General features: G+C 35.4%; 8 protein-coding genes, 2 long non-coding RNA genes and 2 other non-coding genes across 26 annotated transcripts; 3 read left to right on the top strand and 9 right to left on the bottom strand.

The window, feature by feature from the left end:
* Nucleotides 1-49: 49 nt before the first annotated feature.
* LOC125223560 lies at nt 50-1,859 on the top strand. Its single transcript, XM_048126761.1, has 3 exons — nt 50-499; nt 762-985; nt 1,614-1,859. The coding sequence occupies exons 1-3, from the start codon at nt 236-238 to the stop codon at nt 1,672-1,674; spliced, it is 549 nt and encodes a 182-aa protein (XP_047982718.1). The 5' UTR covers nt 50-235; the 3' UTR covers nt 1,675-1,859.
* Nucleotides 1,860-3,190: 1,331 nt separating this feature from the next.
* On the bottom strand, nt 3,191-11,785 carry LOC125223544 (glucose-6-phosphate isomerase, cytosolic). The gene is made up of 24 exons (XM_048126741.1): nt 11,683-11,785; nt 11,088-11,138; nt 10,927-11,003; nt 10,736-10,817; nt 10,574-10,621; nt 9,871-10,026; nt 9,695-9,791; nt 9,523-9,565; nt 8,913-8,980; nt 8,735-8,819; nt 8,045-8,093; nt 7,573-7,645; nt 7,442-7,502; nt 6,625-6,691; nt 6,223-6,279; nt 6,078-6,131; nt 5,856-5,984; nt 5,378-5,441; nt 5,194-5,267; nt 4,665-4,718; nt 4,511-4,579; nt 4,243-4,332; nt 3,790-3,897; nt 3,191-3,492 (listed from the first exon to the last, which is right to left on the bottom strand). The coding sequence occupies exons 2-24, from the start codon at nt 11,136-11,138 to the stop codon at nt 3,442-3,444; spliced, it is 1,707 nt and encodes a 568-aa protein (XP_047982698.1). The 5' UTR covers nt 11,683-11,785; the 3' UTR covers nt 3,191-3,441.
* Nucleotides 11,786-12,332: 547 nt separating this feature from the next.
* TRNAE-UUC lies at nt 12,333-12,404 on the bottom strand. Its single transcript has one exon. It is a non-coding gene; the product is annotated as a tRNA-Glu (tRNA).
* A 638-nt stretch (nt 12,405-13,042) lies between these two features.
* Nucleotides 13,043-13,115, bottom strand: TRNAK-UUU. Its single transcript has one exon. It is a non-coding gene; the product is annotated as a tRNA-Lys (tRNA).
* An 11,975-nt stretch (nt 13,116-25,090) lies between these two features.
* On the top strand, nt 25,091-28,297 carry LOC125223561. Of its 8 annotated transcripts, none has more exons than XR_007176737.1 (5): nt 25,091-25,354; nt 25,491-26,034; nt 27,209-27,290; nt 27,580-27,768; nt 28,129-28,297. It is a non-coding gene; the product is annotated as an uncharacterized LOC125223561 (long non-coding RNA). The 8 variants fall into 8 exon arrangements; XR_007176736.1 differs by having other exon boundaries at nt 27,580-27,800; XR_007176735.1 differs by lacking the exon at nt 27,580-27,768.
* A 4,338-nt stretch (nt 28,298-32,635) lies between these two features.
* On the top strand, nt 32,636-34,625 carry LOC125223562. Its single transcript, XR_007176740.1, has 2 exons — nt 32,636-32,913; nt 33,075-34,625. It is a non-coding gene; the product is annotated as an uncharacterized LOC125223562 (long non-coding RNA).
* A 3,871-nt stretch (nt 34,626-38,496) lies between these two features.
* LOC125223553 (uncharacterized protein At1g01500) lies at nt 38,497-41,726 on the bottom strand. Of its 4 annotated transcripts, none has more exons than XM_048126752.1 (3): nt 41,461-41,726; nt 40,045-40,829; nt 38,497-39,051 (listed from the first exon to the last, which is right to left on the bottom strand). In XM_048126752.1, exons 2-3 carry the CDS (start codon nt 40,747-40,749, stop codon nt 38,821-38,823), a joined length of 936 nt encoding a protein of 311 aa, XP_047982709.1. In that variant the 5' UTR covers nt 40,750-40,829; nt 41,461-41,726; the 3' UTR covers nt 38,497-38,820. The 4 variants fall into 4 exon arrangements, with proteins under 4 accessions (XP_047982709.1, XP_047982708.1, XP_047982711.1 ...); XM_048126751.1 differs by lacking the exon at nt 41,461-41,726 and adding an exon at nt 41,268-41,432; XM_048126754.1 differs by lacking the exon at nt 41,461-41,726 and adding an exon at nt 41,207-41,236.
* Nucleotides 41,727-42,593: 867 nt separating this feature from the next.
* LOC125223543 (S-adenosyl-L-methionine-dependent tRNA 4-demethylwyosine synthase) lies at nt 42,594-47,384 on the bottom strand. Of its 3 annotated transcripts, none has more exons than XM_048126740.1 (9): nt 46,466-47,384; nt 45,638-45,753; nt 45,188-45,363; nt 44,634-44,824; nt 44,408-44,494; nt 44,026-44,089; nt 43,643-43,869; nt 43,403-43,547; nt 42,594-42,919 (listed from the first exon to the last, which is right to left on the bottom strand). In XM_048126740.1, the coding sequence occupies exons 1-8, from the start codon at nt 47,345-47,347 to the stop codon at nt 43,407-43,409; spliced, it is 1,884 nt and encodes a 627-aa protein (XP_047982697.1). In that variant the 5' UTR covers nt 47,348-47,384; the 3' UTR covers nt 42,594-42,919; nt 43,403-43,406. The 3 variants fall into 3 exon arrangements, with proteins under 3 accessions (XP_047982697.1, XP_047982695.1, XP_047982696.1); XM_048126738.1 differs by having other exon boundaries at nt 43,643-43,853; nt 43,932-44,089; nt 46,466-47,382; XM_048126739.1 differs by having other exon boundaries at nt 42,594-42,875; nt 43,643-43,853; nt 43,932-44,089; nt 46,466-47,382.
* An 895-nt stretch (nt 47,385-48,279) lies between these two features.
* On the bottom strand, nt 48,280-52,035 carry LOC125223548 (DUF21 domain-containing protein At1g47330). 3 transcript variants are annotated; one of them, XM_048126744.1, is made up of 12 exons: nt 51,596-52,035; nt 50,977-51,053; nt 50,806-50,889; nt 50,598-50,711; nt 50,282-50,368; nt 50,031-50,170; nt 49,852-49,939; nt 49,651-49,724; nt 49,448-49,560; nt 48,947-49,179; nt 48,790-48,836; nt 48,280-48,692 (listed from the first exon to the last, which is right to left on the bottom strand). In XM_048126744.1, exons 1-12 carry the CDS (start codon nt 51,771-51,773, stop codon nt 48,614-48,616), a joined length of 1,314 nt encoding a protein of 437 aa, XP_047982701.1. In that variant the 5' UTR covers nt 51,774-52,035; the 3' UTR covers nt 48,280-48,613. The 3 variants fall into 3 exon arrangements, with proteins under 3 accessions (XP_047982701.1, XP_047982702.1, XP_047982704.1); XM_048126745.1 differs by having other exon boundaries at nt 51,586-51,722; XM_048126747.1 differs by lacking the exon at nt 51,596-52,035 and adding an exon at nt 51,129-51,181.
* Nucleotides 52,036-60,451: 8,416 nt separating this feature from the next.
* Nucleotides 60,452-61,451, bottom strand: LOC125223558 (probable glutathione S-transferase parA). The gene is made up of 2 exons (XM_048126759.1): nt 61,061-61,451; nt 60,452-60,958 (listed from the first exon to the last, which is right to left on the bottom strand). Exons 1-2 carry the CDS (start codon nt 61,373-61,375, stop codon nt 60,608-60,610), a joined length of 666 nt encoding a protein of 221 aa, XP_047982716.1. The 5' UTR covers nt 61,376-61,451; the 3' UTR covers nt 60,452-60,607.
* Nucleotides 61,452-64,706: 3,255 nt separating this feature from the next.
* Nucleotides 64,707-66,375, bottom strand: LOC125223559 (probable glutathione S-transferase parA). The gene is made up of 2 exons (XM_048126760.1): nt 66,009-66,375; nt 64,707-65,387 (listed from the first exon to the last, which is right to left on the bottom strand). The coding sequence occupies exons 1-2, from the start codon at nt 66,321-66,323 to the stop codon at nt 65,040-65,042; spliced, it is 663 nt and encodes a 220-aa protein (XP_047982717.1). The 5' UTR covers nt 66,324-66,375; the 3' UTR covers nt 64,707-65,039.
* Nucleotides 66,376-67,218: 843 nt separating this feature from the next.
* Nucleotides 67,219-68,159, bottom strand: LOC125223557 (probable glutathione S-transferase parA). Its single transcript, XM_048126758.1, has 2 exons — nt 67,754-68,159; nt 67,219-67,659 (listed from the first exon to the last, which is right to left on the bottom strand). Exons 1-2 carry the CDS (start codon nt 68,066-68,068, stop codon nt 67,306-67,308), a joined length of 669 nt encoding a protein of 222 aa, XP_047982715.1. The 5' UTR covers nt 68,069-68,159; the 3' UTR covers nt 67,219-67,305.
* Nucleotides 68,160-69,115: the final 956 nt, after the last annotated feature.

Here is a 69,115-nt window from a genome sequence, read left to right as displayed (position 1 = left end):
GTCCATGGCCCCACCACCGTCGGTGGGGATTTCAATTCAAGGTAAAATCACCCTCCCAAGTGCTGCGATTATTGTACTCTCTCTAGTCTCTTCCATTAAAGCTACCTACAATTTCACACTATCTCCTCTCAGTTCTCACTGTACAACTCTCAAGCACCCAAAATCACTACTTTTTCTTTGATTATTGGAATTCAGTAGCTCTGAGAGAAGGGGGTGGTGATTTTGAGAAGCAGAAATGAGAGATGAAGAAGGGCAAACAGTTCCTAGCAGCAGCAGCAGCATAAATGGAGCAGCAAATATGAGTGTGAAGAAAGATGGGTGTGGATTTGAGGGGGTGTTTGGGAGAGGGAAGTATAAGTTATGGGCTTTGGGTGCCATAACCCTGCTGGCAGTCTGGTCGATGTTCACTGGCACTGTCACTCTAAAATGGTCTGATGTTAACCTCAAACACGCCTCTAATGACTTGGACCCCTCTCTCCATTCTGATCTTGATGTTTTGGTACTCATTTCTCATCACTCTTTCCCTTTTGGTTTATCTTATTTACTGTGATTTTTACTTAGCTAGCTTGAGATCTGATGAAGTACTATTGATATAGAGTTGAGATGGTATAAAAAAATTGGATCTTGAATAGTTACACATGCTAAAAGTTGGATCTTGGTAGTTCATAAACAAGTGATCTGATCAGAAACTAGAATAAAAATTGAATCTTTGGAAGAATTAAGACCAATCATGATTTACTTTCTTGAGTTTGGTGTTGTAGGATGTGGATGAGAGGGAAAAGATGGTGAAGCAAATGTGGAATGTGTACAAGCACAGCAGTGTTGCTAAATTGCCAGGCTTTTGGAGGGATGCGTTTGGGGCAGCTTACCAAGACTTGACTAGTGAGATTGCCAATGTCAGGAACTCTGCCTTTTGGGAGATTGCAAAGATGTCGTTCCGTGCAGCCGACATCTATGACTCACCCCCGGCTGAATCAGCTGCTAGGTATGCCTCTCAATGGAGCTCCTCAAATTTTAAGCCTGAAATGATATTGATGCTTTTTGAGCATTGTGTTTGTTTGATACAAAATTGGGGTAGTAGGATGGTTTGGGATTTGCAGTTCATATGATTTGAGTATTCTAAGGATTAAGTTTAAAGTCATTCAATCTATCAAAGTATGTGCTAAGATCTAATGCCTGGACTAAGGCCAAATTTGTTCACAAAGTAGGTTTCTGAAATCAAATTGTCTTCTAGCTTAATCATACAATTGGACATAGTTGATTTCATTAGGCTTTCTTGATTTAGAAAAAATTTGGATCATGAAATACTCCAAGTAGGATGGCATGGGAAAGCTCTCCTTTTCAAGGAGGTGTTTACTTTCCACGATTTGCAATGCATATGATGAGTATTCGAAGGACTAAGTTCAAATTCGTTCAATATCGACTTATGTGCTAACTGCTAAGATCTAATATTTGGACTAAGACAATTTATTCACCTTGGTGCATCATGTTGTGTTAGTCTTGCTGTGAAGGGATTTAATCATATACTTGGTTTCATTATTTAGAAAGAAGTGGATTATGTTTGCTTATGATCTCCTCTTACATTTGGATCTTGTACATTCTTGTAAATGCAGAGAATCAAAGGAGGATGTTCGACTAAGAATCAAGCTGGGGAAGACAAGAAAGCAGAAATGAGAGCAATTGCAAATGTTTGCAGCCTCAATCATGTAATTTTTTGGATTTCTCCATCACATTATTATATGAAATCATGGAGCATATATTTATAAATTATTTCACCATATATATATACTGGCTTGGGGCATCCTTACTGCAAGGTGTTGAGATGCCTCAGTGCTTGGTATAATATATTTACAGTTTTACACTAGAGCATGCTCCAAATGGGAGAATAGCTGTAATAGCTCTTGATCCTATCAAATAATTAGTGTAGTTTACTTCCTAAATTCGATCGACTGTGATGAAAAAATGGTAAGAAGGGTATATTTTTGTGTTAGTGCACGATCACACACAATAAGGGTGGTTGATTGGTTGTTCGGTTATAAACGATCGGTTCATCGTACCAACTCACACACAATGACACAATCAACAATTCACCATATCCTGATATTTTTTTCTGCGTCCGCCCCTAGTGTCTTAATTGATCATATACTCCGTATTTGATTCTTAAAACACTAAAGGTGATTCAGTAATAATTACTGCTTTTACTTGTATTATCAAAAGAGTGGCTAACATGAAAGTTGGATTCCAGGAGTAGCACTTGACAGCAAAGGCTAAACTGGGATGCCTTTTTCTTTTGCAAAATAAAGTGGCCAAAAAAGTTATTGCCAAAGTAGATGCATGACTATATCTCTTCTTTAAGAGGTTATTTTCACTATAATAGAAGAATAATTTCAATATGTCACTTCGCATATAACTTCTGAGTATTTGCTAATAATAGAACAAGATCGCACATGCTCTATCATCTCTGACGGGACATTTGGCTCGAGCATGAAGTCTGCTTAGATAACATATTAATATATATGTAAATCATTCGTATTTTTAGTATCGAAACTAGATCACTCCTTCCTCGTCTTCTCCGATGGCAAATTGGGCTCGACACGACTACCTCACTTATTTTCAACGTCAAACAGATTCTTATCGAATTGCTTATTTCGACCAAGCAAGTTTGTTATCATCAAGTCAAAAGAACAAGACTTCTTGGCGGGAGCCGCATTCCACCATCACATGTTCATTTCCAAAAAAACAATAATTGAGGAAAAAAATTATGACAACCAATACTGAAACAACTTCAAAAATATAGACTATATTATTGCAAAATAAATACTCGTTTGATAAAATTTTAAATTAAGAAAATCCCAATGTTAATCCAACACACAATGTCGCCGACTCTTTGCACTGCAATGGAGAAGGCTTCTACTGACATCGGATGGCAGAGGCGGTGCAACCACTCCCAAGAACCAAATTTAATGAAAGTTTCCAGTCTATATGCCAGCAGTGGAATTGATCGACCAACCCCACTTAGATCCTCTATCTAACGACAGTATGTTCGATGAGAGTGAATTTTCTTAATTGTTTTACCTTTACTGCTATTGTATTTTCATAAGGGTATGTTTGCCCTTACACACAAAATGTGGCTAATATTTACATAGTTTTACTCTGGTTATGTTAGTGTTGAAATATCAACTACAAAACATAAGTTCTTAAGATCCCTTTTTATTTCGATCGTTTAATAAGATTTGTCTTGTACACCATGTTGCAAGTACAAGATAAATACAAAGGGAAACTGCACAGGTACAGTTGTAGGCAGTTATATGTATTCACCTAACTTTGGAAAATTGCAAGTTAAGCAGTCATAGCAGCAAAGCTAACTCTTTATGCTGTTCCATTGCAGGGAAACGAAATCAACCTGTGGTTAACCGGATCGTTTTTCAGTCCGGTTGATGCTTACAACTTTGGCAAAACTGTGGAGTCCTCCTTTAGAATGTCCTTGCTCGCCTATCACATATGGCAAGCCTAGTCAGAAGTGCTCTTAAAATGTGGGTAGTGCCCAATTACAAGCTTGTTCGGGTTCATAACAAATTTTCATCTTTTTTTGCTCATTCTAGTAAGAATGCCTAATGTAACAAGTACTCGTAGCAGTATAAGTTGTGTACTATAAACATGGAATAATTCCTAATGTTACTTAAGAAAACCATGGTGCATATGCAACTTCAAGAACAAGCCGTGTACGTTTGATAATCATAAAGTCCAACAGAGAAAAAAGAATTTGCTTGACAGACGGTCGTGTCATACCTCTAGGTATCGCGTCAGGAGTGTTGCAGTACTGAAATTGAAGCCCTCAATAGGTTCGGAGTTCTTACGAGATGCATGAAGCTGCTTTCTTACTTGAGTAGCCAGAGACTGATTTGTAATTTAGACCAGATCACGAGATTATAAAAGTTAATATAGGTGAATCATAAGGGGTGTGATCAATTGCTAACTTTCTTAAGTTGCTAACTTGATGACTCATCAATGCAGTGTATTAAAAATGTCAACACGATAATATTAAAATGTCAACACATAATTTTGTTGAATTTCAATATAATGTGTTGATATTATATTTTGACATTTTGATGTCTCCGTGTTGACATTTTTAATACACTGTATTGATGAGTTAGCGGAGTTAGCACCTTAAATAGTTAGCAATATAACGCACCCCTCATAAAGGTAGTAAGGTTAAGTGAAGTCTGATCATATAATTTGTACCTTTCCTAATTCTACGCCCCATTGGTCAAAGGAATTGATACCCCACACAAATCCTTCTACAGCAACTCTATGCTCATAAATTGCCAACAACTGCAACATAACAGGCATGTACAAATCAGGCAACATCAGATTTTGCAACAAGAATTCTGCTGTGGGACCAAGATATAGTAGGATAAGATCAAATATTATGAAGAACTAGGTTTCGAGGTTCAAGCACGTGAAGAAAATAATGATTTGTATAGCAAGCATCAACAACAAGATTGTTCACCTGTCCAATGTTGTAAGCATTTAATGAAGGAAGCAGAAGACTGAGAGAGGGCCGATTGCCAGAGAAAGTCTGCAAAAAGTGTATATCTTCAGACCCAGTATCGAACTTTGGCAGAAGGAGATGATCATATAAACTGGTAGTGTAAGGGAATTACCTTGTGTGTAATAAGATTACTAGGAACATTCTCTTTCAACAGCTGTTCGGGAGTCTGGAGAAAAACTAACAATAGTTAAATGCTGATATCCAGAAGCTTTAATGATAGATAATGCGAGATATTTACAGGTAGAACCAAAAAATAATACTCCCTCCGTCAGCCATTAGGAGTCCCATTTCTTGGCGGCACGGGTTTTAAGAAATGTTAAGAAAAGTGGGTGGAAAAAAGTAGAGGAATAAGAGTCTCACTTGTATATATTAGTTTTAGACGAAATGTGAGTGGAATGAGTTAGTGGAAAGTGGGACCCTATTACCATTTGTGATAAAAGCGATCCGGGACTCCTATTCGCGGACGGACTAAAATGGAGAAACGGGACTCTTATTCGCGGACGGAGGGAGTATACTTAAAGAAGAAGCAAAGGACGAGCTCAGTGTGTCAATGCTATGAGTATCCATATATTCCCAGTGAACAAAAGAAAATAGTAAACCTCAATTGAAGCCGTATGTGTAAAATAGGACTAGTTTATCACCTTTCCATAAGCAAGCGCATCTGGCTGGGCAAAGAAGTTTGACATGAGCTCGTCGTGGTTGCTGACCAATTCACCTGTATAAGCAAGCCGCCTGAGTTCAATGTTGTTCGGATTGTTCCCAGTTTCAATTAAAACAAGGTATCATAGGATCCCTAAAAGCAGATAAATCGGAGAAAAGTAACACCTTTCAGGTAAACAGGTTGCTGACTCTTCACCACCCCAATAAAATCACACGGAATAACACGACCCTGGAAATTCACCGGCCAAGTGGTTAAATCAATGATTCCAGAATATACGACATCACATATGCAAAACCAGGCAGTGATTGCTTTCGACAATGGCACAGTGAAAAGTTACTGGTTGGGTAGGATCCATTACCGAGACCAACAAAATCTATAGACAATATAGGATGTCGATATACCAAAATGCTACAGTGAAAAACAGAAAATGACAGGATCATTTTCAGAGAGGAGACGGAGACTACATTAAATATAACCAGCAACATATCCATGTAAACAACTTATAAACTCTCATATTTCTGGTTATGTTTAATCATCAATATGAGAGTTCATATAATGTTTACCTGGATATGGAGCACCTCAACTAAGTCGGCATGACTGGGACAAAACTGAATGTACTGATACAAGATGTTATGGCATTACCTGGTGAATTAGTTGGTAAAAGCTGTGTTGTCCATTTGTTCCTGGTTCACCAAAATCAATCTCACCTGCCTCATAGGGAAGGGGAACACCATCAATTGACACACCTTTCCCATTACTCTCCATGCTAACCTGAATAGATAGTGTTTTTATAACATATCAAGGTCAACCTCAAATGCAAGAAACACAAACATTAACTATCAACACTGAGTCATCAGGACATGCCTGCTGAATATGTGGTGCAAGTTTTTCCAGTGCTTGAGAGTAAGGTAATATGGCCTGAAAAAAAGGAATAGTGTGCCTTTATGCTTAAGTGAAGCATCAGTTAATGGGGAATATTTAAATAAACTTGGACAGCTAATAAACATACTCTAGCAGGATAGCCAAGAAACGACACATTCCAAACACTCAGCAAGCCCAGTAGCACCTGCAGAAATAATTTTTGCATAAACACATAAATGATATTTACAAGAGACATACAATATAGACTGTCAAGGGGATGTTTTTACAAGTCAAAAGCATAGTTCAATAGTGAAACAAGGAACAGAAGGCTATCAAAATATCAAATACAAATGAAGAGAGAGAGGACATATGATACTTAAAAGACCAACATATTCATAAAAATTGGTGCTTCTTAGTTGGATGTGTAGGACTTAGCTTCAAAGTCAATCTACTCAATAGTTGTTCCAACAGAGTGTGTGCAGGTAATAAATCGAGCAGTTGGAGTACACATTGCAGCATTAAGACTAAGCATTTTAAGGAATAAACATACAGGTAAGTTTTTCTCAAAAGGTGCTGAATGGAAATGTTGATCAATACTTGAAGCTCCTTGGAGGAACCTTCACCAAAGAGAAAAACAATAGAATATTAGTCAACGTGAAGCAAAGTAGTATATCAGAGATTCAGAATAAAAACATAATATATCTAAACCAACAAAAAATATTGAAATTTTAATCTGTTAAGAAAGCAATAAAAGCAAAAGGTTCCCAAATTTGAAGGTCAATTAATGATTTCGAAGTCAGTGTTCCCAAAAATATTAGGCCCAAATGAGAAGTTCATGACATGCTCCAATAAAATCACATCATCGTGTAAGAAAAGGGCATATAATATAAAGAAAAACGAGGCTGCATTGAATGGAAAGAACATGTAGAGGATAACTATAGGGCGGCAAAGTACTCAGCTAAGAGAAACTAAAGTGTGTAGCTTTGTGGCTGACATAGGAGTTCTAGTTATTAGATTTTGATTCCTTCAATTTCAGATTTGTTTAGGGTATTTTGTGTTCTGTACTAGGGGCTAAATTTCAAGTTGTTGAATTAATTACATTTTGGCGACAAAAAACTCTTAGAATTTGTTTTCTTGCAATAATTATGTCCTCAAATTAATATTGTTCCATGACACATCTGTCTCATTTAAAGAAAAGAACTTCCTATATTACCTTTCATATCATTGTCACCAAATCAGCGAAAAACTAAACTTAAAAGAAGTGCACTAAAATACTTTCATATCGGCTGTGAACAGTTGTTATATCTTATCTACACTAACCATACAAGTAAGTGCTTTAAATAAAATAAAGCAGTGTTTTACTATACTTTTCAACGACTGCAAAACCATATTGCAGAGAAAGAGGCAATACTCCAACCGCGCTGCAAACTGCAAACAGTGGTCCAGAAACCAGTTAGACATCCTTTAAATCAAGTATTTGACATAAAAGAGAACATACCGCTGTAGCGTCCTCCCACCCAGTCCCAGAAAGCAAAAGCATTATTTGGATCGATGCCAAACTTTTCTACAAGCTGCGTGTAAAAGTAGCAGAGTGTCTAATCAGTAAATCCAAATCCATGTTTAACATGATCGGGAAAAGTGCAACTTACAGCCATAATTACCCTATGAACAACCTGACTTGTAGATAATACAAACACATGATTCTCTAGGCACACTATACAAGAAAAGCTTTATGTTTTAATGGCATTGACACAAATATTCAAAGAAAAGTTAGGGTGGGTCTGATATCAAAAGAAATTTTGAGTAAAATGTCTTTCCTACAACTGATTTTTTTAAATGTACTACTAGTAAAAAAGGGTAAAGAAATACAATGACTCGTGAAAACTTCAAAAGTAAATAATTGAACGTATGTTGCTTTTAATGCTACAGGGAATTATATAACAGGGGAAGAGGAAAGAAAGGGCACTCACAGTTAGGTTAGTGCTGACAGCAACCATGTGTTTTGCAACCGCTTCAGGTCTGGAAATAGCACGTGAAGAGATATAAATAATCATATGCCAAAGTGAAACACAATTGACATGTTAAGGAAGAACTCCAAGGTATGAAAATCAACTACAGGCTCTGATACTAATAGTGGTTGAGCCGCTGAAGAGGAGAGAGCTCAGAGAGGGGCTTAAGCTCCCATCAACAGAACATTTCAACTTTTTGTTCTAATAAAATCTAAAAATTGTTGCCATTTTGTGTGAACTGTTGCGTAAAACCCCCTATCACAAAACTGAATCGTAGAAAAAATAGTTTATCAAAATCTCAAACTTTAAATTTGAAAATCAAGCCCCCACCAAAGACTTTTGCTGCCTACGTCCCTAGAAAATAATCATAGATTGGATCTAACACAGTTCAACGAGCGTGCAACAAAAAATTGTCGTAGAATCCCCATTTTACATAATACCTACTTCCTTTAACTTCTCCTTTTTCAACAACTTTAACATGAGACACTTCACTCACAACTTCATCAAAACCAAAGATATTCCCAGATATCTTAATTACCATTAGCAATCAACAGCAACTATATTGCCAATGCTAGTTTCACATTATTAGTCAAAGGCCTGAGGTGTACTCTGAGATCATTGACTAGAAGTTTAATTTTGGAATGTTCTCACCCCAAGGCAGCTGAGATCCACTCCCTTATAGTCCGAGCATTGAGCATAGTCTCTGCTGTGGTGAAAGTTTTTGATACCACGACAGCTGCAAAACATAGAAGTAGGGAGTAAAAACAATCAAGTGGCTTGAATTTTTTTGTCTAGGGAACTAAATAACTAAATAAAAAGGAAAATATACCTAATGTAGTTTCAGGATTCAGCCCTGTAATGTTTCTTGCAACATCAATTGGATCGACATTTGCAAGACTTCGACAGGAAAAGAAAAAACAATGAGGTAAAAGCGGTATTTAGCTCGTGAAACTCTTAATCGATGCGTACTTCAGTACATGAGAGAAGTGAGAACTCATTATTATCTACTACCAATTTAAAAACTACCCTACGGCCTACACCCCCAAACCCCCACCATAAAAACAAACAAAAAGGTGAGAAGGAAAGCAGGCAGCAGTGACAATAGCTAAAGACTTGCCATAGAAAGACAGCTTCGAAAGAGAAATATGAAATAACAGGAAGAAAGAGAAAATAAGTATTAGATAATCTACTGATTTTCCCTGATACCTAAAACATGGTGTTTTGAGTTTCAATTTAGAGATATTAACCGAGTCTAAGAGGCTCTATTGATCTTGGACCCTTTGACTATGTTCAGGTTGATATATAGGCTTGAAAGCTGTTCTAAGTTACATAAGTTCAAAGTAATCAACTTAAGAAAGAGATTACAAACACAGAGAACTTAGAAAGAGAGAACACACACACATAGAAATGATGAAATAACCAAGGGCATAATTTCTTACAAATGCAGTTTCCGACCACTAGCCAATTGAGCAGCTTCTGGGTCTGCATGATCATGTGAAGCATTAGCTATATTTTATAAAATCCACGTAGACATCATTGGAGACAGATGATTTTTCATCAGGGGAGAAAAATCCAAATAGACAAGGGGAAATGTCTTTGCATCAAGATAACCTGTTTGAAGTGCTGTATGAACAAAAAGAGGGCCTAGAAAGCTTCCTCCAATCCCAATTGCAATAACATTTGTTAATGGCTTCCCAGTGGCTCCAACCTTTAAAATTTTCCAAATAGGTAAACAAATCTATGATCCAACCAACAAAAGTTACTACATATTTGGTAATAAGGATTACCCAGGCATCACTGCGGACCCTGTCAGAGAAATCCTTAATCTTATCAAGAACTTGCCAAACATCAGGTACCACATTCTTCCCGTCACTGTTTATAACTGAACCCCTTGGAGCACGAAGAGCTACGTGAAGGACAGATCTATTTTCTGTGCTGTTTATCTGATGATATAAAATTCAAAAACAAAGACTGGATGAAGAATGTCAAAGAAGCATGTCTCATTGTAATAATTAAGTTATTATTCTGTCACACTAACCAATGCAAAAGTTTCAAATAAAGTAATGACTATTGGGATATTTCAAATCTTAGTCCTCAATGCAGTAATGGAAAATGCATGAGAACTGCATGATCTTTATTGATTAATATTAAGGGTAACAATAGTCAAAGACATGCCATAAAAGATACTTAATGGTTTGTGTGCATGCTTTTTGCATTAATATAAGACAAAGGCATTCCTTTTGCCTTCTAAAATTTTCAAAAAGTAGCATTCTTGTGGATTCATGCTTTGAATATTTTTCTGACATTTGCCTGATAAAGGAAAGTAGGAATGTCGAGCTGTATTCTTTGTATCAATATGAAAATTTTAACAGATACATAACTTTTGAAACATCTCTATGGAAAATATGCAAGTGCAAGTAACATAAGGAAGTTTTGCAGAGACCATCTTACGGAGACTATATATTAATAAGTTAGCAAGCAATAACTTACACGCTCTCCACTGAACATCAGGTTAATCTTTTCTTTCAGATGAGCTGCCTGTAACACAAGACAAGCTACCATAATCAGAGTTCAAAATGCATGTATGAACCAAGATATATGCTATGAGTCCCCCCTTCAATAATAACTAAAGTTGGTTCACGAATCACGAACCTCGGCTAATTTGTTGAGCTTATTGAATGTATCGACAGTGGCACATTGCCTTGAGTAATCCAACAATAACCCATCAAACTCACTGACATCACAAAGACATAAAATCAAAATTCAACACCATTTTACATAAAACTTCCCTCTTTATCATAAACTTAAAAACTTAAAACATGAAGAGAAAACAAGCATCATACACCATCATGGACTGGCATCTCTTCGCATCGCTCATCAATTCACGCAGATGAGTCTTTTTAATGTCTTCAACATGGGCCTGAAATGCATGCATTAACTACCACACCAAAGTGCATCGCCGCAACACTTCAAGAACATGGTCCGAACATAAACATGGTATTACCTTTAAATCCTTCCATGCATCAGTTTCGCAGACTAGACCGGATGACGCCATCTACACAAATTCCACAATCAAAATCTGGAAGGTTCAGAAAACTAAAACATCGCATTATATATCTCTCACCCCAATCAATTCCAAAAGAATCTAGTGCAAATCTCACGCAGAATATCTTTGCTATTCAGACAGTTCAGTTAAAAAATTAAGTTTCACAGTCATCGCATAAAAATCAGGCGCCTGAAACCATAAATTCACTACGTCCACCATCAATACCCAAATCAATCTGATGCACTTTTAAATATTATCGGTCACATAAACCGGAAATGAAATGAAATGATCGTATAGCTAAATCAATCTACAAAACATAGGAATAATATAAATTCAGACAGTCTGGTGATAAATTAAGTTTCACACTCATCGCTCCTGAAGAGAAAAAAGACATGTGCCTAAAAACATAAATTCACTGCGTCCGCCATTAATGCCACAAGCAATCTGATTCACTTTTCAAAATTATGACTCACGGGAAACGGAAATGAAAGGAATCATAACACAAATAACCTACAAAATATAGAAATAATAGAATTTGTGAGAAGGAGAATACCTCTCTAGCTGGAGTGAGATCAGTAGTGAGCGGAAGTGCAAAAACAGCAGTGAATATAAAAATGCGGAGGAAAAAGCAGAAGTCCTCTTCAAGGCCACTGAATCGACGGCTGAGATTTGATCAATACGAAATTATTGGAAAAGCAAAATACTAGGAGTAGTACTCTATGCCAAGTAATTGATTTAGTATTTCTATTTGGGCAATAATTTATTTTCTCTTCACTTATGAATACATTTCATAAAAAATATCTTATTATTCTGTTTCCACTCTACCTTATACAGTTCAAAAAGTTCAATTTTATCTTATAATAATAATAATAATAATAATAATAATTACTAGGAGTATCAATTTTATCAAAAAGTTCAGTAAAAATCATTTACTTCATTATTTCTCAACTATATATCATATCTTAGAATTTCTCTAGTTTATCAAAAAATAATAACTCAATTAACTTGAGAATCTCTCCATTTTATCAAAAAGAAATGCCTCAATAACTCCAATTTACCAAAAAAATTGCCTAAATATATGTTTCAATAAACTTAGATAACTGTTCATTTCCAGACAAAAAAAATACTACGGTAAAATAAAGTGCCTCAATAAATGCGCTTAACGAAAAAATAAAAATTAACATAACAAAATTACAAAAATAATTCCGTTGCCGGGAATCGAACCCGGGTCTCCTGGGTGAAAGCCAGATATCCTAACCGCTGGACGACAACGGATGCATACATGCCTAATTATGGAGTTACATATTTATCAGTATTCAACGTAAATGATTTGACGTCATAATCTATGAATATGTTATCAAAATTAGTACAACTATCTTCAATTTTATTTTTTTTGTAAGAGGATTAAGATGTTTTTTCTAATATAACAGTAAAATATTTTTTAAAATAAAATTTACCTCTACAAAGTTTGAACACCTTGACCAACTTGATCATTTTGGATAATATTTATATCATTTATTCATCAAAAAGTGCGCGTTGAAGGAGGTTCTCATCTTTGCAATCTAGTTCAAAAGTATCAAGCATCTCCATCTAACTTTTGTGTGCCAAGGAAAGAATTTCTCTCCGGACAAAAACTTTTTGCTCAAAGTAAAGCTCATTTATTTTCTTTCAAATATTCCATGCAATATAAACAAATAATGCAAAAACTTTATAGGGCTCTTTTATTCAAGAGACAGTAAACCACTTATCTAAAAAAAATCATTAAGAAACTGAGATTCAAAACATAAAAACCCTCTAAATATGAATCATTTGTAAATTGATAGCCAGATCAAATCAGTAGTAATTAATAATATTTTTTTTTTATTTGATAAATGAGCTTAAAATAACGATTAAAACTAATAAAATATGAAATGCGCCGTCTGTGGGAATCGAACCCACGACCACATGGTTAAAAGCCATGCGCTCTACCAGCTGAGCTAAGACGGCAAGTTCGAATATTTTTCACTATATAGTATTTTTTCAAATTATTCCAAATGACCAAAAGGCGTTAGAATTTAGATTAAAAGTAGGTAACCATCTTAACCATGGGTTGCGTTTGAAAAGATATAGTACTCCATTAGACTAGATTTAGTTACCTAGTCCATGAAAAGTATGAACATTTGATTCAACAGAGTTTAAATGTATAATTGACAAAGTGAGAAAGAGAGAAAGTGCAATATAAGTAGTGTTAGTGGAAAATGAACTTCACGTGATTAATAGTATAGTCAATAGTGGAATGATATAAATTATAAATAAAATGACGTATAAGGTAGTGTGCTGTTTAACTATTAAAAAATTAAAAAATTTATAGTAATTTTTAACAACAAATGGAATATTAATTTTGATTATTTTGACCAACAATGTTTTGGTATGAAAGATTCAATATAAAGGAAGTGTGTGCCTAAAATAAAGTGATTAACAAAACATGGAAAAAATTTAGTGAGATTCCTGATGCTATAGACTATAGTGGGGAAAAGGGGAGCTCTCGTGAGAGAAGGCAACTTAATTTCAAGTTCCCACGGCCGCTATAATCAATATGATAACTTAATTCGAGTTTGCAATACTGTGTTGATTTTTATTTTTATTTTTATTTTTATTTTTTGGTTGAATTTTTAGGGTATCCACAGTGGGGCGGACTAAGCCCCGCCCTAAGCCTCGCCCTATGCACTACCACGTCAGCATTTTATTCTCCGTCCCTTCCACCTGCAATGGGATGGACTATAGCCCGCTCTAAGCTCTGCCTTAAGCATTTTATCTATTATTTGAATATATAAATACTTCAAAATTTGGAAAAAAGAAACTTCATTTTATTAAAATTAAAACATTACACTACGAAATAAAAAAACTACAAATTCTCAACGGTGGTTGCGGTTCCAAACTTTTTCAATCATGTCGTTCATGAGCTGAGTATGGTCTTGTTGGCTGCGCATTGAGGTCTGTCTCTGTAGAACCTCACTGAAGCCCATCGGTAATCCTCGAGCGACAAACGGGGTCATCGTGCTGGAGCTAGATCCGGCTTCATCATCCACCCAATCGGTGACATATCCAACTTCTTGTTCGACTATCATGTTATGCATGATGATGCACGCATACATGACGTCGCGATGACTTCCTTGAACTAGAAAGGTGTCGGACCTTTCACGATTGCTCACCGTGATTGGAGCGCCCCAAAAGCCCGTTCCACATCCTTCCGCGCAGACTCCTGCTTTGTCGCAAACAAGATTCTCCTGTCACCAATTGGGCAGCTGATCATCTTCAAAAAAACAGGCCACCTTGGGTATATGCCATCGGCCAAGTAATACCCCATACGATGTTTGCAGCCGTTGGCAGTGAACTCGATGGCCGGGCCGCGACCCCTGCACTGATCGGCAAAGAGGGTGGACGAGTTGAGGACGTTGATGTCGTTGTTCGACCCGGCTACACCGAAGTATGCATGCCAGATCCAGAGCTGGTGGTCAGCGACGGCTTCGAGGATTATCGTCGGGTGGCTGCTCTTGTAGCCACTAGTAAATTGGCCTCTCCACGCCGTCGGACAATTCTTCCACTGCCAGTGCATACAGTCGATGCTCCCTAGCATCCCATGGAAGCCGTGCACCGTCTCGTGCATCCTCATCAGCATCTGGCAATCATCAGCAGTTGGGCGTCGCAAATATGTGTCGCCAAAAGTCTCCACAACTCCCTTACAAAAATTCATTAGACATTCGCGGCCAGTTGTCTCCCCGACGTGAAGGTACTCGTCGAACATATCCACTGTTGTGCCGTAGGCCAACTGCCGGATCGCAACCGTGCACTTCTGCAACGGCGTATGTCCGGCTCTGCCGATGTCGTCTTCCCGATACTTGAAGTACTCATCACGTCCCTCCAAAGTGTGCACAATGCGGAGAAAAAGATCTCGGCTCATTCTAAAACGACGTGAAAAATATTCGGGCCCCACCGTGGATGCTCGACAAAATAATCTGCGAACAGACGTTCGTGAGCTACGTCGTGTTCGCGGAGGACATACGTCCGACGTCGAATCGGCCGAGATACCCGCGCCACCGCCTTCGCCTCTGCCTGCTCCCGCTGCATTTGTGCCAAGCATTCCGCCGCGGCTTCATTAACGGCATCGAACAAGGCTCGAGTCAAGACCCGTCTGCAGCCTTTCGATGTACTCAAATCGTAGTCGTCGAGATACATTTTTGAGGAGATGAGAGAGAATAATTGAAGAGATGTGAAATTGGAGTGAAAAAAAAAGCGCGTGAGCATCGTCCGCGATGCCACAGTGGCGAACGATGCGACGGACGATGGTTAAGCCATCGTCCATGAAGCCACAATGGCGGACGACATCGTCCGCCCCTTAGAGCTCAATTTCAGGGGGTGATTTTGTGGACGGAATTAGGAGTTTCAAAGAGGTTAATTTGCGAGTGATATGCACGAGGCATTTGGAGATTCAACTTTGTGTGAATTTGTTCTTTCATGAGGCGTCCGTCGTCGTTGGTGGAAAGTGAGTTATTATAAAAACATGAATTTACAGCTTAATATATATATAACAATCCTACCAAACTTTTCATTTTCATATTGTTTTTTGTTTTATCTACCAAACGTTTTACTATATTGTATTTATAAAGATTTAATGATTTTTGTCTTACTTAGTTTTAATCTCGATTTTAAAATATACGAGCTATCAAAAGTAAGCTATGTGGTACCCCGTAAATCAATAAAATCTAATTTGTGTTTGATTAATAAAAACTCCATAAATTTAGATTTTAATATATGGATAGCCAATTTATTAAACATATAGTAGCAGGGGTGTACTAGTATAACAACTAATTTTAAAGTTACAACGTACATCTAACCACGTGCTGCAACATGGCACGAAAAATGCAATATTGTATACAGAAAAATGCAATACGCATTTGTAGAAGCTATAAATGAATTTCGGCAGATTGCATTTTTGTTATATGCAGATTGCATTTTTAATTGTTAAGTTTTGCATTTTAGATATTGACTGTTTAAATTGCATTTTATATATAGACGGATTGCATTTTTATATGTGAAAATGCAAAACTTAACAATAAAAAATGCAATTTATGTGAAAATGCAAAACTCAACACTATAAAATGCAATTTACATACAACAAAAATGCAATCTGCGAAAATGCATGTACAACTAGATTGCATTTTTGTGTTTAAAATATTGCATGTTTTGTGCCACATAGTAGCACCAGATTGGATGTACGTTGTGACTCTAAATAAGGGGGCACCCTAGTGCTCCCCTATAGTAGTATCTTTAAATCACCTGATTATATAAATACTTATGTAACTTTATTCATATGATTTTTTTTTCAGATTTGATTTTGTGTGAATTTGTTTCAAATATAATTTGTACTTCACTGAATAACAATCTTTTTTTATTATGACATCGTACCATTATTTTAGGTTGTTAAATTTGAAGGTCTTGTGATTCTCAAGCTGCCATATGACAACCTACTTGAATTAAATTAAAACATAAAAAACCACTGAAGGACAAAATCGATATCCTCTAATTTTAGTCTGTTACAAGATTGTAGTGTTATTCTATGCATATTGCAGTATTACGCGCCTACAACATTCATAATAGTTTTTTACCTAACAAACTGTTGTGTTATCAAGTAATATTTGCAGTTTACATATTACTTTATTATACTTGATTTAAATTTTTTGGAATTGAATAAAATACCCATGCCAGCAATATCCAACACATAAACTGCACTCCGAACCCTATTTCATCAATTCAATTCTAGGCGTTCATCTTATAGATCCAAGTGCTAGGATTAGTGTTATGGTATCACTCTAAACATGGTCTCTCCCTAATGCTCCCCTATATTTTTATAAATTAGGTTTACATCTTGTATACATTTACTCCCTCCGTTTTTTAAAAAATAAGGAGGTTTGAAACGATACGAGTTTTAATGCACAATTTGGTAAAGCAAGAGAAAGTGAGAGACAAATTAGTAAAGTAAGACAGAGGGAGAAAAAACGAATGGAATTAATGTCAGTGGATCACGAGGTCCACTTTAAGTTGTTAAGTGTAGTGGTATAAGTGGTAAATAAATTGATGTATAGGTGTGTAAAGATGTTCTAAAATAAAAAGGTTGAAAATTGTTATTTTCAACGGACGGACTAAAATAGAAAGAGTTATTATTTTTAAAAAACGGATGGAGTATATTTTAGTTTACATCTTTCAGTTTATTTGATTGGCTCAGTTAAACTTAGAATGGGTTTATATATATCTAGATGTTGGGGAATGATCAATTGCTAACTAATCATTTAATTGCTAACTACAACTAATTTAAGGCCAGAGGATTTTAGAAAACGTGTGGTCTACTATTTGCCATGTGTAATTTTTATTTTTATTAATTAAATCAAAAAGATAAAAAAAAACTCCAAATTAGGATTTTGGATGAAAAATGTCAATATAGTGTTTTGAAAATATCAACACAATGCTTTGAGAATGTCAACACAATGCTTTAAGAATGTTAACCCATTGCTTATATTGACATTCTACATGTATTATCTTGACATATTTTATATAGTATATTGACATTTCTGGTGTACGAAAAAATTAAAAAAAATTGATTTTTTTTTCAAATTTCGACGTCGGAACATATGCATATAGTATATCGTTGGAATCCTTACAAAATTATCTTTAATTTGATATATGTTATATGAATTTAAAGTTTTGAGATTTCTTTTAAAAGTTAGTTATAACTAATTTTGTAGTTAATTGACATTAATAACCCTATTGATATTTTTTGGAATTATAAATAGCGCCAAAATCTTTTACTCCCTCCGTCCCGGCTAAGATGACACATTGCTTAACCGGCACGAGATTTTAGGAGTTATTGGTTAAAGTGTTTAATTGGAGAGAGAGAAGGTGAGCCTGGGTATTAAAGTAGAGAGATGAAGATAGATGGATATTTTAATAAGAGTGAGAAAAAGTGGTTGAGTATATTAGTTGGAGAGAGAAAGTTACCAAAAAAAGAAATGTGTCATCTTAGTTGGGACAAACCAAAAAGGAAAATGTGTCATTTTAAGCGGGACGGAGGGAGTAGCATTCTTCCATACACAACACACTAGAACAATTGAATTACATAGGATCTGAAGAATTGAGAGACCACGCAACAGTAGATGAAAAATCCGACAGCTGCAGCGAACAAGATTTGCCGGCAAAGAAGATGGAAATAACTCCACGAGATGCCGTCAATATCAGGTATTAGAAGGGGATAATTTTTTCTATTCAGGTCAACACCTGATTCAATTTTTAGATTTGATAAAATAAACAGTTTCAAAATGATCTATTATCAAACAAAAAATTCAAATTAAATAGACGAAATCCCATTTTTAAAATAGATACCTTGATCATATGGATAGCATGATAATGCAGGTAGCGAGAGGGCGTGGTTAAGCTAGCGACAACAGCGAGACCGAGTTTGAGAGCGTCGCAGACAAATGATCAATGATGTACTCCGCTGCGAGAGGGAGAAGTCGAGTGAAGGCAGGGCTGTGTAACGTGGGAACGACTACCGCCTGCTCAACGGGTACCCGCTGGAGCTGGATTATGACAGTGATATGGTGACGTTGACATACCTGGGTGTATTAGCCGTGCGATAAAAATGTGCGAGAGATCCGACAAATTGGTTGGCCGGAGGTGCCACTTTTTTCATAACCCTGTAAATCTGTAATAAAAAACTTTGATGCATATGCTAAGTATAGGATTATGCTTTGGGCTTAAAATGTATAGTACTCCTTCCGGATGCAACATCTATTTTTCCCATAAAAAATACTATCCCAAATTGATAAATTGATAATCCTTTCAGTTTTGGTATGGTTCTATTTTTCCATAATTTTTTTAAAAAAATATACTATTTGTTGTCCATTACTCATTAATCAAATGGCCTGGTGCATAAAAGGTTGATGGAAAACTGGAAATTGACCAATATTTTCAATTTTCATCCTTTTTTGTAACGCCCCACTTTTTCAAACCCTAATTTTTGGGTTATAAAATTTTTGCATTAAATGCCTTAAATGCTATGATATGTGGATTATTTGATGAGTAATTAATTGCATAGCGTCTTTGTGACCTAATTGCGTATGAGAAATTAGATTGAGTTGAATAGTCAACTTGTTGAAATGTTGACGTGGCTATTGAATAGTCAAAGATGTGGAAAATATGACATGGCCGTGGAATGGTCAAAGTCGTGAGAAAATGTGAAGTGGAAGTGAAATTCGATTATGCGAATATTGGATGCGGAGTAATATAATTGTGGTGAAATATTTCCTAAGGGATGAGTGAGAAAATGATAGGAGCATTATTTAAATGTGTGGAATTTTCGGCCATCATGCTTATTGGAGAAGAAATAATATTATTCTTGGATTTAATTATTTGTTTGGGATAATTATCCAAATTAAATCCAAAGTCCAAATACTCTATAAATCCTACATGGAATTTTCGAACCACCACTTTGATTTTTCCCATGAGATTTTCGAAAATCTCATATATTGGAGAAGAGGGAATTATTTATTTATTTGATCCCTTATTTATTCTATTCCATGAATAAATATAAATATGCTAGAATATCTTACCATATCTTGCCAAATCTAAGAAGATATTGCACATCCTAATTAAAATAGGATTTGAAATTCAAATCCCTTGGAAGATTTGAAATACACGCCTATTTCCTTTTGTTGGGAGAGGATTTAATTATTTATTCTGCTCCGTGATATATTATTCTACTTCGTAAAATATTTGAATTTAAGTATAGGCTAATTAAAATAGCCTAAATTTTCGAAATCCTCCTAATTCTCAACGGCTTCAACGCCAACTACTCTTCAAATCTCTCCATATCTTCTCAAATCTCTAATTTATTTAATTAGAGATATTATTGTTGGCACTCTATAAATACATGGGAGATCCTAAACCTAAATCATCATAAAACCGCCGCCCCACTCTTCATAATTTTCGAAAATCTCTCCCCCACTCTCTCCAAATTTTCTTCAAGTTTTCTTCAAGATTTCTTCATCAATTGAGAAGAATTCAAGTTGAAATCCAAGAGTTTATTGAAGAATCAAGACTATAATTTGTTTCTACCGATTGTTCTTTTGGAAAAAGGTACTTTAATTTTGATCTCCTCTTCTTCTACCGATCAATCGGTGTTCTTGAGTCCACATGCATTTAGATCGAGGGAATGGGAAATTAATCGGTGAATTTTGCGATACATGTGTGAGTGTGTGTGTGCGTGACCGTGTGTGTGTGTGTGTGTGCACGTCTCGGTCGACGTGCACATGGGTGGTGTGCGTGTGCGTGTGTTGTGTGTGTGGAACACTCATGCGTGACACGATTTAATGGTGAATTTGGAGTTGTTATTTGAATAAAAACGATATGATAATCATACTTTGATTTTGATTGATGATTTTGAAAATAATCGATGGGAAAAAGGGAAATATGGGAGACATGCATGATTTGAAATCAATGATGGAAACTGATTTGTGATACGCCTAATTTAAAGGTGATACTTCGCGCTCTCAGCGTGATAAACGAGGAGAAGAGAATACTTTCGAGCTAAGCCGACGAGGTGGGCTTTCTTTTAAAATAAGGACATTGTCCTAAACTGATATTGATGAGAATGAGATATGTGTTATCATGCCTTGATTTGTTTTGTCGTGCCTATCCCTCGTGGCTATGCCACTATTGATTTAATCGAATTCGGATCCTTGTAGAGCCGCAAACTCTACTTGGGTTAGTGTACACCAATGTTAGACCGAGTGCTGGCGTACGGGTCGGCCGGTCTAGTGACCTGGATTGCGGCCGCATTCCTTGTCATGTAGAATGAGGATATGGTAAACGTCGATGTGAAAAATGGTTGCGCGACCGTGATATTTGATAAAGAAAATATTTTGGTGCCTCGGGTCTTTCTAAAGTTAAAACCCCGATGGACACTTGAAAATGGCATGATAATTACTACTGTTGATAAAACTGTTTTCGGCAATGAGCCCACTGAGTATGTTTATAGTACTCAGCCCTGCATGTGTTTTCCCTATGTGCAGGTTGAGCGGTGGCGAGCGGACGGCGGTGTTGAGTAGGAAATAATAAGATGATCTGTTGGTACTTAAAGTGTCGTTGTGTCTCCATACATAGCCTCACTTCTCTCTTGATCGCTTCCGCTATATTATGAAACTTGTGATCTTTTGGTTGGGTTAAACTCTTTTATTTCGTGGGAATATGTTAGATACAAAACAGATGAGATTACTTTGGAACTTTTGCTATTTTTGAGCATACTTGGTGATAACCTTTTGTTGGATTTCATTGCTAAGGCATTATTCTTTTCCTACTTGATTGTTCATCAAATGCTTTGGTAAAATTCCCTTTTAAATGGAACCCTAGCCTATGATCTTTGATGCGTTTAAGTCCGCCTAGTTAACGATCGCCGCATTTATTATACCCTAGATGGGCGGGTCGTTACATCTTTTCTGTCAATTTAACATATTTTCATACTCTATCTATCTAAAAAAACAATCTTATTTTATTTTGTGTGTTAGATAAAGAGAGAAAATATAAGCTATCTATAAATATAAAAAGCCACAGTTTTTAGTTATCTCATTTTGGCGTCCACTTTAATAAAATTTCTTCAAATCATATTTTAAATATTAAAAATCATTCTCAAATATAATGTATACATTAGAACATGTACTCATTGCATGTGATTAGTGTTCACTGCCCACGTGAATAAAAAAGTGAGCTATGGGCCTACTTTCCGACACAAGATAATTAGCTTTATACACAAATTAAATTTCCCCAATAGTTAAAACGTTGGGTTCTATATTGCTCTAATTATTAACCAAATGGTAAACATATTTATTCTATGGTGTAATGAATAAGCATTTGTGTAATAAAGTAATCTAAATGCTAGATTAACACTTATATCAATCAATTGGAGAATATATAATTTGGCTTTGTACTAATGCAGAAGCATTTGGATCTGAAATAAAATAAATTTTCAATATCTTACAATTATTCCAAAACTAGATTTCGATTATTACTTTATGTGCAATAACCATTGTATTTTGTAGTGCATACATAATGGCTTAGAAAAGAAGCTTAGTTAAACCCTCTATATATACCAGTATACATAAATGGTAGAGAATTGACAGTGAACTAATTTTCTATGTCTATTAGTGATTTCTCTTTGATTATATATATAAGCTCAGTTGTTCACGTTCTTAGTTATGAGTCTAATCTTGCTTTCATTATTATTTAGGTTGTTATCTTTCTTTTTTTTTCTGCATATATTTTAGATATAATGCCACATAAATAGATGAACTAATCTTTTAAAACATGTTCATGGTAATTGTAGGAATTTGTGAAAAAACGGCAGAGGATAAAGGGAATCAGTCTAGAGAGACAGAACAAGGAGAACAACAATAAATTCAATAAGCAACATATTTATCACTGATAAGAGCTTGCATGTGGATGCTGAAACAATAATCAAAATTGTTTTTAATAATAAAATATTAGTATCAAATTCAATTACTACAATATTTGCAGGTTGAAGGCCATGCAAGTTTGATTTTTCAGATCTATTTTTAGTTTGCATTATTTTAAAAAATGTACCACAAATTATATAGGGTATGTAGATGAATTTGATATAATTAGAATATTCCAAATACATGAAATTTTAAAGACGTTCTATATACAATATATTTCATGAAATTTTATTCAAATACATGATTTTGTTAATGCATGAAAATATGAAGACCAACACGGAACAAAATCATAAAAATGGATAGAAATTACAAGGGGGTGCGGGAGAAACTTACTTAATCGATGACATCGTCCGCGACAGTTTTGAAAATTTCCATGAAGTATAGCGAATATTTTCGTGAATTTATAAACATAGTGAAAATGTGCCACATGCAAAATAAGTGCAGTGTAGATCTACAAAAAGTGAGGAATGTTGGAATTTTGTTATAAAAGAATTCATCTATATTCAATACAGTAATTTTTAAGATGTATTGTGTTCCATCAAATGATAGCGGAATTCTATCTTTGATCATATGAACACAAAATTAATAACCTATAAAAATATAAGGCAAAGTTTAGCTGCCATCTACAGTTATTTTGTAGATCTAAAGTAGAAAAAAAATTAATATAAAAAAAGGAACATTATTATTTACGAAAAGAAAAATCAAAATAGCTAAACAAATGTAGCCACAAATTTTGTTGTCGATCTATAATTCCTTTGTAGATCGTGGACTAAGGACGAATTTCTTAGAAAATAGTACCCCCTTCGTCCCACAAGAATATGCATTCTTCTTCATAAGAATATGCATTTTCCAATTTAGAAAACCTTTTCACTCTAATGAGATGAGACTCATTCTTCACTGACAATACTTTAATTATTTTTTATACTCTACCTCTCTCTTAGTTTGTTCTGTTTAATTATTTTGAATTTATATTCAATAAATAAAAATTATATGACCAGTGCATAGCACGGGTGATAATACTAGTATTTTTAAATGTATCAGTTTCACCGGTTAGGTCATTACTAAATAAAAATAACATTAAAATAGAACCTGACATAATTTATTTTGAGAAAAAATAATGTTGGAGTAGTTTATTTTCGATATATCATATCACGATATAGATAATAATAAAGTAAGGGGCCGTTTGGTAGCTATGTTTCGCCTAGATAAGAGATTAATCTGGGTTTATTTGTGTGTTTGGTAGTTATGTTACCAAACATAGTAGCCCGTGTTTTATTTCCGGCCCGCACAAAGCCCACTGAAAATCTTATGTTTTAGTCATATTTGTAACTACCCAAAATCCTATGTTATTTATCATGTAAGCCTAGTTAAGTTAGCAAAATACAATTTTACCCATCAAAATTTCTAACCCATCAATTTTACTTAGTTGTTGTATTGAAGGACGTCATTTTCCTATTAAATCATATTAAGAATTTTGTTGATGTCAATTTGTTGTTCTAATTATATTACTTTATTATTTTATTTACATTATATAATATTATAATATTCTCATTATATTACTTTATGTTCTCATTATATTACTTTACATTAAATCATATTATATTCTCATTATATTACTTTATTTACATTATATTATATTATACTTATAATTACGTAATACTTGAAGGCAATTGCTTTTGTTTTGAACATAAATATACGATGTTTGTTCAATCCACAAACGCTTTAAACTTCAAAAAAATTGAACATATAAAATTTGGTACTTGATAAAATATTTTCATATAGAATTTGTCCAAAATAATAATTGATTATTCATAAAATTTGTCCAAAATTATTAATGCTCACAAAAATAGAATACCAAAATAAATATAAGTTTTTTGATATAAAGATGCTAATTTTTGTAAGGAGTTTAGCTTGAAAAGATGTTAATTTAAACAAAACGATTTTATAGGAATAATTAGGGTAAAATGATGATAGTTTAGTAATTAACTTAAACTAATGAGGATAATTTTGACAATCATAATTTTAATCCTTACTTGTGATTTATTGTACCAAACACTACAATAAGATAACTCACAATTATCTTAATCTACCAAACACCCAATATATGTAAATTAACTAATCGAAACTATGATTACTATCATAATGGTATCATGTCTAGTCGAAACATGACATAGCTACCAAACGAGTCCTAAATAGATTACAAAGATTGAGATAGATATAGTAAATTACCAAAATAAAATAAAATTTTAATAATTAACCCTAATCAGAAGAAAACCGCCTCAATCGGAATAGAAATTCTTTTTTTCCCACGCTTACGCGCATCTAACCGTTGATTTATCTCCACGTACTCATATCTGAACCGTAGATCCCCTAAACCTCTGCTATATAAATAGCCCTGCAGCTACAACGAAAAGTGGTTGTGTCTCTACCTCCCTTTTACTTTTTGTAGGTTTCGATCGACAGCTGATCATCGATCTCGTTATGTATATTCGGCGTTTGTATTCACCTTTGATTTTCTGCTGCCTGCTTTTCCATTTAGCTGAATCTACGGCCGATCAATGAAGATTTTATGTTTGAATTTACGATGGCTTGATTTTTGTTCGATTTTCTGCTTAGATGGAGCTCGGAGAGATCTGTTTTAGCAATCAGCTGAGTCGATGAAATTCGTTCATTGATCTGCCCATGGTATGTCCTTTTTATTAATTTTGATTTCTCCTATTTGTTTCAGATTTTGTTGATTTCGGTTGGAGTTGCTATTAGTCTTTGTCCTTTGATGATTTTACTTTCCGTGATTGAGTTGTATGACTGGTGATTTTTGTAGGTAAACGATCTTATTCATGCTTAGCCGAGCACGAGAGGCTTTCCGTCATTCATCGCCATCGTCTCAAAAACTGGTGAAACTTGATTGGTTAAACAACGAGAGAAGTCCAAGGTGCGGTTCGCCATTCGTATAAATGGAACTCTAGGTAGTGTTGTAGTCGTATGTAAAAAAAAGTGTTGAGTGATATATTTGATCTTCTGAGAGAAGACGAGTGGGTGAGCTGATCGGCCTTTACCATGTTGGGTGCGCTCGCATGGTAGGTCACCACATAATAAAAGCTATTTTTTGTGTTTAGAGGGGAGATGGTACGGTGATTTGTCCGGCTCTCCCCTCTTGTGTGCGGTGTTCTTCGTTTTTTGCTTCTCTTCTTTCCCATAACCCCGTCGCCATCATCTAGTTCAGCACTTATAACTCCGTCAAACAGTTTCAGTATTTGCTGGCTTTGAATGGTAACATTTTGAGCCATTCATTCAAGACCAAAACATGATATTAATCGACGAAAATGAACTTCACAAGGGCTGGGGCGGATGAATTCACCTATAAGGTACAAATTAGCACTCTGCCTCTTTACGTTGTTAATTTTCTTCTAATCTTGTCTCTAAGTTATCCAGTGACTCAATAAGGCATCAGGTACAAATACGCACTCTACTATCCTTCAATATTGTCTTTACACTACTGTAAATGATCTGATTTACCAAACCTTGAGCCTGAAAACAGTTACTCAATCAGAGCCGACCTAGACAATTATTCTTTGTTGAGGACAATTAATTTCTGAATTTCATCCATCTTTTGCTGGAATCCACTACACCATGTACATGAAATCATGGCACGTTCATGCACCACAACAAGCACAATAAGTGTATGATTGCTGGCTCATGCCACAGTTCCTTCTGACATTTGATATCTTAATAATTGTCAATCAGTTAAATTCTACTATATATTGTGTCTTTCTGCATTCCAATCATATTCAATGACTCAATTGTCAAGGTTGTACAATTTGAACAGTATGGTTTTGGCTCTTTTTGCCTTCCCTCAAAGTTAATGACTCAATACGTCTGTTTGTTTACAAAGTTGTACACTTGAACCGTATGGTTTCAGCAATCTTAAGCTATTATTTCTTTTAATATATTGAGACAGTTGTGGTGGTTTGATCTGTTGGTTTACCTCTATTAGTTTTTTATTTGGATGGATCTTATAGCTTTTAGTTAGTGTCCATGTAATCCCTTATGCTGGGAAGGCATGGCCTTTTACTTTTATAATATATTAGCTACCTGGTTGTGAACCATATTACTTTCAAGGTTCTGCTGTTTCTTAGAGATGGGAGCTAATGAAGTTAATGAAAAGTAGTTTATTTTCCAAACTAATATTATGTAATCTAGGCTGATTCCATAGTTGGATGTGGAATATGCTGGTACTGCTACATGAGCTTCTGATATTGAAGGGACCATCTCAAGGGTGATTGGTTGTTTGTTTGTGAGTTTATGAAGATGTTTTGCCCATTGAATGGATGATATTCAACAGTGACTTATTGTATATTTTCAAGATTATGAATGTTCCATAGTTTGAAGATTTTTCTCCCATAAACTGTTGCTCTAGACTGTGAGGTTCTTTGGAACTTGTTAGCTCTTATAGCTGAACTGGTTCCTTAAATCTATTCAACTGCTAGCTGGCATTGAGCTTTCCTCTTGTTTCTGCTTATGTCTGTAAACACTGTTCAGCTGGCCAAGCGTGACTTGTGATGGTGATGCTAGCTGCTGCTGGGATTGAGAATACAGCAATGCCCTTTTCTCCAACCCATTGGTATTTCGTTAAATGAATTCTGTACTCTTTTTAATTCATCGTATTTCCATTGGTATGTTACTGTATTTTTATTCATCTAAATATACATGGTTTAATTTGCAGCTGCTGTTTACTTGTTTTTGTATTGAATTTGTTACTTGTTGTCTTAGTAAGTGATGATCAAGTTTTATTTTTTTAAAGTAGCTCATGTTATCGCTTGCTGACATTATATATGTTATGGGCGTGTGAGTGAAGTAACAGTGCCAGCAATTGTGAGAACAAGTTATTAGTTCATTTCAAATACTAACAGGATATGTAAAAGAATCTTGAAGTGGGAAATGAAGTTGCAAATTGTCATTCAAGAAGATTGAAGTGTGAAATATGAACAAATTGGAAATTAAGGCTGTGCTCCATTTCTGGAGTACTTGTGTATTCGATTGAAGTTGATCAGTGAGCTGCTCTTCGTGAAGAAATTGATCCAAAGGTTATGCTGCGTTTGGTATGATTTCTGGATCTATGTTCTCGAAAGTGGTAAGAACTGGTGAGGAGTTTTGTTTTGATATATGGATGGATTCATGAGCTCAGAAATGGTAGAGCGCTCAATCACCCAGTGGGGTGCATTGGGAGGATGGTGGTTCAATTCCACCTGGATCTAGTATTATTATATATATAAATACATAAAAATATCACAATTTTATCTTCTATTTCCACCTGGATTCCTTCATTGCATATATCATACGTCAGTATAATGTTATCTGTACAAATATTAAACTTTCGTAATCATATTGAAGAAAAAGAAAATTGCTCGAAAGTAATGTTTAGATGTCTAAATTCTGTAATTTATTGTTTTGAATGACAGAAGCCTCTTGTAGACAAAGACCGCATAAATGAAGTGATGCTGGATTGCCGATAGAGAAGTACAAGAGTCTAACCAGACAAATCAGTGAAAATTGCAAACAGCTATAGTTTTCAATCACATTTCTCTGTCTAAATTTATTATTTTTATAATTATATGGAGTATCTATCTATCTAAAAGCATACTAATACTTATTACTACCTTCGTCTCCCAAATTTTGACACACTTTGACCCAATACGGGTTTTAAGACATGTAATGGAACGAGTTGAAAAGGTTGGTGGGATGTGGGTCCTACTTTTAAAGTACTTAGTTTTATACTAATAAAATGTGAGTAGGAATGAGTTAGTGGAATATGAGGTCCACTACCAAAAATGATAAAAGTGAAGTGTGTCAAATTTTCAGGGATGGACCGAACTAGTAAACTGTGTCAAAATTTTGGGGACGGAGGTAGTAATATGTTTGCTTAATTTGTGAATAAAGAAATGCTAATCCTATATAAGTTCATTGCGAATAATTAAAATATGAATTTTATTGAAACTTTTAAAATTGGTAAAAATAAATAAACATTGGATATAATAAATAGTACTACTTCATTCATTCATGAAAAATAGTTCATTTTTCTGTTTCGGCATGTCAATCAAAAGTAGTCTTATACAAAATGAAAAGTTTCTACTTTATCCAATTTTTCTTTCCTTTCCTACATGTGTCAGTGTATCCATTTTTTCTATTCCGCTTTACTATTTTATTCACTTTATCTCTTTCTTTTTCGTATTTATCAATTTTATAGAGTATTAAAATTCTTATCGTCCACTAATTATACTATTTTTCGAAATGGATGGAGTATATTCTTATAGTATATACTATGATGTATAATTAAGCTTAAAAAAGAGAAAATCTTAATACAATCCTTATTGGAGCATCTTCAAGATAATTTTGGAAATTGATGGAGTATATTACTATATATATTTTTGGGGTAGTGATAAAATGCAAACTCATATAGTGTACAAATTCCAAACTTTTCAATACTGTGTCCACACAACTTCAACACAATGTCAACACTGTAAAATTTTAATATTTTGATGTCAACACAATTTCAATACAATGTCAATATAATATCAACACATCTGATATTTTCTGTTGCTATTATTTTATAATCTGTTGACATTTTTTAATGGTACAGATCATAGTTTGAAGTTTGTACAATATTTAGAATTTGCATTTGATTACATTCCTATACTTTAACGTATAATTAAGCTTAAAAAAAGAAAATCTTAATACTATCCTCATTAGAGCATCTTCAAGATAAAAAAGGTAAATGAAAAAGCTATATTATCTATATACCTTCTCAAAAGTGAAATATACATTCTAAAAAATAACATTTTCCAAAGAAAAAAGGTACAAAACTAGAAAGGTAAATATTTTTTAAAAAATAAAATAATTGTACAAAATGCATTCAAAAATAGTATAAAGTGTAATATCTTCTCTAATATCTTCCTTCTTGGAGATTAGATTACCCCCATTGATGAAGAGGTAAAAATACATCTTCAAAATGGGAAAATGTATAATAACTTCTCAAGTACCTCTTCCTTTGGACAATAAATTTTCATGGAAAAAAAGGTAAATATGGTATTTATATGACTCTATTTCTCCATTACCTCTCCCTTTGCAAATGCTTTTAATGAAAAGTTATTACTAATATTTTCATTTTTATCAATATGTCAAAACTAAGGGGTGTGATTCGTTTCGAACTTTTCTTAAGTTGCTAATTTGCTAACTCATCGATAAAAATGTCAACACGATGATACTGAAATGTCAACATAAACTTAAGTTGATATTTTAATACATTATGTTGACATTGATATTTAAATGTCAACATAGTTTATTAAAATGTCAACACAAATATGAAATATGTGTTGACATTTTTAATACACTAAATTGATGAGTTAGCGAGTTAGCAATTTAAGAAGAGTTAACATTTTCACTAATATATAGTAATACAAAGTATTTAAAATTCATATACTATTCACTACTCCCTCCTAGAGATGTCAAGTGGGCCAGCCCAGATTCGTTGTAGGCCAACCTAGGCCTGGCCCATTAGTGAAATAGAACGGGTATGGGCTGGGCTTAGTGGTTTAATTGAGCTCCAATTGGATTGTTTTATAAATCCAAGACCGGCTCGGGCTCAGGACCATTTGAAGCCCGGTCCAAGCCCAGGCCCAGAACCAGTCCAAGCTCGGCCCGAGCCTGGCTCAGGACAACTCACTTATGTAATTAGTAGCAGTAAATGTGTTCCATATGCCATTTCAAAATTTTAATTGTTCCACTTTTTTTAATAACTTTTAAAAGATCAATGCATACAATGAAACAAGATTAATTCATTGCTACTTTTAGATCACCGAGTTATTTTACATAATTGATGAATTCAATTAATCAACCTAAATCAAGACTTATAGTAACAAATTTTATTTCCATAATTATAATGATTAGTTGACAATTTTTTTTTATTTCAAGATTAATCGATCTTATTTTTAGATATAATCATAATTTACATAATTATAGAGATTACTTGTTAACTAATCTTTCCTACAATTAATCGTGTAATTGTGTTATACTCACATATTTGATTTGTATAGTTATAGAGATTAGTTGTTACTTAGTTTTCTTTTGTAAAAAATATTTCCATAATTATAGTGATGGATTAGTTAAATTTTTATGAGTGTTAGATTAGTAGATTTTAATTCCTGATTTTGAAGATTATATAAAACTATCGTGGTATATTTTTGCTTGTATACAAATCAATATACATGTCAAGACTATAATAGTATTATATTTTATGCGGTATTATGTGCTTACATTTATGAGTATATATTTGTTTACCTTTTTGTAGAAATATATGAATGTGTATTATGTTGAATGTGAACACACCCTTAGTTTCCGCCTGCACTAAGGGCGTGTTCACATTCCACTAATTAATTGTTGGGAGCTTACAGTTGAGGGTCGGCCCGCACTATTCATGCCAATTGAGGAAGAATTGAAATCTTGCAGGTAAGATTTGTCTGTGCATTGAAAAGTGCACCAAGAAATGGACTTGATTTTACACATTTGGCCCATCTTTCCACTTAGAGGGATACATTTGTCAATCCATAATTCTATTAGGTCCAAGTCACATTGTGGGTTACTATTTGGCTCTTGCTTGAATTCAAATCTTGTCTACTAAACAATAGGACCTATAATTATATATGTGACTAATTATGCCTCAATTCTTGAAAGATTTTAATCTTAGAAATTTTAGAATTGGTATTTTAGAATTGGTATTTTAGAAAAGTGCACCAAGAAATGGACTTGGTTTTACACATTTGGCACACCTTTCTACTTAGAGGGATAAATTTGTCAATCCATAATTCTATTAGGTCAAAGTTTTGGGTTATTATTTGGCTCTTATTTGAATTCAAATCTTGTATACTAAACAATGGGACCTATAATTATATATGTGTCTAATTATGCCTTCATTCTTGAAAGATTTTAATCTTAGAAATTTTAGAATTGGTATTTTTCTAAAAGTGAACACACCCTTAGTCTTTGTCTCGATTATATAATATATATGGGCTATCAAACGAACCCTAACTAGTGTGCCACTAAAATCTCGTGTTTGATTGAATTCAAAATTTTAGATTGTACGTAATATACAGATATCCATTTATTGAATATACTGATTTCAATCATGAATCAACTGTTAATATAAAATAATTGTTATACAACTTTCTTCATATGATTTTTACAGATCTGATTTGTGTGAATTTTTTCGAATATAAGTTGTGTTTCACTGAATAACAAATTCTATAAATTTATACTTACTAAGTATTTTTTAATATAGATTTTAAAATTCATCTGATTGACTCCATTAATTTAGATGAGTTTATATATTTCTAGATGTTAATGATCAAATATATTCCAATCTTCAATGATTTTATATTTATAAATATCCTTTATCAATTTTATCACAATCTTAAACTTAAATTATCAATTACTACTGTATATAATATTTTCAAATATATCAATTTCATTAGTCATTTTAGATAATTATTAAAATATTAAAATTACAATATTAATATTCTGATATAAAATATTTTTTAGAAAAAAATAACGTACTGTTTCGATATATCAGATCACGATTTCAGGATATGAGATTAAGATAATAGTATTATATTCTATAGATTATAAAGATTAATATCGATATAGTATAATATCAAAATAAAATATAGTACTCCTTTATCAAAATTAAAAAAAATTAGATTTATAAAATTAGTTTGCCCTATATCTAATTATATTCGGACTTTTCAATACAATTAGGTTTATACTAAACCGCCTCATTCAGAAAAGAAATAAACACATTTTCCACGCTGACGCGCATCTGACCGTTTATTTACATCCACCTACTCATATCTGAACCGTAGATCAGCCCACCCTCTGCTATATAAATAGCCCTGCAGCTGCAAATATTTGTCACTCCCTCCCTTTTTCATCTTTTTTTAGGTAGGTTTTGATCTTCAGCTGATCTTCGATCTCTTTATGTATATTCGGCGTTTGTATTCACCTTTGATTTTCTGCTGCCTGCTTTTCTATTTGGCTGAATCTACGGCCGATCGATGAAGATTTCATAAATTTTCTTCTGATCCCCCGTTTGAAATTAAGTTCGGCTGATTTTTGTTTGATTTTCTGATTATCGGAGAGATCTGTTTCAGCAATAAGCTGATTCGGTGCAATTCGTTCGGGGATATCTGCCGATGGTATGTCCTTTTTCTTAATTTTGATTTCTCCTTCTATTTGTTTCAGATTTTGTTGGATTTGGTTAGGAGTAGCTTTCGATTTTTCCTTCGATGATTTTCCTTTCCGTGATTGAGTTGTATTTATTTCACTAACTTTTATACTGTAACGTGTTTCTTTGCAGGTAACGATCTTATCCATTCATCATCTAAAAAACCGGTGAAACTTGATTTGTAAAACGAGAGAATTCCATTCCAAGGTGCGGTTCGCCATTTGTATAAATGAAACTATAGTTAGTGTTATGGTCGTATGTAAAAAAAAGTGTGTGAGTGATGTTTGATAGAGAAAAGTAGAGTGGTGTGAGCTGATCGGCCTTTACCATGTTGGGTGCGCTCGCATGGTAGGTCACCACATAATAAAAGCTATTGTTTTGTGTTTAGAGGGGAGATGGTACGGTGATTTCATCGGCTCTCCCCTCTTGTGTGCGGCGTCCTCCGTTTTTTTTCTTCTTCTTCTTCTTCTTCTATACCCCTATCCCCTTCCCCATCATCTAGTTCAGCACTCATAACTCGGTAAACAGTTTCGGTATTTGATGGATTTGAATGGTAACATTACATGATATAAATCAACGCAAATGAACTCCCTGAGGGCTGGGGCCGACGAATGCACGTCTAAGGTACAAATTAGCACTCTGCCTCTTTATGTTATTAATTTTCTACTTGTCTTGTATCCAATTTATTCAGTACTTCGGCAAAACTCCCTAAGGCCTCAGGTACAAATATGCACTCTTCAACATCTCTTACTATCTAATATCTATCAATACTGTCCTTAACTTATCTGATTTACAAAACATGACTCTGAAAGCAGTTACTCAAGAGGCAATTAAGTTTCAAATTTTGAGGCAATTAAGTTTCAAATTTTTTATCCACCGCTTATCAATCTATTTCTGCGCCCCACGCACATGAAATCATGACACTTTTATACACCATAACAATAAGCACAACAAGTGCATGGTATCACTGCTGGCTCATGCCTGCTACCGCAGTTCATTCTGGCATTTGTATCTTTATAATTGTTAATCAATTAAATTCTATCTATTGTCTCTTTCAGCATTCCAATCAAAATCAATGACTCGATGTGTCTTATCTGTTTATCTACAAAGTTTACATTTTTAACAGTATGGTTTTGGCTATTGTGCCTTCCATTCAAAGTCAAAGACTGAATGGTTGTGTTTGGTTTTGTACAAGGTTGTACATTGAACAGTATGGTTTTGGCTATCTTAAGCTACTTAGTTTTTTTTATTATATTAAGACTGTTGTTGTGGTTTGATCTGTTGGTTTACCTCTATTAGTTTTTTATTTGGATGGAGTATATAGCTTCGAGTTAGTGCCCATGTAAGGGAATTCCTTATGTTGTGAAGGCACGACTTTGTACTTTTGTTATGTATTAGCTATTGTGAACCATATTTCTTTTGAGGTTTTGCTACTGTTTCTTAGAGAAGGGCGCAAATGAAGTTATGAGAATTAGTTTCCTAGGCTGATCCCATAGTTGGATATGGAATATGCTGCTACTGCTGAGTGAGCTGCTGATATTGAATGAGCCATCTCAAGGGTGATTGGTTGTTTGTGTTCGAGTTTATGTGCTGCCCATTGAATGGATGATATATCAACTGTGACTTATTGTATTTTTGCAAGGTCATGATTGTGACATAGTTTGAAGATTTTTCTCCCATCAACTGTAGCTCTCCCTTATTCCATTCGTTCCTCATGTTCGGGTCGTTTCCCTTGATTGATTGTAAATAAGAGGCTTTTAAGCTTACTTTTCCTGTCTTTAAGGTTATCTATCATGATATAGCTACAAAGCTCGTTTAAGCTCTTCCTATTAGATCGGTAGTCCCTTATTCAATTCTATCGTAAGACTCAAGAATTGTCGGGCCGTTTAGCTTGAGTTACTTCTAATAGTGCCAACAGTTGTGAGAACCAGTTACTATAATAATTCATTTCGAAATACAACAGGATGTGTAGAGGAATCTTAAAATGGGAAATGAAGATGCAAATTGTCATTCAAGAAGATTGAAGTGTGAAATATGGACAAATGGGAAATTAAGGCTGAGCTCCATTTCTGGACTGCTAGAGTATTCGATGTGAAGAAATCAATCCAAAGGTTTTGTCTGCGTTAGGTGTCATTTCTGAATCTCTGAGCTTAAATAGGGTAAACTGGTTAAGTTTTGTTTGAGTTCTGTTATGATATATGGATGGATCCATGAGCTCAGAAATGGCAGAGCGCTCAATGACCCAAAGGGTGCATTGAGAGGATGGTGGTTCAATTCCACCTGGATTCCTTACTTTGTATAAATACATAAAGATATTACACTTTTATACTCCTTCCGTCCCGGATTAAGAGTCCTATTTAGTTATGACACGAGTTAGGCACGAGTTAGTTCTATTTGGCTGTGACACGAGTTTTAAGAAATGTAAAAAAAAGTGAGTTGAATAAGTTAGTGGAATATGGATCTCACTTTTATAAATTAGTTATATAATAAAATGTGAAGTCTACTTAACATTTATGGTAAAAGTGAAATACCGACTCTTATTGTGGGACGGAACAAAATGGCAAAATCGACTCTTATTGTGGAACAGAAGGGGTGGTACGTATAAAATAAAATTGCATCATATCTTTCGCCAGGGAAATATATCTGTACAAATACTAAACTTTTGTCATTCTATTGAAGTGGAGTAAAAAGAAAATTGCCCCAAAGAAATGTTGAGATGCCTAATTTCTGTACTATTTTTATGGTTTTGAATCTTTGCTTGATAGGATCTCTTGAAGACAAGGACCATACATAAAGTGAACTGAAACTGATGCTGAATTGCTGATAGAGAGGTGCAAGAGTCTATACATCAAATTTTTTTTCTATATATAAATCTGATGTTTATTAATATGTTTATTTAATTTGTGAATAATAGAAATGTGAATCCTAAATAAATTCATCGCGAATAATAAAATATAGATTTTAATGAAATATAAAAATTACTCCCTCCGTCCCACATAATTTTACACAGTTTGACTTGGCACGAAGTTTTAAGAAATGTAATAGAAAGTGAGTTGAAAAAGTTGGTGGGATGTGGGTCCTACTTTTAAAGTATTGGTTTTATAATAAAATGTTAGTAGGAATGAGTTAGTGGAATATGAGGTTCACTACCAAAAATGGTAAAAGTGAAATGGGTAAAATTATATGGGACGGACTAAAATGGAATATTGGGTAAAATTATGTGGAACGGAAGGAGTACTTACTATAATTAAAACAAAAAATATTAAATAAAACATAAGTATAGAGTATATTAGTATATACTTTGGTATATACTTAAACTTAAGAAAAAGGGAAAATAGAAATAAAAGGGAATATTCTTTGGTATACTTTGCTTGCTACTAATTAAATTTCATTTGTTGGCATTTCCCCAACAATATGGCCCAATGTATTCTTTCATCATAACTAAAAATGTCATGAATTGTAAAAAGATGTATCCACAATTAAATGTCACATTCTATTTTGATATTTTGAGTAAGTTATTTATCATTCAACTAAATAAAATTAATTTGGTATTACATTATTAAAATTTGATATTACACGATAATACATGATTTACATAATTAAACAAGATATTCCTTGATTTAAACCTAATTTTTAAATCTTATTTACAAGATAAAAACAGATTTATATGATTTAAATCTAATTTACACGAACTTAAAAAATAAAAGTAAAGTAAATTTTTTAAATAATAATAGTACTATATCTTTTAACGGGTAATAATAGTACTATTTCATGTGTGTTTATTTCGTGTCGAAAATTGTTATAGCTAAGAAAAATATTTAAATCGTGGAAATCTAGCATTAATATGGATGAGGCAAATTAAAATTATAGAAATCCAGCATTAATTGATAGGGATGAGTCAAATATGTCAACGGCGAGTCTTATCTACATGGTTGAAAAGGCATATCAATATTGCTATATAAAGGTGATGTAGTAATGAGAAAAATAATTAAGTGAACACAATCCTAGTAGTAGTACTAAATAGTAGAGTAAAAAATAGAGAGAAATGGCAAAGTTGTGGGCAATATTGATGGTGATTGCAATGGTTTGTGTGTCAATGGCATCGTGTAAGGATTGCAGCACTCGGTTTAGTGCTCCATGTGATGGTGAAGGAGTTCAAATATGCAGTCCCAAGTGTCAAGCTGATTATGGCTCTAGGCTTATAAATACTTATTGTGTTACCTATGGTGGAGTCAATCCACAATGTGGATGCGCTTATACTTGTTAAATCTTCCTCCATTATGTAACAAATGCTTTTATTCATTTCTCAACTTAATAAAGAGGATCTCATTTTACCTCATGATTATACTACTCCATTTTATGTTATTTCACAAATTTAATTTGCTAAAGATTGTTATTATCGATCCAGTTTGCTTAAACAAGTATATGCAGATGAAGGGTGTGCATTTGGCTTGATGTGTATTGATTGTTTATTTTAATATAAATGAAATTGAGAAAAAAAAATGGAGAATATTTCATTAATCCATAATTAAAATGTCCTGATTTGTGAAAGGATGTATCCAAAATTAAATGTCACATTCTATTTTGAGTAAATTTGCCAATTTATCATAAGTTGTTTTAGTGCGATCAACTATAATTAAAAATCTCCTGGTCTGTGAAAAGATGTATCCAAAATTAAATGTCACATTCTATTTTGATATTTTGTGTAATTCAACTATATAGTTAAAAATAACTAAAAACTGAGGTATAAAATTGATGTGAGAATGAGAAAAATAATTAAGTGAACACACAATACTAGCTAGTAGTACTAAATAATACTCCTAAGTAGAGTATTGAATAGAGAGAAATAATGGGAAATGTGTGGGCAATAATATTGATGGTGCTTGCAATTTTTTTGTGGGTATAAGTGGTAAGCAAATTGTGACAGTGAAGGAGATGGTATCTGCAAACTCAAGTGTGAAGCCGATTTCCAAAGAAATCTTGTACTAGTAACTTTCAAATGTTTCCATGAGTATGGTACACCCATTCCTATATACACCCTGTGGATGCACTTATGCTTGCTACTAAATCTTCCTATATACACCCTCCATATTTCATAACAAATGCTTCAATTCGTTTCTCAACTTAATAAAAGATTTTTATTGTCGCCATAAATAAGGAGTACTAGTACATGCAGATGGAGAATATTTGATTTGATGTGTGTTGAATAGTATTTATTTTTAATATAAATGAAATTGAGAAAAAAATGGAGAACAGAGACGAAAGAGAAATTAAATAGACGAGTGAAGAAATAGGGAAAATGAGAAAATGGAAGAGAGAGTAATAATGTAAAGACTAAAATATCTATATACTAGAAAAAAAGGTTAGAAGGGATAAATTATCTAAAAGCAATGCATAAGTACATCAAATACAATTTAATCTCTGTTTAGGGACTTGTGATACTCTACTCCCTCCGTTCCATAATAATATAGTCATTTTGTCATTTTGATACATTCCATAGTAATAGAGTCATGCTAGACTCATTATCCAATTAGCACATGTTTGACAGGGTGGATAACTAATTTAGAGATAAAATTCTATAAACAAAAATGTCATTTGTGAATGTGATTACACTTTAATCCAAGGACTACCATGATAATTTATACCGATGCTACTCTACAGAAGTGCACACTATTTCTCAAGAGACAAAACAAGCTATTTACAATATAAGTACTTCTATAAAAAAATTTACAGAGTCTTCAAATATCATTTCTTTTCTTACTTCTGTATTTTCAGTAACACCATCAAAGGAAAATGAAACAAACAAAAAAAAAAAGAGAAATCAAGATACTCTCAACTTCAAAATGCACACTGTAATGGTAGAGGTCCTTTACCAAGACTATAAAAGCCGCCTCTTGAAGGTCCGGGCAGTCGTCTGGTAAGTACGAACCAGTAACCCAACCCCAATCCCGACTCCAAGGCACACCCCAAGCCCGATTCCTACACCTACTCGGACCCCTGCATTGAACCAAGATAGCTCTCCGTCTTCACCTTCAATATAGTCAGCCGGTCTCCAGTACAAGTCGTATTCTTGGTCGCTTTCTGGTTTATATCGGTTGTAATCTGCCAGCTGAAAAGACCAAACAAGAACTCTCTCTTAAGCACCTTAACTGTATCAAAACCTATTGCTCAACGTAGAGAATATCAGCAAATGTTAGCAGCCAAAGCAACCATGTTTGGAGCCATTAATATACTATTCCCTCCCATCCCGGTTAAGATGTCACACTTGTTGATGTAATTGAACGTATTAATGAATAATGACGGTTTAATATTTCTAAACATCTATTGGGGGGACTATTTATTTTGGAAAAAAATCGAAACTATCCATGTTCAAATGTGTCACTTCTCTATCAGACACGGAAAATTAGATTGCAAACGAAGCTAAAAACATCCCTAGAGATGTAGCATCTCCGTTTATGATAATTAAATTCCTAACGAGAAACGTCTAGCGCATGCCAAACCACCAAATCTACAGTAGCATGTGAATAAACTATCCTGTCCTGCAAAGAAGATTGGCCTTCAAAAGTTTCAACTGCAAAATGAGACACAGTGGGCCCGGAGTTGAGGTCGACCTACCTAGTACATTCGATGAAGGGCCATACATGTGTCTTTTTAGCAGCAAATGATATTATGAGAGACAGCTAAAAAGGGTGTCAAACCCTATCACTTTAATATATGTGCCTGCCCATACCTAATATATGTTGAGGATAAGATTCTAATGTTTAGCTTATATTCAGTCCCAACGATTGTCCCGATTGAAACATGTTTCACCAGAGGAGGCAGGCAAACAGCCATAGTGGAGGATATGGTGTGGATAAGATTAACAAAACCAAAGTGTATCCCAATCTTGAATAAATTATACACAGAAACTTAGATGATGAGTAATTACTAGTAGCTATTAGTCGAAGCGCCTTAATCTGGTTTTTTAGGCTCTCATGGAAAAGTAGACAACCAAGAAACTCATGTCATTATTTAATAATACTAAGCTGATTCAACATATCAGAGGATGAACATAAGATACGTTGCATAGGTCGGAACAAGACAGAAAATTTAAATACATTACCTGCAGATCGTGCTCGGATGCAAGATCCTCATGAGATCCAGAAGCATCACACTCAGGGATTGAATGCAAGACACCCTTTCTGTGTTTCTTTCGGTTATTAAGCTGCACGCTCTTGGTTAAAATGACTGGGGTTCCTGAGGAGGTACCTGCCACGTAAACTTCAATCGTAGGAGACGAAGACTCAGAGCCCGTTATTTGCTTCCCTTTCAGAAATCCAGTTCCAGCACTGATCACAGGTTCACAATTCATACACCACTTTCTAGCTGCATTCGCTGAATCCCCAACAACTCCATTGCTACTCGACATTTCCAAAACCCCGGCGATCACAAGATCCTCCTTATCAAAAACCTCGAATCTCACACTTCCAGTAAACCTTATACAATCTGTACTGACAAATGTGGCCTCTTCTGATTTCTTATCAACCCTGTCGCGCCTAAGAATAGATGAGATCCCTTGTGATTCCATCGAGCATCTTACTCCATTAACCTCAAGGACAGAGTCCATGGAAGCAGGGATGTGGTTGAGGGTTAGGCATTCCGGGGTGGCATCATCAACCAAGAAATTGCTGATTCTAACATAGAACACTCTCGCATCGAACCAATGCAATGAAAACCGGCCACCGGATTGGTACAAAGGGTGCCTGATAATCTGCAGGCCTTGATCACTCCCATTACCATTGCTATGAAATTCATAAGAACTCCCCATCCTCTCTCACTCACTTAACTTTCACCACATTCTTTTGCAGACATTGATGAACTTGGATGAATGAGCTGAGGAACCCTAATCTGAACAAAAGCAGTAAATCAAATCAATCCAAAAGAAATAAGGCAAATGGATTGAATAAGCTAGTAATAAGGCCAAACATCTCTGATTGAAAAGAATTATATGAAACAACAAAATGAACACTGATTGCTTTTTCCACTATGTGAGAAATTCTTGCTAAAAGCTAGTATATCTGTTATAGAAAAATGAGCTGATGCAAACAAATTGCAATATAACTGAATATTACCCAAAATTGAGATTATGTAACCATTCAAAAACTAATCTTTTTCAAAAGAAATTCAGACAATAAGATTCAAGCCCTGAAAAATAGAACTGAATTGCATCAACCAGTTTTCCACATTCAAGAAAATACTTTTGTTGGAAAGGGAGAAATTTGTACAGAGAGTATATTATCCATTGTACACCATGAAATGATGAAACGTATCCCTGAAGTCTCCTACCTTTATAACTCCATCTCTCTGTGTCACACCAAAACCTCAGACTCCTAACACTAATGTGGAATTTTGAACAAAGGAGAGAGAGAATACACATGTCACAGAATGACAGAAGCCAGCCATCCAACTCAACAAAAGAAAGGGACAAAAAAAGAAAAATGAAAGGTCAGAAATTCCGGAAGTGATGACAGCAGCTTACCCTCTTTAATTTACATGGAAAGGATTTGTGGGCTTGGTGAAAATCACAATCTTGAAAATAATTTCAAGAAAAGGAATACAATCAGCTTATGATCTCTCAAATCGCTTTCCTCTATAGCTTTTTTGTGTGGATGAAAATGGAATAATATGACACCCTTCTTTGGAATTATACCAACAAGCAGAACAAATATAGCCTTCGGTATTTTAATACTCCTTATTTTTCTTGATTTCAAAATTCATCGAGGAGTAGGCAGAGTTGATGAAAAGATCCTAGAGTTGGACGGACACACCTGAGGAAGTTTTATTAGCAGAACACTAAAAATATCTACAAATATTTTATTGGTACAATCAAAGGAATGCACATTATATTCTTATTTGTTGGTGACTTGGTGAGGTAAGAAGAAGGAGTGTTGATGCAGATGGGGGATTAATCCAATCGTTCTTATCCGAAGATTTGTAGTTTACGAGGTCGGTGCCTTTACCTTACATTATACTGAAAGTGATGTTTTAAGGATTTACCTAAATTTCTGAAAAACGACTTTGCTCCTTTCTGTGGTTCTAGGATTTTCAATACCGATATTATTGACTTATAAATTCTCGATTGAATTATATACACACACATATGCATCATGATTAATACTACTCCTCCGTCCACAACAAAAAAGATTTTGAAACAGTGATTAAAAAGTTTTTCATTTTTTTAATTTTAGTAAACGAAGTCAGATAGAAAAATAAATCCGAAAGAATCACCTAATTCTTATACTAATGCATCATATTTTATGTTTTTGAGGAGTGGATTAAGAATTAGGTGTTGCTTTTCGAAAATCAATTGTTTTCATGGACTATTTCTACGGATGTTTATCGTATGCTTCGTAATTGTTGTTTGTATGTTCTTTAGACGTCTGAATATGTTCAATGCATTACTGAATAAATTTACACTGCAATTAATTAAAATTAAGTATCATAATACTACTCCATTTAACACGATAAAACCTACACAAAATTATCATGTTATATGAAAATAAACATGGAATTGAGCACAAAATCGATAACGAATATAGCAAGATGCTTTTTTCAACTTCTTGACTTACCTAAATATTTAGACTGCTATTAATAATATATAGCAAGCTGCCATTAATAATAAAATCCAGCACAAAATTATCATGTTATATGAAAATAAGCATGGCTTCGACACAAAATTTATACCAAAATTATAAGCAAGCTGCTTTTTTTTCAACTTCTTGACCTATCTAAAAATGGAGTAGCTTCAAAATTTTCAACCCATACGGCTATTGCTGTGAGAAGATTAGGCAAAGCTTGATACTTGCTTGGCCGACAGTCAAAAGACCAAACGCGTTTAGTAGCTTCTACCAACTCTGCGCGGGCCTCGCTTACAAAAATGACATCTTCAGTATTCTGTTGAGTAGTGATGATTTATGCAACAAATGTTATGAAAAAATCTGAAAGACCAGAAAACAGTACTATCAAATAGACAAATACTACATATGAACTAATTTGAACTGCTAATAATGGCATGATGTATGGTTTTAGTAAAAAAGTAGTATTGTGGAGAAGTATCATAAAATAAACATTGTATATAGAAAAAGCATTTTTGTATATATACAAATAAGCAAACTACTGTATATACAGATAAGCATGGTTCCTGTGTTTAGGAAGGTGAAATTCACCAAACGTGATGAAATCAATTCATCAAAACAAAGCATTTCCTTTTCAGCATGAAATATTATGAGTTGTTGTTTAGTTCCTATGTTAAGTTGAAAGAGAATATAGTAGAGAGAGTGGTGCTTTCATTTTTAGAAATGTGTCATTGAATGGGACATCCCGTAAAGAAAACAGTGATTTTGACAAATAATCGTGAATACTGCTAGCCAGATGAAATGAAATGAAATGGATCAGCATCTATGACAAAATTCAAAACACACCTGTTTAGCGTGCAGATTTGTGGTGGCGCTCTTTTCTATATCGAGATTGCTTTGGATCAAAACCACCTTCCTCTGCTCCATAGACAGCCCAGGATGGTGTAGGAGCCATGTAATCGTTACTGGTAAATGGCTCTCCAGTTAATACCTTCAGTTCAAAACCAGACAAATATCATCAATAAAAAAAAAACTTAAAAAAAAACAAAACTATGAGGCATGTAGAAACTATGCTGAATTACGGACCAGGTTGTGGAACTTCTCATAGTCTATCCATGTATGCCACTGGCCGTTGACTTTAAATTTGTCGACTTTCGCCAAAAGAACACAACACGAGTGGACATGCTCACAAGCAACCTCATATGCCCCATTGCTCTTTCGAGCAATGGCTTCTGAAAACTCTTTTACATCCTTATGCCAGGGGACATTTTCCATTGTTAGCTTCGATGTGGCTGACCTGTAACAGAGTTCTTCTTGTGAAATAAGAAACAAAAGCAAAAGACAAAAAGAGCATTAGTATGGGAGAGAATCTTACGATCCACAGTATGTCACCCCTTTAATTTCAATAAAATCGGGATTTCCAACATCAAATAGGCTGGAATAAGCATCTATATCTTCTGTATTCCAACCTTTTACTAATGTCAAGCGGTAGACAGTGCGCTGTTGCTTCTCTTTTAGTGCTTTCAAAGAGTCCTGACATTCATTTCGAAATACCTCAACTTAGATGTGTTATAACAAAAAAAACACAGATTTGTGATTATGATATGACAGAATAGAGTAAAAGAATTACAATAAAATTATAAATGGTAAAAGTTATAAAAGTTACTGTTGGGTGATTTTAAAAGTTAATTGTTGGATGATTTTAAAGCTCGCATTTATTTTTCTGGACAAAAGATGGATAAAGATTTCTGAATTTCTCCTGCCAAAATAGTATCTAACACAATTATAATTCATAACAGCAATATGACTTATAAATTCAAATACACCATCTAGTAGTACTAATGTACTCACAAGAAATCTCTCCCAGAAGTCGCTGAAGAGTGGTCTATCAATAGCCTTCAAGCTATCCTTAGTTGCAGCATCTACACTCACATACAGCTGTATAATCCATGTAGAAAAGGTGTTAGAACTCATCTGTCATCAATCTGGATAAAAATTGCCATCCAGGCTTCTATGGTCTTCTCAAAACACGTTTTTCACTAAAACCAATATAAAAAAGACGACAGAAAAAGCACACCTGTGTGATAGGCTTCAATGCCATAATTTTTTCAGGAAACTGAGCATTAGTCACAAGAAAGGTAGAGATGTGCCTCCTGTGTAGCTCATCAACAAGAATGTTGATCTCAGGATACATGATAGGTTCACCAACAAGAGATAAGGCACAATGTCTAGGAGAAAGACCTTCGGCCAGAAGCTCTGCCTTTACCCCTGTGCATATTTGAACAAATCTAGTCAATTATCAGCAATACCACCAATCAGCTAAAAGCCACACAAAGCAACTGCATGCAGATAACAAAATGAATAAAGAAAATAATGATATACATTATCTCCTTGAATTAAACAGATGGCTTAAGACAAAGAAAAAACAAACAGATAGGCACAAGATTTACTACAAAATAGCATGCCAACCACTTTTCGAATAGAAGTGCTACAATTTACAACAAACATCTTCATGAAATTTTTTATCAGAAAATGTTAATCCTCTCCATAGCAAACATTTAATAAATCTATATATTATCTGAGCATTCTTGATACAGTTCTCAGAATTAAAAAACATTTAACTTAACTTACCTGGAACTCCTTTCATTTGCTTTATCATTTTTTTATGTAGATCGATTGCAGTGTCAACGATGACCAATGGATCATCCATCTTCCACTGCCAGCTTTTCCCTACAGGATTTGTGTGATGTCTCCAACAAAAGACACATTTGTTTGCACATGCTAAACTAGGAGTAGCCTCCATGCACCTAGAGATGTAATCAAAGTCATAACACAGAATGAAACTTCTACTAAATTCAAGGAAAATCATTGATACTAAAATGGAACACAGTTAATCTCGTAGAGGCAATTAGAATAGTATTTTTGTTTTCTCAGAAATAAGTTGAGTAGCTTTAGAGCTCAAGAAAATGAATAACTGAAATCGCATATGTGGATCCGATAGTTTGTGTAGTACATGATATAAACATAATCCAAAACCTCCATGTTAAATAAAACCCACAACACAAACACTATTAAATATACCTGTGACTCTCAATGCCATAAAACGAGTGCTTGTAACATCCACCACGTCCTCTAAGCTGAGACTTGGTCCATCTACAAATCTTAACCCCACTGTGAGAGCCAATTACTTTATACCCCTGCCACCAATATCAACCAGTTAAGATAGTAGTTCATGTAATAGAAAGAGACCACAATAGTATTTGAAGCGCATGTAACACAAAATTATGTTGACTGATTATGAATCAACACAATGATAAGATTAAAGGTACGTTAGGTATTCTTTTAAGGGGCTTTAAGATGGGAAGATCAACCTGGAGTCAGGTTGTTAGCCTATACATAAATAGTTTTTTGTTTCTATATTGTGAGTCTGTGACAGGTTTCTAATTCATAATCAACTAATACATGAAACTCCATCTGAATGGTGGCAACTTCTTAAGTATGAATTGCAAAACTATTTTACTTCTGAAACTTCATAGACATATCAATATCAAACAATCACAATAAGTTAGGGATAAAAATCATACAAACTCGGTAAATTTTAACTAGGTATATATCAACTATCAAAAGTTATACACCACATGAGCTTGATTGGCTATATAGTATATACTGGAATCATGGAATACACTGGCCAACAAAAGTATTAATGAATAACAGTACATAACTAGGCAAGAGCTAATTGAAGTCCGGAAAGAGACATAAAGCAGAATACCCTAGCAATTCATAAGTACAGCAAAAAAGCAAATATGAATAAATCTTCAACAGATATGAACATAACGATGAAAAACTCAAAAACCTGAATTCCTAAGTCCTAACTCATCCGAATTAGCCAATTCATATACAAGTTTTTACCTGCTTCTCTAAATTTGCCCTTATTACAGGAGTCACCATTTCTTTCTCCCCATTCGCAGCATGTCCATTCACTTTCCCATTGGCCTTAGCTTCCACTGCTGATCTTCTTGAAGGTCCCTTTCCCGCAATATCCTCAAGATCAACAACATCAGACTCTTCCACATCCTCCTCATCATCTTCCTCGCTGTATTCACCTTCACTCTCACTCCCAGCTACATAATTTCCCAAACCCTGATCATTTTCTTCTATATTACCATTCAAAACCCCAACAATCTTCTGACTCCACAGATCAAACACCCCATCCAAATCCCCCAAATCCACATCCCCTTCCCCCAACTCCACCAGCTCTCTACCCCCAAGCTTCCTCAGTTTCGCCGCAACATCTCTAGCCACGGCATTAAACGTGCCCCCATAACTCCCACTCCCCACCCCAAAAACAGCAAATCTGCACTCCTTGAGCACGAGCGCCCCAACCCGAAAATCCTCAGCGCTCTCGGCGAGCCAATTCACCAAAAAGGCCCCATCTTGTGGAGGCCCACCGTTCTCCCACGTCGAGGCGACGACCAAGACGAGGGTTTCCTTGCATAAATCCTCAGGCTCGTAGTCTTTGGGATCGACGAGATCAAAGGGGATGTTGCTGAGGGTGAGGAGAGTGTGGAGGCGCTGGGCGAGGGCTTTGGAAGTGTTGGTCTGCGATAGGAAGAAGAGCTTGCCCCTTTTGGGAGGAGCGTGGTTGTGGCATCCGCAGCCGGTTCCTGCGACGGCGCGGAGGCGGCGGCGATTGAGGGATTTGTGGAGGAAGTAGAGGGCCGCGGAGGCGGAGAGGAGAGTGAGGAGGGTGATGCGAGCGGGAGGGAGCGAGAGCGACGACGGGAGCGGCATTTGCAGGTTTCAAGTTTGGGGTTTTCGAATATTTTTTGTGGGTTTACATGAGATTTAAGGAAAAAGGGCAACTGAATTAGCTTTTACTCCAAAATTAAATCTTTTTTGAAGCCCAACTCAATAGTATAATCATCTCCTAGTGATAATAGCAATAGTTAAATGAAATGTTAATGAAATAGGAATGCACTTCTTAATAAAGGTGAATTGGGTTTGGGCTCGAATTATCCCATCGTCGGCCCATAAAGCTGTTGTCGATCTTACGGCAGTCTGCTCGCTCCAACCCTTCAGGGTTGAGGCTTTCGTTCTTCCATCACCATTCATTGTTAAGTCTGGTCATCGCATTATCTTTGTTAGCGAACCAACAACAATATTTTCAATTGTGTCCCACCCTACAAGTTTCTTTATTTGGATTAGTAGTTGTTGGTACATGTATTTTTTTTGGACGGACAAGTATATTAGTCGAGAGGTTAAAATTGATAATAGTACTGGTAACATAGATTATTTGAAGGATTGTATGAATGAACGAGCTCAGAGATGTTCAATCCATCAAGTTATATGGTGAATTAGATTGATATATGTATATAAGTTATTAACCAAAGTAAACACCCTTCAAATGTGTGTGAAGAAGCATGTGAAACAGTGAATTTATTGATAAGACTTTTTCATAAAATAAAATACAGTACATGTTCAGTATATTGTGATCTGTGAAGCATGTATTTTGACGAATTTGCATGTTAAAAAAAACTAGTACGGATATATCATAATTTCTATTTTTACCTGTTTATAAATTTTTAACATTTTAAACATGTTCTCATAACTTTAATTGAATTTTATTAGAATTTAGAAACAAGTAAAAAAGGGTAGTATAATTAAATACCTCAACGTTTGAAAATTGAAACATTATAAACAAAAAGGTTTATCCCCACTCACCATAAAACATGTAAATCTGGAATCGATTACTTTTCTCTTTCAAGAAAGAGAATGGTTTAACGAGTATACAATTATGCATAAATATAGCCTAGCCAAAGTGCCAAACCATAAACTGATACAAGTTTAATGGGAATTAAAATGCAGGTATATTGATACAGACAAGTTTTTAAACCCATATTTCACACGCAATTAATTCATCCACATGCACTATAATTCAGATTCATGTTTCTGGTTGTTCTCAACATATAAGACTTATATAAGCTGTCTTTGGCAACTATATGAGCTTATATACTACAATGTGTTAATGCGCAGCACCCGTTGAATCGGACAACAGCTTCAAACCGGAGTTGTAGATTGAATCAAGTTCGAATCAGGAGTCTTATCCTGAGAAGCAGCATTCATGTTTATTTTTATCCTGCAACAGAGACAAAACAAATCAATTTGATAATATCATGTGAATTTTCAAGTGTAATTTCACAGTTATTTGAACAATGGCATAAGGCATTACTTACCTATTGTGTATGTTTACATACTCATCTGTTTCGTCAAGTATCTCCTCCTGAAAGAACAAGGTTAAAGATTTAACGTAAGCCAAGAGAAGCAACATCAAAACTGCAATGATCGTTTGATAGACTAGTTTACAGACAGAATACAAATGTAAAAGGGAACCTGAAGAAGCTCTTCAATCACATCTTCCATGGAGATGACACCAACTACTTCTTGATCGGGTGGAAACTCGGGGATCGGTGAGGTTTCTAAATCTAAAATGCAAAAGGAGCAGCCTTTGTGCCTCTTCTTGAAAGCAGGAGTCGCTGGAGGGCTTTTCTTGACTTGATCGTCAGACTTATTCATGACTGAGTCGGCATCATGGGTGACGGTTTTTATTGCAAATATATGATTCTCTGCATTGGGACACAATATTATGTGATTTTCACAAATCCAGCAGAAAACCATGCAAATTCAACATAAAAATTAGTACTAGTGTGATGGTTGAGTTGCTATAGCTAAAAGTGTCGATGTCAAGTAGTCAGTCAAGGAGCAAAAATGGCAGAAAACGAGCTTAAAAAATCATATCATGTTTGCTGAGAAGAAATTGCTTATTTTCCATTTAAGGTTGCATCAAAGGAACATATGAAATCTGTTTTGCATCATCATGCAGATAAATGTTACCTTCTTTGGTTTTCTGGAGTGTATCTTTTGAATCCCTATACACGACAGCGATGTGGCTGTGACCCTTTTGGAATTCATTCAGAATATCATAAAGGGGCATGTTTTCCGAGACTCTGAGAGTTGTACGAGGAGAAGAATTAGCCACGAGTATCACGAACAGCCGCTAATAGTTAGAACTGGTAATAGGAAAAAGTGTATCTCACCGAGGAATTTTTCTTATTAACATTTTCCTTAGAGGAACTGAATCATCAGGGTCGACTGCAAGGAGGTTTTTAACCTGGACGCGGTAAAGACAGATATTAGCCTCTGTTCACACGGTGCAAATCACATCATGTGAACATACGGAAGGATAAACAAACAGCGATTGTTAATTCATTAACTGTAGCAAAAAACATGAAAGTTACCAAGATGAGGCCAATGATATTATTTTGGTTTTTATAGTACACAGGAACTCGACTGTGGCCCATTGTCATTATAGCATTCAATGTCTCCCTGTAGAGGATTAGGGAGTGGGGATAAAGTTAGAGGGACTGATATCACGAATGACAGATTAGTTTCATCTGATAGGAAATGCTAAACTCACAAATTAAGAGTTCCATCGAGATCAATGGAGAATGCCTTTGCTATAGGAGTCATGGCATCCTTGGCAGTCTTCGCAGTCAATTCCAGTGCCCCAGCTATTATTGTCGTCTCATCATGTGTCAAATCCCCTCCTTTTCCAGCCTATGAGTGCAAATTGATACTAGTTTAGCTTTGCCAATAAAACTAATGACATCTTCCAAAACATAATTCATTTTAGGGGAACTAATTGCAGCCTCGATCATCATGACATACCTCGTTGCCATGGAAATCAACAAAAGTTTTCAGCTCGGCTCTGCGCAGTAGAGCAGCATGCCCCTTACCCAACATCCAGTCAAGGATCTACAAGCAAACAAAGGTTTTTGAGTAATAAAGATACAAAATGACCACTTTTGGTGAATTCCACGATCTGAAGGATTCACATGTAACTTCTTCTTCGTGCAGTCTCGAAAAAAGAGCAAACTTCTACAACTTTAATCTGATGATATCTTCCTATAAATTCATTAAAAGTAGGAAAATATATGACTGGAAAAGTTTAACGTATTTGAATATCAACCTTCGATTCAATTACCTTACTAATTGGATATGCAATAGGGAAGAACACCCAAAGAAGAAGTTGGACAAAGGGCGCCGCAGTTGCTCCAGCTGTTAACCCATAACGTGTACAAATTGCTTGAGGTAATATCTTCAGTAAGATGGAAATGTTAGAACTGTGCCAACAGAGTATACTATTTGATCCTAAATTTGACTTTGTTCAGTAAAGTTGCAGATTCAACCACCTCGCCAAACATGAGGATGAGTGTGACTGATACCAGGATTGCAGCCCAAGGGGGCACAAGCTTGTCCAAGAATATGGGAAGTGACTACAAGGAAAAAACACATAATGTCTGGTTACCTACACACAGAACTACCACCAAGAATACGAATGCCATAACAGATAATACACAAACCTCCATTGCTAAAGAGTTGCCAATCAAGAGTGTGCAAAGCAAGAGGTGTTGATTTTTCACCACTGGAAGTATTTTAGCTGTCAAATATAATTATTGTCATTTATAGAGATAAAAAAAGAAGAAGAAGAATTGCAAGCAGAAACACCATATACTTAAGCACATTCTCCACTTCAACTATAGCTTAACACAAATCAGATCTTGTCTGGAATAGCATGACACCCGATTATTCTCTTGTCACGAGCTGCTACACTGGATCATCCCTAGATCCTTTGCAGGTCAATATTGCTACTCCAGAAATAAAGCATTTAGAAGTATGGAGCTACAGTATAAAAGGAGGCACAAAGGAAATGGCATGATTTTCGGCATCAACTATGTAATTAACATAACAAGGCAGAAAAAGCTCACAAACACAGAAATCCTAAGCAAATTGACATATAGGACGAAATAGGACAAACCACATAACTCAATTTAGGAGTCCAAGCTTAGCAAAATCAAATTTTACAACACAAACCCCAAAAAACAAACAAAATCCCACAAACCCAAACCATCAAAAACATAGTAAAATCACAACATCAATAAGTTAAACAAGAGATAGAGGGAGAGTAATACTGGACAGTACAAGCATGTTTGCGATCTTGAGGGCGGCCTGATTTGCTAATAACCTCGAGGTCGACAAGGCCAAGAGACATGAGGCCAAGAGTGAGACCAGCCATCATCCCAGCAAACAGCACCAGCCCTATGATTATAATCACATACAGAAAAAACTTGGTATCGCAGCAAGGCACATCATCAGCCATCTATTTCCCTCAGCCGCACACACAGTCAGTGGGTTTGTGCGTTCCGGCACGCACTTCCTGAAAAGAGGGACAAAATCTGCAGTTTGTGCTGATATGCCTGTCTGTATCCTACTCGACTCCAAGCTTTCGGGTTTACTTTTTTCTGATTTTTTTAACTTTTTCTTGAGAAAGATTGCATTTTTCGTTGATTTGGTGGTCGGGGCTCGGAACCAATATAAAAATTGGAGCAAACTCCTTTGGTGGGTGAATCTTTTGTTCTTCTTACTATAATGAGTTTTTTCATCTTGTCTTACTTTGTTTTAGGCTTATTTTGGAATAATTATCAAATAAAATCATAAACTCGATAGTAGTATTTGGAGTAAGTATTTATGATTTTATGTAGACTTGTAGTACTGTGATTTGGAAAAAAAAAAGATAAGAGCATCTGCAATGCTAAATAGGCCAACAATAGGCCAATCATTCTCTCTCTGTGCCACGTCAGCAGTACTAAAAATACACCTGCCACATCAGATTTAGGACGGCCATAGGTTAACCATAGGTAAGACGTAATAAAAATAATTCAAAATATACTACATTTACGGAATTAAAATTACGATTAAATTACGGAATTAAATTTACGACACATATACGGGAAAATTAATCCATTCCATTAAAAAAAAAGTACAAAACATGATTTTTTTAAAAAAAAAAGGTTTCCACACACGAGCCCCGCCACTCTACTACTCCTCAGTTCGCCGTCGCCGCCGCCACTGCGCCACCCGTGGTATCGAGCCCACGTCGGAACCCCTAGCCGTGCCCTCGCGACATCCAAATCAACCCGCATGCTCTCGAGCATCGAGTGAAGAAACATCTTCTCCGTGGGGTCAGTGGCGGCCTTCCAATCTTGGAAGACTTTGTACATCTGATCCCGCGTATGGTTACGCGAATGGAGAGTGTACTCGAGTGGGGGCGGGTGGGAGGCGGAGGACTGGGCCTCCTGGGGCGATAGGGGGGGATCCGCCCCCGCAGCCCGTTGCGCCCGCTTACATGTCCAACCGGACGGGGGCGGGCAAATGAAGGAGGGGATGGAAACTCCTCAGCATCCGGGGGGAGGTCGTGGGATCCGCCGCTGCTGCACGGCTGTAGTCGCCGGTATAGTTCAGTCTCTACTTCTTCGGCCACCCGGGCGTCGCACCCGCACGGAACTTCTGGAGTCCTTCGACCAACAAAAAGCACTCCCGGAAGTGGAACTCCTTATGCGTCCCGCCAAGGGGAACTGACTCTCGGCTATCCTCGGGGCGTCCTCCTCATTACTGCCCACTAGTGAGTGACGGAGGCATTGGCGTCTGGCACAACGCCCAGAAAAACGATCGACCGCGGCCACGATGCGCTCCCCACCCCTTCAGGACCTCCTCCCACGCCCGAAGTCCTTCCGTGCGGGTAATGCTTATCCTGCCCAGGCAGCTCTAATCTTCGCCCGCATGTTGACGACCCGTGGATTTGCGGGTGTTCGCAACCAGGCGGATCCTCACCGCACCTCGACCACCCCTGGCCACCCCAGGCGTACTCATCCTCTCCCGCGTCCTCTCCCTCCGGCCCGGAGGTGGTGTCGTCCAACTGCGGGCTGCGACGACTCGCTGACCGCCTTGGCCTTCCCCCTCGTCTTCTTCTTCTTCGCCGCGGCCCGCCCCCGCTGGAACGAGAGTGTCCGGATCGCCGAGATCGATCCCCATGTCATGCGATGACAAAAGGTCATCGCCAATGAACTGCGTCTCCACCAGGGTCGACGTGTGAGACGAAGCCGTAAAAAAATCCCGAGAGGAGACGATGAAACGCGCCGTGTCCCCTCCACAGTGACCCACTGCCTGTCCCCGTGCATGCCGTCACGCATCCTCCCTGCCACATCATACTGTTGCTGCATTATCTGCTTCTTTGCATCACGGGAGCATACCTCCCCCACCCCTGCCCGTCGCTGTGCCTGCTCCGCTGGCTCGGCATACCCCACGCCCCGGCATCCCCACAAAGATACCCCCCCTGGTTCCCCCCCATCATCCCCCCTGGCCGCACCGGCCATCATCCGCATCAACCGCCCCCAAGGGACGTTAAACCCCCAGGCCTATCGCCGCCATCGCTCCTATCCGGATCCCACAGGTGTGCCGTGGGAGTCGAGATCCACTCGTCAGTGGGCCCGGACTCGTTGTTGTGATCCATCGCTCGATGATGCTTTGCACGAAAGTTAGAGAGAGAGAAAACTCGTTAAAACAAGTGGTGCAAATGAGAATGAAACGAAAATCGCGTTTATATAGGTTTTTTTTTTTTTTTTTTAAAAAAAAACAAAATTCGGGCGCTGGCCGATCGGGCCGCCACAATGGCGGTCAGCGCATCGGCCAGCGCCGAGCGATCGGCCAGCCCACGCCGATCGGCTCGCCGATTGCCGGCTGGCCGCCTCCAATGGTTCGGCTAGCCGATCGGCCAGCGCCGCGAATCGGCTAACCGGTCGCTAGCCGACCATTGGGGATGCTCTAATGGTATGATTCTTGTAAGGCTAAAACTCGAATCGGGTGAGAAAATAACACTCACTTTCTGAGTTTGTGGAAATAACATACATTGATTTTGTTGAAATAACATAAGGTTCACATAATTTATAGTAGTACAAAATATTTCACCTTTGTTCCAAATTGGTATAAAAAGTTTGAGGTTGACATAATCGTAGTAGTACAAACGTTTCGTCCACGTTTCAATTTAATATATTTTGTCATGCTATGAGTTTGGACATCGTTAATTCATTACCTAAATGACATAGAGAATGCTATGAGTTTGGACATCGTTAATTCATTACCTAAATGACATAGAGAATATGAAACAATAATGAAACTTTTAATATGAACATTAAACAATGATATAACTTTTTTTTTAAAATGTAATATCGATGAAACCTTTTGTACTTCACGTGTTAAAAAATTTAATGATTTGTACACATAACAAAATGAAATAGGAGTATTTTACATGAGTTGTGTAATTATTCCGTAAAAACAGATTTAGACCAAAATTCATAGTTTGAGGGATTGCTTACTAATTTTTTATATTATTATTGACTATGCTTTATTTTATGTATACGGTTTTATATTTATAATTTAAGATTACTGAGGGTAAATAACTGCTTAAAATGTTGTAATTTTTGATTTGTAATATTTCAATCATTTTAATTACCACTAGTATCACCCACGTGCGTTGCACGACATATTTTATTTTTTCATGGTAACTAAAATGAGAAACAATACAATTATATACAATTTAAAAATGAATTAATAAATAAATTATTAAAATAAAATTGCTATATTGGAAAATAAAAAAGAAAATGCTAAAATAAAATTAAACTTAACAGTAAATAAATTAAAAGAGAAAGAGGGGGGACGGAGAGAGCAAAACAGACTCGGTAGACTAATTACAATATTAATTTTAGAAGCGTAAATAATTATACAAATGATTCATTCAAAATAAGAAGACCCTATGATCACTCAATTTTAACCCCATTCTGAACAATTCAATAAAAAATTGAATATAGGGTTCATGCTTCATACTCTGCGGCGGCTCTTGTTCAAGTCTCATCATATCTCTCTTCTCCTGCCAATTTGAAAACAGAAATATTGTGATGCTCCTTCACTTCTCACTCTCGTTAGTTGTCGCCAAATTGTTGCCCAATCTTCACCTCCGTACCTCGTCTGCTCTCTGAAGCCTAGCCAAAAGCAGATTAAGTTTGAATAAAGCATTTATGTTTCATAGTATAGAAACTAATCAGATATCAGTAAAGCATAAAGATATGGTATTTGCCTCAATCCTTGGCAGCTGCAATTCCACCTGGAGTTTATCTGGAAAACTTGTTTCTGTTAAGAAAACCCACATTGTTCTAAATCGGAATTCAAATATATGAGATTTGAAAATTTATTAAATGTAGAAGCAGAGAAAGGATATTGCTTCAACCTCAGGAAGATTTGGGACATCAAACACCTTGCAGACACGTTGCTCGCCTTTGCCTTTCCTGAACATCAATCTTATGGTGGTTGCATGAGCCAAAACATGGCCACCTGCTGGCTTCTTCGGATCTGAGTAGTAAATATCAATAAATTACTATAGATAATAACTGCTGGAGGTAACCACCCATTAACTCTCTATTAACTTTAAATAACTTCCCACTAACTAATAATAATTTTAATCAATACATAGCTTTGAATTAAAATGGCATATATGTGAATATCCTCAATAACTCCCCACTAACTAATAATAATTTTAATCAATAAATAGCTTTTAATTAAAATGGCATTTATGTGAATATCCTTAAAACTCTCCTTTTATATATTTATAGATTTATAGATATAGTTTGAGGCGTTTAATAATAGAAAAAAACATTGCAAATAGGAATTTTCGTAATACTTTGATATTTAACAATGTGGTAGAAACTAGATATGCTCAGCATAAGGAATTATTCTATTATTCTATATAGTACAGCTAAGTAGTACTCCCTCCATTCCACAGTAATAGAGTCATTTAATTTTCTGCACTTGTTTTGAAAAAATGATAATAAATAGTTAAAGTGAATATGGAGTAAAATAAGAGAGAGAATAATGTAGAGAAGAGTCTTATCTATAATATTGTCTCTCGTACTACTTTTTCTCCACTTTAACTATCTATAATTATTTTTTCAAAACGAGTGCGCAAAATGAAATGACTCTATTACTATGGAACGAAGGGAGTAGTAAACTAGAATTCCCTCCGTCCACGAATAAGAGTCTCGTTTTTCTATTTTTGTCCGTCCACGAATAAGAGTCCCGGTTCATAATTACCATAAATGGTAAAGGGACCACACATTCCACTAATTCATTCCACTCACATATCATTTAAAACTAATATATACAAGTAAGACTCATATTCCAGTAACTTTCCTCCACCCACTTTTCTTAATATTTCTTAAAACCCGCACCATTTAGAAATGAGACTCTTAATCATGAATGGAGGGAGTAATAACTAAGATCGCATTTATATATAATATAATCACTAATGCTACATTAATAGCTAATCATTAGTACATCAAAGAATTGAGTTTGGAATTTCAATATTTATTGTAAATGTTTGTTACTAATACCGAACTTGTATAGGATATTGGTTTAATAAATTACTCAATCTGGAGGAACGCGTATTATGCATTTGATATTCACTGGGTAGAATATGCTGTGGTGGGCCCTCTCCTTTTGAAACTTGCTGCAGTTGCGTATCCCAATTTGGTTGGGCTGAACGTGCGGTGATGGTCTTGTTTTTAAAGTAGGAGCATTAGACCCTATTTGGTACGGTTGAACGGAGGAATGGAGTGACATTCTACCTCCATTCCATTCATTCGTTTGGAAAATATTTTTATTAGGAATCATCATTCCTTTTGAAATGGCTATTCCATTCCACATGGAAATACTCATTTCATCCATTTAGTTAAAAAATGGTCATTCCATTCCATTCTATTTTTCTTTCTTCTTATTTTAAAATTATATAAATATTATTTTATATTATATTTAAATTTAATATCATCACAATTTTACAATAAAATTAATTTTTTTTTAATAATTGAAAAATCCACACACACACTTCACACATTTCACACACTACACACACTACACACACTACACACTACATACACTTGATACTACACACATTTCACACACTTCACAAATTTCACACATTTCACACACTACACAAATTTCACACATTTCACACACTTCACACGCTTCACACACTTCACACATTTCGCACACTACACACACTTCACACACTACATACTACACACATTTCACACACTACACAAACTACACACAGTTCACACACTATACACATTTTCACACACTTCACACAATACACACAATACACACACTACACACACTACACACATTTCACACACTACACAAATTCAAAACTAGGATGCTTGAAATGTGTTAAATGTGAGTAGCGTGTGAAATGTGTGTAGTGCGTGAAATTTGTGTAGTGTGTGAAGTGCGTGTAGTGTGTGAAATGTGTGTAGTGCGTGTAGTGTGTGAAATGTGTGTAGTGTGTGAAATATGTGTAGTGTGTAAAGTGTGTGTAGTGTGTGAAGTGTGTGTCGTGCGTGTAGTGTGTGAAATGTGTGTAGTGTGTGTAGTTTGTGAAATGTGGGTCTTGTGTGAAATGTGTAGTGTGTGAAATGTGTGTAGTGCGTGTAGTGTGTGAAATGTGTATAGTGCTTTTTTGGTAGAATCAACATATTAATTATTCATATTCATTCCATTCCATTTCTATATTAATTTGTAGGGATGTGATCAGGTCAATAAGTGGAATTCTATAAAAAATCAAAGCAAATCTCATCCATTGAATCTTGTGATGTAACCGTTAGATTAATGCCACGTGTCATCTAATAATGTAGATTCTGTAGTCTAATAATATAGTTCGGCTAATAATGTAACACGCTTTAGTCTAATAATGTAGCCATGTTAATAATGTAACGCTTTTAGTGTAATAATGTAGCTCGGATATTATGATCACAACCATCCAATCTAAGGATCCAGAGGCTGAGATTTGCTTTGATTTTTTACATAATTTGTCTTATGAACCATAATGCGCCCCTTAATTTGTATATATCAAATACAGGAATGAAGTCAATCAAGGAATAAGAATTCCTCATCATTGTCCTCTCTTTTTTCATTAGTACACAATTTCCGAATTGGACGAAGTTGAACAGATTGATGCCTTAGATTATGGACATGTGTCGAGTAATGAGCACATTCTAGCTCATGAAAAAGATCACAAACGGTCATGTGAAAAGAGATGGATTTAAGAATATCTGATTCTTGTTATTGTTACATAAAGTGGTTCCCTTGCTTTATGCTTCAGTAGTATAATATATTAATGAGGTAAAGTGTCTGTGTAATGCATTCTGCATCCTATCACTTAATGTAATATAGCTAGCGGGCTTGGATCCCCTGCTATGGAGGAATCACAACAGGGGTGCTGTGCCTCTTACATATCATTTTTAATTATAAAACATATTTAATTTTTTAATGTTATATTTTATAAATAAGATATTAGAATGGGAGAGCACAACATCCCCTGCTGTGATTCCTCCGTAGCAGGGGATCCAAATCCTACAGCTAGCAGCTTTCTCTTTTCAAAACTATGGAGTTTCTCACTTTCCTTCACACCTCTCCTTGTAACCCTCCCCACACTCCTCACATTAATTTACACTAATTATTCAAAATACATATACTCCCTTTGTCCCAGATAATTTGTCCCATTTTTCCATTTCGGTCCATCCCATATAATTTGTCTCATTTCACTTTTTACCATTTTTGGTAGTGGACCTCATATTCCACTAACCCATGCCTACTCACATTTATTATAAAACAAATATATAAAAATAGGACTCACATTCCACTAACTTTTTCAACTTACTTTTCATTACATTTCTTAAAACTCGTGTCTGATCAAAGTGAGACAAATTATTTGGGCACGGAGAGAGTAATAAATATGTAAGTAGTTAAATGATCAAATTTAATGCACAAATTAGTAATTGAAATTAAAAATATAAAAAGAACTAAAATTAAAATGCCAAATGTATATACAAATTAATAAATGAAATTTTAAAAAACTTAGCACTGAATTTCCATAATCTTCTTCCCCTTTCTTTTTCTTCTCGTTGTCATGGCGCTCCTTTCCACCCCTTGTCACGATCGCACTTACAAGTGATAACAGGCTTTGGATACCATGATTATGGGAGGATTGAACAAGCGAAGAAGATTGGGAAACATCAGTATAATTGATTATAAACTGAAATAATTGAGATTGACTTGAGAATATCAAGTACCAACTTATTCACATATAAAGTAAATAACACAAGTTTGAGTTTAACTTGCATGGGAAGAGTTTAAGAACAAATGCCATCATGTATGGAGACATGATCCATACAACATTATTTCATCAAAAGACACTTAGCATCTATGCTCAACATCGTCCTTCGTCACCACTTCTCAATCTGTAAATTTTTAAAACATAAAGGACCGAATATTTGGTATATGCAGTGAACACATGCCAAAAGATATGTTTAATGTTTTTGGTAAAAGAAGTTTTGTTAACCCAACATTAAATGAGATGTTTTATCTTTTAAAAATGTCTGAGTATGCTAAAATATTTCTTCCGTAAAAATCAACTGCGCAATCTAGGTATCTTTAACATATAACGTATCTGAACATTTGTGAACTGGGAATGTGGTTATATTCCACGACGATCACAGAACCGACCAACTCGAAGGATGACGTTCGATCCCCATTTGTGTGCGCTAGTCTGAGTTGGGATTCTTCCCACACTAGGACTCGGATTTTATTAGTATTAGAACTATAATTAGTTTATTAATCTAGCGAGGACTTGAATTTTACCTTGTTCGCTTAAAATCCTTAACTTGACTTTTCATTTCGGTCTCAAATAACGTGCGGAAATGACCCTTTTAGGAAGAATATAACATGATGATCTGGCTTTAAAAAATCATTAGACTTAAATAAAATGCATATATTATACTTTACTTAAATATAAAGATAGAAATCCCCGGTAGGCGTTGCAGGCTATGGGAAAGATTTCAGATAACAATTTACTTAACCACGTAAGGTTAATTAATATTACTAAAACTCACCAACTGTAGTAAAAAAATTTAAAAATCTCGAAATTCCAAATTTCAATTATTGAGCGTTACACATAATTTGAACAGATAGGGATATACGTGGTTCGGCGTCACCATCAACTTAAAATATCTCAACCACAAAAAACAAAAGAGAAAGTAGCACTAGTAGTAATTAGGGGGTGTGGAGGACGAGCACCTTCCTTATCACTAAAACGAAGTCATAAATCTTAGCCGGATCGGCCAAGGATTCCGACACAAAGTCTATCTCCAAACACCTCTTCACCCATTGAATGAGTTTGGGGCAATGCTCTTGAATGCTGAAACCAGCGCACATTTCGTAGGTGTGGAACCACGTCGAATACGTGACCAACGCCACGTCCAAAAACCCCAGCCTTTCGCCCCCGAAGAAGGCCTCCTCGCCCAGCTGCGATTCCAACTGCATCAGAATCTCAACCAACTCCTTCTTCCCCGCTTCCAGCTCTTCCCCGCTCGCACTCCAGATCTTCCTTCCAGCACCATACAACTGCAACACAGAACACACATTTTAAGTCCATATAATTCCAAGATAGATGAGTTATAACCTACCCTACCAAACTGATAAGGAAATCCTATAGATAGAGCAGACCTTTTTGTCAATGTAATCAGCCCAGAACCTAGCTTGAGCTCTGTGGTAGGGATTTGGAGGCAGAAGAGGGTATTCTTGGTTCCAAACCTCGTCGATGTACTCAAGAATGGTGAGAGACTCGCAGACGGGCTTATCGTTGTGAATCAAGACGGGGATTTGCTTGTAAATGGGATTGGATTGGAGAAGAAGCTGGCTTTTGTTGCGGAGGTCTTGCTCTCTGTACTCGTAGACCACGCCTTTTGCTGCCAGCGCTACTCTCGCCCTCATTCCGAACATGCTAACAAACTGATCCAGCAGAATCACCTTCTCCCCCATTTTTTTCTTTCTCTCTTACTTCTCTCAGATTTTCAATTTGCTGTTGTGTAGTCTGTGTGGTAGTTGCCAAAGGACTGGAAAGGGAGTGATAGAGAGTGAACGGTATCTTACAAAATAAATAGCACCATTAAGTTAGGATAAGACTTTCTTTTTCCTATTTTAGCATATTCCGTATATTTACTTTTTTTTGACATTTTACCCCTCATCATTCTCCATTTCTCCTCTCTTTTTTTCATTATTTTACAATTTCCACAATGGACGTCTCCTCTCCTCGTACCCCTCCCCACACCCTTACATTAATTTACGCTAAGGCCTCGTTTGACAAGTGGTATGGAATATGCCCATAATAGGGCTCGATCAAGATTTAGATCCTATTATGGAATAAATTGATTTTACATTAATATATTTGATAAGCTAGTTAAATAATTCATTATTAGTGACTTGTGTTTGATAGGGAATATTTATATCAAGTTAATAATATGTATTTACAAATTTGTCCTTCTAATTATTCAAAATACATATAATAAATATGTAATTAGTTAAATAATCAAAGTTTAATGCAAAAATTAGTAATTGAAATTAAAATACAATAAAATACAAATATTATTAATTGAAATTAAAAAATATAAAAAGAACTAAAATTAAAATGCAAAATATATATGCAAATTAATAAATGAAATTTAAAAAAACTTAAGCATTGAATTCCATACCTTCTTCCCCTTTCTTTTTCTTCCCTTTGTCATGGGGCTCCTTTCTACCCCTTGTCACGATCGCACTTACTAGTGATAACAGACCTGGGATACCATGACTATGAGAGGATTGAACAAGCTAAGAAGATTGGGAAACATCAGTATAATTGATTATAAACTGAAATAATTGGGATTGATTGAGAATATCAAATACCGGCTTATTCACACTTAAAGTAAATAACACAAGTTTGAGTTTAACTTGCAGGTGAAGAGTATTAGAACAAATGACATCATGTATGGAGATATGATCCATACAACATTATTTTATCAAAAGACACTTAGCATCTCTGCTCAACATCTTCGGTCGTCATCACTTCTCATTCTGTAAATTTTTAAAACATATGAAGGACTAAATATTTGGTATATTCAATTAACACATGCCAAAAGATATGTTTTTGGCAAAAGAAGTTTTGTTAACCCATTATTAAATGAGCTGTTTTATCTTTTAAAAATGTTTGAGTACACTAAATATTTCATCCGTAAAAGTCAACTGCGCAATCTAAATATCTTTAACATATATCGTATCTGAAATTTTTTTAACCGAGAATGTGGTTATATTCCACGATCCCATTTGTGTGCACTAGTCCGAGTTGGGACTCTTCCCGCACTAGGACTCGGATTTTATTTGTATTAGTTTATTAATCTAGTGGGGACTTGAACTTTACCTTGTTCGCTTAAATCCTTAACTTGACTTACCATTTCGGTCTCAAATAGCATGCAAAAATGACCTTTTTAGAAAGAATAATGATCAGACTTTAAAAATCATCTGACTTAAATAAAATGCATATATTATACATGATGTTTACTTTATTCTTTGTCTCATCTTAATGAATTTATGAAGTTATATGCCTTAATTAAAACATGAGATTTGATTTATTGCATTAGTTAATTTGGAAACACTAATTTAATTGAATTAATTATTTGGGAACTAAAATAAATCCGGAGATTAAATAGTCATCTCAATTTTTTAAAAACCATCTAACACATTTATGTCTTCGGTCTAAAACATTACTTCCTTCGTCCATAAAAATATATGCACTGTTCACTTCTTGACGTCAACCTCATTCGTCACTGTAGACTACAATCTGTGACTCTTAAAAAAATGCAATATACAATTGTCTATGACTAAAACCAAGTCTTTTCATAATAGACCAACATGACCAAGAGAATATCCGAAATAAAATTTTCATAATCAATATATTCATTTTAGGCATATCTAAATTCAATACATGATACATAGAGAAGTCTAAAAAATAAAAATGACTAAAAATCTTGAACAATAATATATTAATCAAAGTTAACTCAATTCTAACTGCATGTACTACTGCTGCCACCTTAAGTAATTTATATATAGATATAATGGGAAGTGATAATTGCTGGCAATCTCAAATTAAGATCAAATCTTAGATATTAGATTAGAATATCTAGTGGTTGAAATAATGCCACATGGATTATATTTAATTAAGAAAATTAATAAATAAAATTAGAGGGTATTAATGTTAATTCCCTCTCATTAAAATCATCTTAAAACTTTAAATTTACGTAACTCTCTCGATTTAAATTATTTTTTCCTAAAAAATATATCAAATTAAAGATAATTTTATAAGGATTCCAACGATATCTCAATTGCATATGTTCCGACGACGTTCGGATGATGAAATTTGATATTTTTTATTTTAGTTTTCGTAAATGTTGATAACCAGATTTTTATCAACAAATACATAAAAAAATATCAATATAATGCAAATAAAATCTCAATAAAACCATGTAAAAATCTCAATAAATATGTGTTGATATTTCTTGTACTAGTGTTGATATTCTTATGTCATATTGTTGATATTTGTAATACACTATGTTGATATAAAAAAACATTCACAAAAATTATCATATGATAACATAATAACGATATTACCCTTTTGTTGATATTTTGTCTACTATTTATTGAAATTCGTAAGTTTCAATCTCATCCACTCATTTTAAAATTTAAGGGTGGAGATTTGGTCTTGATTTTGGATTAGAATGCTATAAGCAATAGAAGATGACTCTAGATATAATATAGATATATTTATAAATTATAAAGCTTGAATATTAATCATAAAAAAAAATAGTATATAAAGATAAATCTTACTGTATAATTAATATATACATTTATTTACTTAATGAACAAGAATTTAATTTAAAAATTACATAGTTATACAAAGTGTCAACGAGAGAGTGTTAGGGTGCCACCACCTCTTAAAATAACACCATACCACCATTCCTAGTCAATCATTTGTACACGTGGACAAATAATAAGCTGCCACATAAAAAAAAAAGACCCAAAAAAGACGGCCAGGAATGTGCTACACCTTATACAACAATTTTTCTCGGCCAACAATATCAGACACACTATACAACAATCTATAGATTGCTATGTAGCGTTTATAATATTGTTGTGTAACGTTTATAATATTGTTGTATATGTGGTGTCTATATGTGATGTCACGGTGTCACTTTAAGAGGTGTTGTCATTTTAACACAAACTAGTGTCAACGTCCAATAAATATACATAAATATAAAAGCATAATATTACTAAAATCTCGAAATTCCAAATTTCGATCAATTATTGAGCGTACGATACATATAATTTGAACAGATAAGCTACTAAGCTAGGATACATGTGGTTGGGCGATCTCAACCGCAGAAAACAAAAGAGATAGTACTCCCTCCGTCCCAGAGAAGTTGACACACTTTCTTTTTTAGTTTGTCCCACAAAAGATGTCACATTTCCCTTTTTGGAAAAAGTTCTCTCTCACATGAATATAAAAATTATATTTTCTCTCTCCATTTAACACACAAAACAAAACCTCCTAAAATCCCGTGCCATTTTCAAAGTATGCCAACTTCTCTGGGACGGAGGGAGTAGTAGGAATTAATTAGAGGGTGTGGAGGCCGAGCACCTTCCTCATCACTGAAACGAAGTCATAAATCTTAGCCGGATCGGCCAAGGATTCCGACACAAAGTCTATACACCTCTTCACACATTGAGTGAGTTTGGGGCAGTGCTCTCGAATGCTGAAACCACTACACATTTTGTAGGTGTGGAAACACGTCGAATACGGGACCAATACCACGTCCAAAAACCCCAGCCTTTCGCCCCCGAAGAAGGCCTCCTCGCCCAGCTGCGATTCCAACTGCTTCAGAGTCTCAACCAATTCCTTCTTCCCTGCTTCCAGCTCTTCCTCGCTGCTCGTACACCAGATCTTCCTTCCAGTACCATAGAACTGCAACACAAACATGATAACAAGTCATTTTTGTTCATATAATGTTAGAAATAAAGGGATAAACTTTCCAAGCCGTTACAGGCGGTACTCTAACTATTACAATCGAAAGAAGATAATAACAATAAGTGGAATGAAAATTACAACAGAAGTAATAAAACAAACCGAACTATAAGTCGAGTCGAGGGAAGCCCTCTTTCCGCAAGACAAATTACGTCCCGGCTAGTGCTCACGGAATGACGTATTGTCCCCAAAGATAAAACGACTTCCTCCTAGCGTGTAGAAGCACCTCAAACCCGCTAGGCACCGGAGAACTTGATGGAGTTCCGAGAATTGAGCTATGCAATGCTACTATGATGTAGCGAACTAGAGAGAAGAGAGAATGCTTTTTGTTGGTCTCTTTCCCTCTTCCAAACTCTACCTATTTATAGGAGAGGGGAGGCCACCTCAAAGGTCTTAGTATCAAGGGACATCATAAACCAAATGGAGGTTACAAGAACATGAAAGGCCGAAGGACTTAGCCACATGAAAGGCCAAAAGCCTCTTATTTATCACACGTTTTCAATATATAATTCCAAGATAGATGAGTTATCTACCCTATCAAACTGATAAAGAATAACAAACCTGTTTGTCGATGTAATCAACCCAGAACCTAGCTTGAGCTCTCTGGTAGGGATGGGGAGGCAAAAGAGGGTATCCTTGGTTCCAAACCTCGTCGATGTACTCAAGAATGATGAGAGACTCGCAGACGGGCTTATCGTTCTGAATCAAGATGGGGATTTGCTTGTGAATGGGGTTGGATTGGAGAAGAAGCTGGCTTTTGTTGAACAGGTCTTGCTCTCTGTAGTCGTATACCACGCCTTTTGCTGCCAGCGCTATTCTCGCCCTCATTCCGAACATGCTAACAAACTGATCCAGCAGAATCACCTTCTCCCCCATTTTTTCTCTCTCTCTTTTACTTCTCTCAGATTTTCAGTTTTTTTTCTCTCTCTCTTTTACTTCTCTCATATTTTCAGTTTGTTGTTATGTAGGAGTAGTAAATATAAAGACTTTCTTTTTCACTTTTTAGCATATTCCGTATTTTATTTTTATTTTACATTTTACCCCTCATCATTATCCACATTTTTTTCACTAGTGAACAATTTCCATATTGGACGTCACCTTATTGGAGATGTAAAGATACCTGATGAAGTTGAACAGATTGATGCCTCATATGATGGACATGTGTCGAGTAATGAGCACATTCCAGCTCATGAAAAAGATCACAAATGGTCATGTGAAAGGAGATGGATTGAAGAATATGATTCTTGTTATTATTACAGAAAGTGGTTCCTTTGCTTTATGCTTCAGTAGTCCAATAGGATTATATAATAGGTAAAGTGTCCATGCCCTCATCATTATCCTCTTTTTTTCATTAGTTCACAATTTCCACATTGAGCTAAGTGCGATGACCAATTTTTTATTTATTTTTTATTAGGAGTGTTATTATTTTCCAGATAATAAGGTGCTGCTTGTCGCTCATTGAGAACGTGCATCGTGCCGCGAGGGTGGGGGCCGGAGTGGATAATAGGCTGTCGTCGAAATTTAAATATTTTATTCTGAATTTTAAATCTTTAATAAATATAACCTCATTTCACTTTCATTTCATATACTCATTTCCAACAAAATTTTACTCCATCTCTTTAGAAATGTACGTGGAGGGCTTGCCAATAATTGAGAGATAAAAATCCCCAGTCGGCGTTGCAGGCTTTGGGAAAGATTTCGGATAACAATTTACTTAACTTAAATATAAAAAGCATAAAACTCACCAACTATAGTAAAAAAATTTAAAGAATGTCGAAATTCCAGATTTCAATTATTGAATAAGTTGAAGAGATAAGGATACATGTGGTTGGGCGATCTCAACCACAGACAATAGTAATTAGGGGGTGTGGATGCCGAGCACCTTCCTTCCCTCTACAATCAAGTCATAAATCTTAGCCGGATCGGGCAAGGATTCGGACACAAAGTCTATCTCCAAACACCTCTTCACCCACTGAGTGAGTTTGGGACAATGCTCTTGAATGCTGAAACCACCGCACATTTCGTAGGTGTGGAACCACCTGGAATACCCGATCAACGCCACGTCCAAAAACCCCAGCCTTTCGCCCCCGAAGAAGGCCTCCTCTCCCAGCTGCGATTCCATCTGCTTCAGAGTCTCAACCAACTCCTTCTTCGCCGCTTCCTGCTCTTCCCCGCTACCCGTACCCCAGATCTTCCTTCCCGCACCATACAGCTGCAATACAAATAAAATATAATAAGATCACACAAGTCATTTTTTATCATACGTATAGATAATTCCAACTTCCAAGAAAAATTAAGAAACTGGCCTTTTTGTCGATGTAATGAGCCCAGAACCTAGCTTGAGATCTCTGGTATGGATGGGGAGGCAGAAGAGGGTATTCTTGGTTCCAAACCTCGTCGATGTACTCAAGAATGATGAGAGACTCGCAAACGGGTTTACCGTTGTGAATCAAGACGGGGATTTGCTTGTGAATGGGGTTGGATTGGAGAAGAAGCTGGCTTTTGTTGAACAGGTCTTGCTCGCTGTACTCGTATTCCACACCTTTTGCTGCCAGCGCTACTCTCGCCCTCATTCCGAACGAGCTAGCAAAATGATCCAACAGAATCACCTTCTCCCCCATTTTTTCTTTCTCTTTCACTTCTCTCAGATTTTCAGTTTCTTGGAGTAGTACTTATATAGAGTAGTTGCCAACGGACTGAAGGGAGTGATAGAGAGTGAACGGTATCTTATGAAATAAATATAAAGACTTTCTTTTTCACTTTTTAGCACATTCCACATTAGTTCACAATTTCCACATTGGACGTCTCCCCTCCTCGTACCCCTTCCCACACCCTTCACGTTAATTTACGGTAATTATTCAAAATACATACTACTAGAATAAATATGTAATTAGTTAAATAATCAAAATTTAATGCAAAAATCAGTAATTGAAATTAAAATACAATAAAAACACACATATTAATAATTGAAATAAAAAAAATATAAAAAGATAACTAAAATTAAAATGCAAAATAAATATACAAATTAATAAATGAAATTTAAAAAAACTTGAGCACTGAATTCCCATATCTTCTTCCCCTTTTTTTTCTTCTCTTTGTCCTGGCTTTCCTTTCCACCCCTTGTCACGGTCACACTTACTAGTAATAGTAGGCTTGGGATACCATGACTATGGGAGGATTGAACAAGCGAAGAAGATTGGAAAACATCGGTACAATTGAATATAAACTGAAATAATTGAGATTAATTGACTTGAGAATATCAAGTACCAGCTTATTCACAAGTAAATGACAAGTAAATAACACAAGTTTGGGTTTAACTTGCAGGGGAAGAGTTTAAGAATAAATGACATCATGTATGGAGACATGATCCATATAATATTATTTATCAAAAGACACTTAGCTTGTAATATCTCAGAAATGATCCTACACGGAATTTTTCATTCCGATTTAGAAATAGTAGAATCAGATCTTATGACAAATAATTCGATATAAAAAATAGTAAAAATTATATATGGTTGGAAATGAAAGGGAATTAGAAGGTTTATAGTCAAGATAATTAAAGTTTACAAATTAAGTTTTCGGTAATGGTTTTAATGCCTAGAGAGTTGAATAAATGAAATAATAAGTGATAGTTAATGAGAGTTATTGTATCTTTCTAATTGAGTGGC

The sequence above is a fragment of the Salvia hispanica genome, chromosome 4 (genome assembly GCF_023119035.1).
Source record: "Salvia hispanica cultivar TCC Black 2014 chromosome 4, UniMelb_Shisp_WGS_1.0, whole genome shotgun sequence".
In the NCBI taxonomy this organism is placed as follows: Eukaryota; Viridiplantae; Streptophyta; class Magnoliopsida; order Lamiales; family Lamiaceae; genus Salvia; species Salvia hispanica.
This window is presented reverse-complemented; position numbering and strand designations above follow the sequence as displayed.

What these genes read in the sequence shown, in the direction of transcription:
- LOC125223557 (XM_048126758.1), bottom strand. Translation starts at nt 68,068, where the DNA reads ATGGGGGAGAAGGTGATTCTGTTGGATCATTTTGCTAGCTCGTTCGGA. An exon ending in CTCATTACATCGACAAAAAG is followed by an intron (nt 67,660 to 67,753) that starts GCCAGTTTCTTA and finishes TTTGTATTGCAG; the next exon opens with CTGTATGGTGCGGGAAGGAA.
- LOC125223560 (XM_048126761.1), top strand. Translation starts at nt 236, where the DNA reads ATGAGAGATGAAGAAGGGCAAACAGTTCCTAGCAGCAGCAGCAGCATA. An exon ending in ATTCTGATCTTGATGTTTTG is followed by an intron (nt 500 to 761) that starts GTACTCATTTCT and finishes TTGGTGTTGTAG; the next exon opens with GATGTGGATGAGAGGGAAAA. An exon ending in CCGGCTGAATCAGCTGCTAG is followed by an intron (nt 986 to 1,613) that starts GTATGCCTCTCA and finishes TTGTAAATGCAG; the next exon opens with AGAATCAAAGGAGGATGTTC.
- LOC125223543 (XM_048126738.1), bottom strand. Translation starts at nt 47,347, where the DNA reads ATGCCGCTCCCGTCGTCGCTCTCGCTCCCTCCCGCTCGCATCACCCTC. An exon ending in GGGCAAATTTAGAGAAGCAG is followed by an intron (nt 45,754 to 46,465) that starts GTAAAAACTTGT and finishes TATTGGTGGCAG; the next exon opens with GGGTATAAAGTAATTGGCTC. An exon ending in ACTTCTGGGAGAGATTTCTT is followed by an intron (nt 44,090 to 44,407) that starts GTGAGTACATTA and finishes AATGAATGTCAG; the next exon opens with GACTCTTTGAAAGCACTAAA.
- LOC125223548 (XM_048126744.1), bottom strand. Translation starts at nt 51,773, where the DNA reads ATGGCTGATGATGTGCCTTGCTGCGATACCAAGTTTTTTCTGTATGTG. An exon ending in ATATCATTGGCCTCATCTTG is followed by an intron (nt 49,725 to 49,851) that starts GTAACTTTCATG and finishes TACCGCGTCCAG; the next exon opens with GTTAAAAACCTCCTTGCAGT. An exon ending in TTAATAAGAAAAATTCCTCG is followed by an intron (nt 49,561 to 49,650) that starts GTGAGATACACT and finishes TACAACTCTCAG; the next exon opens with AGTCTCGGAAAACATGCCCC.
- LOC125223544 (XM_048126741.1), bottom strand. Translation starts at nt 11,138, where the DNA reads ATGGCGTCATCCGGTCTAGTCTGCGAAACTGATGCATGGAAGGATTTA. An exon ending in TGGATCTCAGCTGCCTTGGG is followed by an intron (nt 8,094 to 8,734) that starts GTGAGAACATTC and finishes TGCTATTTCCAG; the next exon opens with ACCTGAAGCGGTTGCAAAAC. An exon ending in GCAACCTGTTTACCTGAAAG is followed by an intron (nt 5,268 to 5,377) that starts GTGTTACTTTTC and finishes TTGCTTATACAG; the next exon opens with GTGAATTGGTCAGCAACCAC.
- LOC125223553 (XM_048126752.1), bottom strand. Translation starts at nt 40,749, where the DNA reads ATGGGGAGTTCTTATGAATTTCATAGCAATGGTAATGGGAGTGATCAA. An exon ending in CATCCGAGCACGATCTGCAG is followed by an intron (nt 39,052 to 40,044) that starts GTAATGTATTTA and finishes TGGTCTTTTCAG; the next exon opens with CTGGCAGATTACAACCGATA.
- LOC125223558 (XM_048126759.1), bottom strand. Translation starts at nt 61,375, where the DNA reads ATGGGGGAGAAGGTGATTCTGCTGGATCAGTTTGTTAGCATGTTCGGA. An exon ending in CTGATTACATTGACAAAAAG is followed by an intron (nt 60,959 to 61,060) that starts GTCTGCTCTATC and finishes TCTGTGTTGCAG; the next exon opens with TTGTATGGTGCTGGAAGGAA.
- LOC125223559 (XM_048126760.1), bottom strand. Translation starts at nt 66,323, where the DNA reads ATGGGGGAGAAGGTGATTCTGCTGGATCAGTTTGTTAGCATGTTCGGA. An exon ending in TTGATTACATCGACAAACAG is followed by an intron (nt 65,388 to 66,008) that starts GTTTGTTATTCT and finishes TTTGTGTTGCAG; the next exon opens with TTCTATGGTACTGGAAGGAA.